The sequence below is a fragment of the Papilio xuthus genome, unplaced genomic scaffold, assembly GCF_000836235.2.
Source record: "Papilio xuthus unplaced genomic scaffold, Pxut_1.1 DF828780.1, whole genome shotgun sequence".
In the NCBI taxonomy this organism is placed as follows: domain Eukaryota; kingdom Metazoa; phylum Arthropoda; class Insecta; order Lepidoptera; family Papilionidae; genus Papilio; species Papilio xuthus.
In genome coordinates this window covers 1,619,085-1,680,032 of record NW_013529869.1, presented here as the reverse complement: position 1 = coordinate 1,680,032, position 60,948 = coordinate 1,619,085, and the positions used below count along the sequence as shown (strand labels likewise).

The 60,948-nt window shown below is 32.0% G+C and overlaps 1 protein-coding gene across 9 annotated transcripts; it reads left to right on the top strand.

The window, feature by feature from the left end:
- The first annotated feature begins 3,036 nt into the window (after positions 1 to 3,036).
- On the top strand, positions 3,037 to 38,660 carry LOC106128576 (potassium voltage-gated channel subfamily H member 8). Of its 9 annotated transcripts, none has more exons than XM_013327037.1 (17): positions 3,037 to 3,196; positions 5,508 to 5,801; positions 28,550 to 28,661; positions 30,413 to 30,643; positions 31,137 to 31,274; positions 32,745 to 32,878; positions 33,427 to 33,661; positions 34,413 to 34,576; positions 34,977 to 35,208; positions 35,321 to 35,500; positions 35,844 to 36,043; positions 36,184 to 36,433; positions 36,605 to 36,720; positions 36,947 to 37,230; positions 37,367 to 37,565; positions 37,657 to 37,806; positions 37,886 to 38,660. In XM_013327037.1, the coding sequence occupies exons 3-17, from the start codon at positions 28,586 to 28,588 to the stop codon at positions 38,360 to 38,362; spliced, it is 3,066 nt and encodes a 1,021-aa protein (XP_013182491.1). In that variant the 5' UTR covers positions 3,037 to 3,196; positions 5,508 to 5,801; positions 28,550 to 28,585; the 3' UTR covers positions 38,363 to 38,660. The 9 variants fall into 9 exon arrangements, with proteins under 9 accessions (XP_013182491.1, XP_013182490.1, XP_013182489.1 ...); XM_013327036.1 differs by having other exon boundaries at positions 32,745 to 32,887; XM_013327035.1 differs by having other exon boundaries at positions 32,694 to 32,878; positions 34,992 to 35,208.
- Positions 38,661 to 60,948: the final 22,288 nt, after the last annotated feature.

The window sequence follows — 60,948 nt, the reverse complement described above, 5'->3', positions numbered from 1 at the left end:
TATCCTGAATGTCGATTTATTGGGCACGTCTGTTGACATTGTAACTTGTCAAGAGGATCGTGGACTGAGTTGTATTAGCTTAGAGTGAGAGCATGTTGACATGACCTAACGTTTGACAAAACCCTTGCACCCTTTTGTTGAATTAAAGTTTCTTTAGTTCAATATTATATCCTATTCTATGTAAATAGGATAATATATCGATATTTTAATGTAGAACTTGGAAAACAATCTTTTAATTTCATGTGTTGACTTTGATGAGTACCCTTACTGGAAAATGACATGTTTGCAAGATTACTTTCAGATAACGGAAAACATAGACAACTGATAAACATATAGAATTGTAGTTTCTGATTTACAGAACATTTCCAGAAGAACATAAAAAGCAGGAAACATACGTATAAATGTAAATAAATAATTCTCAGTATCCATTATATTGTGTAGACTCGTACGATGGCTAAGAAAGGGCCTATCGTTCCGTTGCGGAGTTGTTACTCAGTTATCCTAATGGAAATCGATACGTTTACTATTATATAAAAGACTTTTCCTACGTGTTCCGGCTCTGAAGCATTAAATCTGTAGGCAATATATTTCTCATATTCTATTACAAAATAAATATTTTAAGCGTTATATTGATTTACATGGATCTATATAATTAAAAAAAACTAAATTTAGCCTATTCTAGTCATTCCAGTCTATGTTCTACATCTATGCCAAATTTCAGCAAGATCCGTGTTGAACAACCAAACACTCACCCATCGATGTAGTCGCAATTTTTCGTAGGTTTTAGATTAAATGACTGATGAAATATTTACTACAGTAAAATGTAAAAAGTACGATACTAAAAATATTTCCTAGAACATAAAAAAATCACTTGTATCTTAAATAAACCAACATCATTATCTCTTAATCTGAACAAAAACATTTTCCAGACATCGATGGCAGACATTTCAATCCGTAAGTCCGGAATCAAGGGAATGATCGGACGTGCAAAATTAGAACGCATGACCGGACACGCCTACATTGTTAGATTGAAATATAGATATATAAGTATAGTTTACGCCATTGTTGATAAATAAATTCATAACAATAAAAGCAGTAAATAATTTCGCAAATTTATTAAACAATACCGTAACTCGGCATCTTATTCACAGAATAATAAGGCTGGTATTTAAAAATTACGTGCAATTTAAAAAAAAAGACTGAAACAATTCCAAAAGATCCACATCATAAATTGCATTTATCGATAGTAATTCTACAATGTGTTAGTATGCCAATAATATAATAACCTTGATATAAGATATAAAACAAATTCTTTAAATATAAATATCGATAACACGTTGAAGTAACTACGCAAACAATTCGCCAATAATTCGATTGTAGGCGTCAACTTATCAAATCAAATTTTATCAGATTGGATTCCAACACGATTGAACTTTGTAACCGCAATATTTCATTCGGGATTATAAATCGCATTAACATTACTTTGATTCGCATAAAATAACTTCGTTTTATATCATCCAGAGTTTTCATGGGTAAAAAAATGTTTTCTTAAGTAAATGGTATACGAAGATATATGTATTCGTTAGTGATCTTTATCCTAAAATTACGGAAGACATAAACTTATATATAAGTTTAAAAACGGAAGTAAAACTTATCTTATCCAATCGATTTGGATTAAAATATTAAGAAGATTCTAAAATCTTATCTTGGCAAAATTAAAACCATGATTATTGATAAGCATTTCCTAATCAAGTAGGTACATATATGTTAATAAATTTAAGAATGAGTAAAAATACCTACTATGAATTATGTTACTAATATTATAAAAGCAAGAGATAAGATGAATGGATCGATGTTTTTTAGAAGGATATCCCTTCTCAGAACAGAACAGAACGGCTCAACGGATCTTTATGAAATTTATCATAGATGTAGAACATAGTCTGGATGAACACATAGGCTACTAAATAAGTTTTTTTTTAATTCCGCGGTGACGGAGTTACGGGTACAATTAGTACATTATATATGTAAAAATTGAAAACGATTTTCAAAACCTTAACTTTATAGATGACCATTTTTAAAAGCGAACATTAACATAATTTTAGATGTCACCCCAAGCCCCAAGTCAATGCCACTTATAAATTGAATGCGTAATGAGGGTTTCGCGAGACTCATTACCTTCAATTCTAAAATTAAGTATTGAGGATATTTTTATATTTCCGTTTTTACCTACTCGCTTATAAGTGTCGTAATTTTAAAGCGTATGTTTTCATATTTGTATTTCTTTTGAAGTGAATAATAATAGTCATAATATAGTTTTTGGAAAAAAAAGATCTCTTCCCTAAATCTTTAGAAAATAGTGACACTTAAAGAAAAGAAATTTCAAATAGAAAGGGTACGACTTTAAAGAAGTCAATCTTTAGTTTATAAAAGTTATGAAAGGAATAAAACATAAGAATGTTTTTCCAATTAGTGTCTAATGGTCATACAATACAACTAAACAAGACCTTGATTCGTTTTGCTTTCTCAGACAATGTTTTTCTTCTTCGTCTATTGCAAATAATTAATGTAGGTACTCTGAAGTTGTTTTTCTAGAATCCCTTGTCAACCAATTTGCAAATTATTTCTAAAACTTGCAGAATAAACAGAAGAAAGTAGTTTTTATTTATTTTAAAGTCTCATTATCTTAAGATCATCATATTTTAGATGATTGTTACCAGTGTCATGTATAAAAATGTAGCGTTTATCAGGGCAAATATATATGTAAGCTGTTTATCTCAATGCATATATCCAAGTCGTTTACCGTATAGAAAGAAATATTAAACTCGCTAATGATTAAATGTTTGGAGGTTTGCGGCGAGAGTTACGCAGAATCTAGATCCAGATTCTAGGACGATAATAAGGATGTAAATTGTCGTATGCGTGCTACCCTCCTTGGGATGGGGGTGGTGGAGTCCCGGGTAACCTGTGGCGTATCTGTTGCGCCGCGGCCCTGGCGGCGGGGCGGCCTCGGGCATTCAGCCAGTCTGTGTCGTCGCGTTGCTTCGTCACGTCGTCTGTCACACGACGGACATTTTCGCGCCAACGCGTGTGTACGAATTTGTGCAAGGAATTAGGCCAAACAATGGATATCGAAATTATACTTCGTGGAATGCAAGCGCATGGATTGTAAATTAGTTCTATAGATTATAATTTAAAGGTAATTTTTGAAGGGAACATTTGGAAAAAAAATTTGAAACTATTATAATTAAAAAGTTGATTATATTTTGTATAAATATGTCACACTGAGAATAGATTTCAAAAAAGTATTTATACATTTATTTATAATGATTAAGATAAAATTTAAATTGCATATAAAAATTTGTAAATCTAAATATCGTAAAAACTTATAAGCCTAGTTCTTACAATTTTTTACTTTACAGCAATTGGCACTTAAGTCGAATGCCTTACGCTTCCCAATAGTAATAAAGATTGTTAGTAAATCCCAAACCAAGTTTACGTCAACCCATGTCCTCAAAGTTTATAAATAAATTAGAACCCAGTAGTTGCGGGATATAAAGATTATAATGTGATATAGATTGAATATAATATTTAATAATTCATCAATTTTAACTATCAAAGGCATTTGTTGCTTTAAGAAAACAACTTGAAGAAGTTGGCTGATGAGAAATTTGTCAGCCGTTATTTATCTTCCGTCATACAATGAAACACCCCTTGCTCAGAACTTACGACTTTCCACTTCTATTGATTGAGGGACTTCGCCTGAGGCATCGACCCTACAGGATTATTAAAGATTATTTTACAAATTGAAAAATGATGTTATCTTGTCTACGATATTTTTATGAAAAGATTTTTTTTTACTTTTAATTTTTCGGAAATATTTTATCGAATTTGTACGATGAATTCTCGATCGAACATTTACTTTTGAACGTTAACAGACATTTCGGAATCATGCTACTGTGAAACTTGTGCTTTATTATATTGTAGTCTCATTTTTGTCCAACAATACGAAAAGGATGACAAAATCAATCTTATCTTTTATAATTGCGAAAGTTTAAATGGATGGGTGTATGTTTGTAAGAAAATATCTCCAGGGCGGCTGCATGAATCTCTGCACTTTTGCATAGTTGGACGGAGTCGCAGGAGTCAGATAGTTATATAATATTAGATACATTATAATAAATGTGAACAGAGTTCTACTGTTACTATCCAACATAGTTTTCTGCTTTTGCAGTTTCTAATCTCGTTATTCACAGTCACGTCTAGTCTTCATTTTGGCGTCTCACATTTTTAAATAAATATTATCTAAGTGGAGACTTTCCTTTTTCACTTTCCGTGTGATATAATAGAGCGTTATTTTCAAATGAGTCTGTTATGGGGAGTTTAACCAGTAAAATATTTTAATTTTGTGCATTAATCTTATTAATATTATAATTGCGAACGTTTAGATGGATGGGTCCTAGGTTTGATTCCCGCCATGCACCATGTGTTTTACGATTTCCGATTTCTTTGTTAAGGAAAACATCGTAATGCAACCTCCACATATCTGACAAAACATTCAAAAGATATGTGTGAAGTCAATCATCCCGCACTGGGCCAGCATGACTTAGGATAGGCTCTGAACCCCTTTGGTAGAGACGTATAGACATTTGATGATGTATATAAGGGATCAAACAAACTCTTCAAGTTTAAATAACTAAAAAATAGTAAGAACGATATAATTTATCAGTTGTGGTACGCGGACCTTTGTTTTGCTGTCTGTTATTTCTCATCGTGAAGCGTCGTAATTGAAGTCTGTTACTTGCTGCAAAGAAGTTTATTTTCCATCAGTTATCAGTACTTTAGACTTTGTTTAGAGAATCATAATTATTATAATACTAGCTGACGCCCGCAACTATGTCCGCGCGAAATTTAAAAAAAATAATTAGTAGCCTGTCTTCTACATGATTATGTACTACATCTATGCCTACTATCTAATTTTCAGTGAGATCCACGCAGCCTTTATGGAGATGTCTTCTAACAAACATCCATCCATACAAACATTCACATTAACAATATTAGTAAGAAGTAAGGTTAAGACATCATTGTATATCTATGACTTGAACAAGTAATAACTTACTCTGAAAATCTTTGCAATAATGAATATTACGATCCGGACTTTAATTATTTCATCTTTACAAATCTACATTAGACCGAAGTATATTGAAATTCTTTGAAGCGGCATCAGGGAATATCTAGTAGAGAGTATAAATCAGTTTTCCTTATAATGAGCAGCGTTACATTGAAGCGAGCAAAAGGAGGGGATCCTCTAAGTTTAGAAATCCGAACTTATCGAACTAACGAAGAGTAGATTTTATCATCATTATCTAGCATAGTCGATCGATACATATACAATAGAGTAACCTTGAGATTAGAACACGCAATTTTACGCGTATATTATGTGATAAATCGTAACTCATCTAAAAATGTAACTTGTTATACAATGGTAACCGGACTTGTAATTTTTTTAGGTTAAACAGATTCTAGACTAAATTACAAATACAGATATTTATTGTCTAAAGACTCTTAACAGACAAAAAAATTACTTACGCCATATAGTAATTATTCACACTTAAAAATACGCATGTGTGCTTAATAATTATTCAACCTTTACTGAAGTGTACTGAAAGTGTGAGTGACGTTTCAGAAGTGTTAAGTTTATAGCGGTGAGAGTGTTAAGTGAAGTGTGGTCTCGGTGTGTCCTGATGGCCGGAACTGCCCGGCCGCGCTAGATCGATCCCGCGTCACCGGCGGGGCTCTCGTCGGTAAGTGCATCCGACGTAATATAGATAGGTCAACGCATCTTGGCTCGTTATTGTTTATGGCTCATTTATAAACATCGTTACTTTAAATACAATGTCGCTAGCGATATACGACAATGCGCGTTTTATTTAATGTATTGAATGCATTTTGTTCTCGATTATTTAATTCATATTCGTACAATATCTTTCTGCGATTGTTTTCAATATTGTCTTCCTTTGCCTTAGTAAGGCACAATGCATTTAATAAAGTAAGGATAGAAATTAATCGTTATTTACGTTTAAATTTAACGTGTCTTTAATAATATTCTAAAATATGTTCATCAATACAAAAAAAAAAATTTTGATATCTCTTTTGAGATTATAAGCCATGCAAGCAAGATATTACGGAATGTGGCTGACATGTTGAACTACGGAGATATCCGACTGTTCTGCTACTAACATTTCAGCACTTCATATTAGCAAACACCCACATAGTGCCACGCGTCAAGAACTGTCTTTATCATAGGTACAGTTAGCTACATAATATACATTTACAAAACATTAGAAGCTTGTGTATTTATAGTAATATATATATTCATGGTCGGAAGCTTATATACGAACACGTGTGTGTATATTTTAAGACAATTATAAAAGTATAACTATTTTTGAAGCCGACTGTACCTACGTGTTTTATATGTATAGATTTATAAAATTGGTCTAGACACGGGGGAGTTTTTATTGTGACGTTAAGCAACGCTGGCCCTTTGTTGTGTCTGTGAAAACAACCCGTGGTTGTATATATTACTTAAAATGGATAATTTTTATCAAAGAATTTGTTGTAAGAAATTCAGCCAACATTTTTAAAAATAAACCAAATCGGTGACTGTATCTTTAATAATCTTTAACATCATAATCATGTCCTTAGCGTATCCATCATGCCACTCGCTTAGGGACGGTACATAAGGTTTTGTGTTTATAATTACACATTTATTTTTATACAAATGAGAAATGAACCTTATTATAAATTTAATAATTATAGCTAAATAATTATAACTATCTTTATACGTATTTTAATTATGATGATGGTAAGATCGTCAAAGGCGTAGATAGTATGTTTGTTGAGCATTGTTTAGTGTCTTTTTATCTTTATATCGTTATATTAGTGACAGGTGTAATTATCTTTTATCTATGACGAGTCTAAGCTTCACTGGTATTTTGTATGTAACATGTAAACATTGATGTCTAACACATTATATCTTATTTTCGATCTTTGAAATATGAATTTTAAAGGTGTGAAAGGGTTAAAATTTTAGAATTGAATACCCATAATAACCTTATCATTTGTGAAGTCGGTTAAAAATATTTTACCACACGAATCTTAATCAAGTGATAGACGAGAGCCATTTGGCTGTCGTTATTATATTGACATTAACTTTATATCGTTAAACAGAGAGATATGTTTATTTTCCTAAGTCTGGCCTTAAGTGTTGATGCTACAAATTCTCGTGTCAGTTCTTCAGATAGACTCAAACAATAATTAGTCTGTATAGTGAATAAATTAAGTTTCGGCAAACAAACAAACTTCGGCGTTCGAATGCGGGCCTAAAATAAATAGATTAAACGGTTTCCTTTATGTATATCTGTTCTGTTTTCGTCTAATCAACGTCTTTAATTTATTAAAAAATATATGTAGCGTTTGGTCGAGCGCAGATGCGGTTGCCGAATGCCGCCGACGTAAAAATACTTTCACCGAAATACCGCAATCATAAACCAGCGTGCTCCGCGGCTAATATTTATTTACACTGTACTACTACTATACGTTACATAGATATATTTACGAAGAATTGCTATATCATTTTTTTGTGATATAACTACTAAGGAAGATCGAATATTTGATATATAAAATATTCATCTCAATCTGAAGATTGGTTCAGAACAATAAATTATCACATAAGGTTAGTAAGTAACGATGGTAACATGACTACAATTTAGTATATAAGGCTTAAAAGACGTGATAAACAAAATCATCGTCGTGCCGAATTGAATTGCTCGTTAAATACGCTGACTTGATAGAAGACATCATACTGTAGAGATTTGTACGTCAATGGAAATCTACGGTTATCTACTAAAATAAACGAAACAATTATTGTGTTCTAAGCGCACGCTTTAGTTAAATAAATACATCAGAGTTTACAATTCACCCACTGTGAAATCAAGAAAGTTTTATTTAAGCATAAACATTGTTATGTTTCAAAATTAAATAATATTTACCTAAAAGAACACCGACTCGATCTGATTGTAGTGGGTGGTGAGCTGTAGTTACACAATTATACAACTAATAGTTCGTACAGTACAAAATGCGAAACAATATACGAACTATAGACATTTATTATCTTTTGCTATTTAAAACTTAAAATTATATGTCCTTACCATAAGGAAAAGTTAAGTCTTGGAATTTATTTCACTGAATCTGACTGAGATATCACTTAGGTAACAAGGAAACCGTAATATTAGTAAGAATCTTATAAGTGCGAATGTTTGGATGTATGGATGGAAGGATATTTGTTCGAAGGTATCTCCAGAACAGTTACATGGATCTCGACAAAATGTGGCAGGCATGTAGAACATAATCTGGAAGAACACATGGGCTACTATTTTTTTTAATTCCGCGCGTACAAAGTCGCGGGCAAAGTCCAAGAGTGCTATATCCGCGGTATACGCTACGTCTTATCAAAGCGTACCGTAAATTATTATCTCAGTGCGTAAATGTTTGGGAAACGTCAGCGCCCATATCTATATTTCAGTTGGAACTGGCATTTATTTAGGCAGCCTGATTTTTTTATCTAAATAAATGGTTACATTTTCTTATTATTTCCAGCCAATTCGAAATGAAAAATAAATTGATTCACTTCATACATTGAAACCCTTTTCTGAGGAAGGCCAATATATATCCAGGATGTTTCTTTGTTATTTATGTAGCTACCAGTAGAATAATATCGTCGTTTGCTTGTTTGCCACCTTATAAAATAAAAATAAAAATTTCAATTGTTATAAGTACGGTTTTTTTTTGCTAGAGGTCAAGACCGTCTGCTGATTGTTAAGTAATCAACTGTGACTTCTAAATACGAATTTTAAGTTACCTTACCGAACGCCAGTGTTTATTGTGTTCGAAAGCCTCCTAATTGATCATCACATAAATTCGAAATGTTACATATTTGTCTCCGGTTAGCAACTTTTTTTATTTTTGTAACATTCTATGAATAGAATGTATCACAATTCTTTTTTTTTTTAATTACATGAAGTAATTTAAACGCACCAACAAACCAGAATGTTTTTACGTGTAACCTTCAGTTTGAACAGACACAACATCGATTTATATCACTCGTTGATTTACAATCACATAAAATCTCAAAACGCCGCTTTTTTCTTAGCAATGTTGTTGAATAGAAGTAGTTAAATAGAATATAGAATAGTCATTTGACAATGTTGAAACTATGAATGAGGAAACAAAACTGTTTTAAACTGCTGTGATTAATTATAAAATAATAGCCCGCGTCTCCGTCTGCACAGATTGAAAAAGAAAATGAGTTCTTCCAGACTACGTTCTACGTTCATCGGTGGCAAGTTTCAGCGAGATCCATGCAACTAAGAGATACTTCCTAACATCCATCAATCTATCCATCTAAACACTCGCGTTTACAATATTATTATAGTAAGATTATGTATTCTATTAATAAAGATATTACAATAAAGCTGATAATTACTCGAAACCAAATCATTTTAATGTACCGTAATTAGTATATTAACAGTTATTTAACACCTTAACTGTGTAAAATACAACAATTAATAAATTAATTATAATTTCTTAGATTTCTTGTAATCGGAGTACCAGTAATGAATAAGAATAATTCGGTTTAAAGTGGTTAAAGGTGTTTTCTTTGTATAGGAAAATAACAGGAATATTTCAAACGATAGCAGATAATATGGGTAGCGGCAAAAGAACTATATGTTACCGGCTTTTTGGAGGAAAGAGATTAGGAAAAGGAGAAACAGATTGGAGTATGAAAGAATTGAGCTAGTGCCGGCGTGGAGGTTCTTCACTTATCAAATGATGTGCAGACAGAAGTATAAATATACTTAGGCTTTTATTCTTCGTATTATTTATTTATTGTGTACATTATCTTGTGTGTTTAAACAAAAATTAACACAGCAATATTTGTCTTCATATCAATCTAGATCAGGGTTTTTTAATGATAAAATTTTATAACACCTAATCACCAAAAATCACAAATATAAAACGAAAAAAGAACGCTTACTTACTACTATCGCTACATACAACAGTAATAAATGCTACACTAGCAAGAAGAGTAAATGCGAAACTTTGGCTGAAATGATCACACATGGACAAAGGTGATCGGAACTGCGATTCAATATTTGCGCAATCCCGAACAGAGACATAGAGATTAATTATATTATATTGTTTAATGTTATCGATTCGTTAACTATCAACCAAATCAAGAGTTTATACCAAGTGCCCTTGACGTCTAAAATAGCAATCGTTTGCACAAAACTCATGTCAATAATGATGCAAACAACATACAATGGTTAATTATAAGTCTAGTTGTGGAATAAGGTGTTCACGTGGTCGTTTGTGCGTCATCATGATCAAGTGGTTACTGACTAATGCAGGCAAAATTTGCCCACATTTCCACACAACATGAAGTCGAACTAAATTCGTTGCTTTAGAACTCTCGATGAATCTGTGAAATTTTATAGTGCAATCAAAAATAATGCCCTAAATTCTTTTACAAGTTTAACTTTAGACAACAGAAACTATTTGGAAAACAACGGATTTAAACATAAAATATTATAATAGTATATAGAAGTTACTTGAGATATTTATTGAAGCTAATAAAGTAAATATTTTATGCTAAAAGTACATGTAACTAGTAGAATTTTGTAGCTTTTTTCTGACTTGTAACTACGTAATAAAAGTTTCACAAAAGCAGAACGCTCTTTCTTTTTTCTAATTCTAATAATAATTTAAAGTAACATTACGTTTTAAGCTCACAATGCTCTTATACGTAGCATATTTTTTTTAATATTATGTTAAGTGCTTAAATTATACTTCCAATTATAGGACGCTTCATGGTTTAACACCAGCTATTATGAAAATCAAATTCAACTTTTCCGAAGCGGAAATACATAGTGGATCAAATAAATTCGTCCTGGACGAAGAGTAAATAAGTGCACGTACTTGTAACAAATCCCGCTATTCAATGTTAGTTCAAAAGAGTAAATAAATCAAGCTAAGTTAACAAAACCCTTATGCGGCGAGTTTAAGTGCGGTTGCCGCTCGACTCGTATTGGAGGCAACTATGTCAATTACTCTCTACGCCTGTAATCCAGTACTGGCAGGACTGCGGGCTTGTCAAATGTAAATGCATTTGTTTTTCAAATAGTTAAGGAAACAAATGTTTTTTTTTCATAACTTATTTGTAGAGCCGATGTAATGAAATTAAACAGATAATTATAGTTTCATTTAAAGAGTAAGAAATAAAAATAGTTGATGCGACTGGCTGATTTTGATTACTGTAATAAAAAAGTAGAAAAAAGAAATGGTTGATCAATTCCATCGTCATCTGTCTGTTTTATTATACTGTTACTAGATTATACTTACTATACTCTTTGTGTGGGTTCCCGGCCTTATCCCACTTACTTGGTGGTCAGGGCACAAGGTATTATAAACTACTAGCTATCGCCCGCGAGTCCGTTCGAGCGGAATAAAAACTTAATTAGACTATGTGTTCTTCCAGACTGTGTTCTACATCTATGCCAAAAATCATTACAATCCGTTCATCTATTCCGGAGATACCTTCAAACAAATATCCATGCATCTAAACTTTCACATTTGTAATATTAGTAAGATAATAAGCTACGTTTATACAAGTATTTATTTTTAGGAATTGGTGGTGTTTTTTTTTTGTTGTTGAAACGAAAAAAGATTATGTTAAATTCTCGTTCGTACGAACGTCAAATTAGCGTTATTATGTATCGTATATATATTTCTTCAAATATCATTTTGTTATTTACGGAAGCGAAGCTTTCAAAAATATACAATGTAATACAAGGTATCGGAAATCTATTTATAGAATAATTCCTTAAGTAAATGAAGAAAGTGTTTGTGGAATGCGAAGATAGCGAAATTGTTATTTCTAAATGTTCACAACTTTACTTAAATTATACGAAAACAATAAGTATTTAAAATTAATAAAGAAAATTTAATCAGGTTGTAAAGATAGAGTATTAAGGATATTTTATTATGTTTTTAATTATTATTACCTTATACATTGGTAAATATAAAAAGTGAGTAACATAATAAAAAAAATTACACATTTTAAAGCAGTAATGCTGAACTTTATTTTGCATCGTAACATTGGTTTTATCGTATTCGGTATAGTTAAAACATAATGACATCCAAAATTGCTATCTTTTTTACTACTTTGCCTTATGTCAAAAAATAAAGCTTTGTTACTATATTTAATAACGATAATATTCATCATCATCAGCTCACTATACGTCCCTACTGAGGGGCTCGGAGCCTACTCTAAGTTAGGGGTGACTAGGCCATAGTCAACCACGCTGGCCAAGTGCGAGTTGGTTGACTACACACATATCTATGTATTTCTTCGCAGATATGTGTAGGTTGCATCGCGATGTTGTCCTTCACCGTAAGAACGTCGGATAAATGTACATATGTAAATCGGAAATCGAAAAACAATTTGGTACATGGCAGGATTCGAACTCAGGACCTGCAGATTACAAATCAAGTGTTGAAGCCCCTGAGCCACCGACGCTCGAACGATAATATTAAATTATATTAAACGTAAATGATACGTATTTAATTAAATGTCAGTCTTTTCAAAATCAACTTCAATTTATCAAATAACCTGACTAGCTAATTATATTTACATTCAAACTTAGCTGTATATTTTTAAAATGTACTCTTTATTGGATGCTATTTTAGAAAAATATTTTACTCGTAATTTAGATCCGTTCAATGTCACACTTCACACATAAAAGTCCACAATGATGAACATTCTCTATGGAATATCTTGTGAAGTGAGCAGTTTATCGACGCGCTAAGGTCGTTAGATTTATTGAAACAAAGAGCAATCTTTGATCTAATCCTACTAATCTTACGTCTTCATTGTACTCAACGACTTTGGTTATACGTCACGTAGTAATTATTTATACAAATGACTGTATTATACGTTTCAAATATAATGAATGCTCGTGGTTAACTGAGACAGCAGGTCTTCGCAGTTCATCTCAGTGCAGGTGCCGGTAGGAGTACGCCTCGCATTGTGTGATACGTAAATTCTAACTCGTAATTTCGAGCCTCCTTATAGTTTGGATGACATTATACCTTGCGGTTTCAACTTCGCTAGTTCTGTAACTGCTTAACTCCTAGATAACGGCATTCAAACTTCGCTTGAATATTGGTTAGTATGAAATTATCTACAATATAACTGTGCGTATTGTAATGAGCTTTTTATTCAACTTTCAGCTTGAGCAGTTGCGATACAAATGCGTTATACTAAAATAGATATTTGTTTACTTAGTTATAATAGGTGTTCTTGAATTAAAAGAATAGGTAGCTATTATCTGCCGGCTTCAATAGGCTTTAAAGGCGTGGGAGTTTAATATTCACATACTATTTTTTTGTGCAAAAGTCTCGCCTAACATTTGTGTCTGGTACGCGGTGAAAGGCGTTATTACGCTTGGGACTTAGAAAGCTTTTCAAAATGGAATGGCTGCCTTCTGTTTTATGCGCCTTTGATATTTCCAACCTACATTTCAGCCACAAAGTATATGCATCTTCACAGTGAAAATAAATAAAAATTTAAAAGAATATCATATTTCTTATAATTTTCTATCGAATTAGTAGCTTTCGCTAGTGACATCGTCCGCGAAAAATAAAAAAACAATCTTAATAAATATTCATCCAGACTGCGGTTTACATCTGCGTCATATTCAATTGAGATCCTAGTTTTTCTTAATTCTTTTTATAAGAACCTTTTCTTTACTATAAATTGAGAGAATTTCAAAACAAATTATATCTTTAATGGATGTTACGTTGTTATGCGGCGAGTTTATAAGTGTATAACCTGACTACAAAAGCCTTGACTGGAAGCATGAACAAACTTGTCGATATCCCACGCTGAGTGGTCTACAACTTTTTACAATATTGTTAACGTGTGGAGAAATATCTACTGTTTTATTCATATCATTCGTATTAACTATTACAAAGAACTGGCCAAAAACATATTGTTATCTTCATACTCTTAAAAAGGTATGCAATATATTTATGTAAGAGATTTTACTCTTGTAAAGTACAATTAGCTAACATAAAAAACCTAATTTGCGTCCTACATTTTTGCATAACCTTAATATAGGTAATACCTTTGCTACAATACGTTGCCTCTGAATTACTCCGGCGTAGCTTTTGTGAGAGCTTCCCTATTGACAAGGGTAGCCGTGATTATCCTTTTACAAGGTTTTTCTTTCTTCCTTCGTTAGAAACTGGAAACCTCTTAGTAGGATAAAATGAATAATACTTTCTTTCATGTTTTTATTACGTTTATTATTTTACAACGTAGAACAATACGAAACATATGTTACTCTTGAATGTTAATTTTTGCCTAAGGTAATAGTTTATTTCAAACTAGCTGGCACCCGCGACTCCGTACGCCCGGGATTTAAAAAAATCCTTATTAGTTACCTATATGTTCTTCCAATGTTCCACATCTATACCAAATTACTGCGAGATCCATACAGCCGTTACGGAGATATTTTCTAATAAATACGCATCCATCCATACATCAAAACATTCGCATTTATAATATTATTAAGATTTTGTCTACGCAGCCAAGTATAGTTAAGTAAACAAAAATATTTTATTCTGCCATTGGAATTGAATGTTTTACCATTTAATTGATATGTACTAGAATTTAACACTTTAGCGTTTATTTATACTCGGAAGGTTACGGTAATGTTAGTAATGTAAACATTGGCGAATATTTATATTTTAAAGTGAATGAGTTCCGATCTCAATTTAATTTTGTTTTTACGTAGTTTAATTTTAATCCAACGATACTGTTCCATCGAATTGGATTGATCAACATATTTTCTTTGTTTTATTTTGCACTGCGTAAGTGAATTAAATATTGTTTTATCTTTTGCCTTAAAACTTAATTAAACATCATAATCAGAACCTAATTTTTGATATCTTATAATTGTCACGTAATTATATTATTGTCAAAACGTGTTATTTCTCTATAGAAATTATCAGAGAGTAATTTTAGGAAATGAAACATTGTTGTAATGTGCCGAAAATATAAATACGTCATCGACCCAGACAAGTGTGCTTTTAATCGATGAGAGATTATCCTAACCCAAAATATAAATGGCGTGTTAAATTGATTTATCGTATATTCTTTGGATAATAACCAACAAAATCCTACTGTTTTATGTCCAAAATTAAAGAATGGCAGATTGTTTATACAGATACGTCACACAAAGAGTTCAAATTACAAGGAAATAAAAATAAACATCAAAATTGTTGCAACGAATATAGCTTTAATTGGTTTTTTTCTTCATATTCTTCAGACTAAGAAACACGATAGCTAGCTCATGGAAACAAAAACGAAGTGAAACATACCAGGACCATATAAAATAGTGATTCAGACGAAATAAGCAGTAAGATCTTTATATTCATTATAAATTTCGATTTATTTCTAGTCAAATAGCGATAGAACATCGAACCCACACATCTAATATTGTGATATCTATTCCAATTGGTGATTTGCCAATTTTTATTATTATGTTTGTGAACTAAAATATTTATTAATTTTAATTTTTAATAAACATATTAAGTTTATTTATTTTATTGAAAACATGTTAAAAATGATACCAACAAGGATTTAAATAGGGTGTTTCCTGGAACACCGGGATAAATTGGACGAATGGGTATATTTTTTGATTCAATAGTCTATTCTATCGAAGGGACTTTTTATATATTCACTCAATGGTATAGTAAAAAAGTGCCTTTGGGTAAACTGATTACCACAATGGGAAATACCCAAAATAACCTTAAAACTATTTTTCTACAAAGAAACATACAGGTTAATAACCTTTGCATTGAGTTCTATTTCAGAACGTAAAAATGAAATATATTTGCATATTCTTGTGAAAGGAAAAGACATCTCAAACTACTCTTCGAACACTATTTATAAATATGCCGTAAATATTTTTAATGTCATAATATTTTTGTCGTCAATAACGTCACTGAAATTACTCAATTCATTTTTTTTTAAATGAGAAAACTATTTCAGTCTAAAATGACTAATCATATATTTATAGCACTTTATGTATCTTCAAACGAAAAAATACATTTTTCAATAGAAACTTCTATTCCCTATTCACCGTGACGTCTTATAAGAAACTCCTTTAGTACCTCAACTGTTTAAACTTTCGTCAGACATTATTATAACTAAATAAAAACAGCTACAATCACGTACGCTTCATCCGATGACGGCACCAACTTGACCAATAGACCCTTGACCTTAAACCTAGTTGGTACCGACTCCTTATTACCTATGCCTATGTAATACTGATCCTTATTATATTAATCTTTAATTTATTTATGTACATAAAAATTAATTGCTATTCGTTAGTCTCGCTAAAACTCGAAAACGGCTGAACGGATTTATCTTATCTTGGTCTTGAAATGTTCGTGGAGGTCTAGGGAAGGTTTAAAAGGTGAGAAAAATTCGTATAGTTACCGGGAAAATTCTTTAAAAGCCTTTTTTTTTAATCCCGCATCGTCGGAGTCGCGGGCGACAGCTTGTAGATAATAATAATAATTGTGTAGGAGTATTATCTTGCACGGCACAGATCTGTAAATTTCAATTAACATCGTATACATAGGATATCGATACTGTCAGTAACTAACACATCCCTATACCGTAGATATATTTGTATCGAGATATATTAACCACATTAAATTAATCTCCGTGCATTGATGAATAAATGGTATTTGACTACCGCGTTACAATGCGTGGGTGCTTCTATATGCAAGTAATCTAATGCATTAGTAGAGTAAACAACAATACATTATATTACATACAATTTGACACAGAATGTTATTGAAATATAATAATTTTAAATACTTCGTAGCACTCCGCTATGTCACCTGCTACGTATCCAAACAATTAAATTATTTATCGAATTTGTGGCTACGATTTGTCACGTAGCCACGTAGCTACTAACCACTTGTAGTTTATGAAATTAAAACTAGGTAGAGTATGATTTCTATAATATTTTAAGTTCCTTATTAATTCGGTACAATTTTTTTTCATATTTATTTGAATGTGCACTCAACATTTAATTGTAATTTATTTTAACTGGAAGCTATTACAGTTTATTATTTAGAGTTAAAAAATCAATGAAGCAATCTACCATAATAATGAAATCATAAAATTATGACAAATAAGTAGATTTGATATATCACCATTTTTTTCTTACAAATGATAACAAAAAAAAACCATTGATAACAATACTAAAAGTATTGAAATTTAATCGATCTCTTTGTTTGCGAGCTTCAACTGAAAATATTGACAATATACATATATTTACGAGAAAGGTTGCCAATGTAAACGCCGGCGGGTGTAAACAGTGCCGAATGTTTGAAAATTAAAGTGAATGATTTCCAATCGTTATAAATTTTGCCTCCAGATTATTTTGGTTCAGTTTAACCATTTTATCAAACTGGGCTAATTTTAAACAGATGTTCATTGGTAAACTTGCTCTACTTATAACCAGAATTAATTTAAACAATTTCTCACAAGTAATTTGTCAGCACTATGATGTTTTGACATACATTAACGCGTATTAATTTGTTCTCGGAAATCTATTGAACATTAATTAATATATATTTAAAATATGCTATAGTATATTACTTTTAAATTAGTCGTGTTAAATTATGCAAGCCAACTGAAATTCGATAAGAATATTCGATGTTTTTAAATACATTTATGAAGAATTTTAAATATGTTCACGCGAAAAAACTTTAGAAATTTTTAGCACATTGTCTACAAAATTAATTAATAATTGAAAAAGCTTTGGCCTAAAATCTTTGTTCTAAAATACTTTTGTAACATTGTAACGCTATTCAGAGCGTTGAGTTAAGCTCTCTTTTGATCGCTTACAGTAAATAAGGTATAATACAAATTCCTTTTTAAAATAATACCTTTGACAATGTCATGTAACACAATAATTTAATCCAAATGGAAGTTTTTATTTCCTGCCTAAAAAAAGTTTATAATTGTTTTTTTAATAAATTGGACTTTTATTAATTCATCTTTCATTTACCTCATCATCAGCACACAATACGTCCCCACCGATGGGGCTCGGAGCCTACCCTAAATTAAGGGTGATTAGGCCATAGTCAACCACGCTGGCCAAGTGCGGGTTGGTTGACTTCACACATATCATTGAATTTCTTCTCAGATATGTGCAGGTTGCATCGCGATGTTTTCCTTCACCGTAAGAACATCGGCTAAATGTATAATACATATGTAAATCGGAAATCGAAAAACACATTGGTACATGGCGGGATTCGAACCCAGGACTGCAAGTCAAGTGCTTGACCCCTGAGCCACCGACGCTCTATCTATATTATCAATAAATAAAAGAAAAATTAATACTCTATTATTAATAATTCAATACGTCAGAAATAAAGCTTTAAATAATATAATATTTTGCATCCATCATTCCTCTTAATTTAATTACAAAATTTTCAACTTTCGTCTGTCGCCATCGCAATCAATAACTTTCAATTAGCAAAATGATTTATATTGAAATGAAATATAAGGTTTATATGCTTATTTATTCACAATTTTTACACTGAAATCTGCACTTAAGCAGTTACTTAGTGCAGATTTCTTGTTAGTTAATACTCTTCTATTAGACTTTGGTCAAACTGTCTTATTGAGCAAAAATCCTTTGCTGTCACAGTAATCGTGGGTTTTTGAAATAAAATCTCATCAACATCATCACCCCTGTCATTATCTTTGACAAAACAGAGATTACGATGTATTTAAAAGGCGATTTAGGTTCAGAAACCCACGGTTACACGGTATAATTAGTAATGAAATGTTGTCTATCACTGTATCATATGTTTGTGTGATACAAACTTGCTTTGTTTTCTCTTTAGGCAGTTAAAGATATCATTTATTACCTACCATATAAGTGTAAATAAAATTTTGCAACATATTACACTCGCAAAATTACCCAAACAACATTGTGATAACTGTCAATAACTTTACTACGCGCAATGTTATATTTCTTTTTATTAGGTTACCTACTTATAAGGCAAAGATTACATTAAACGGAATTGATTGAAGAAGGTAGAGAAAACGAACAAAACCTTTACTTAGCTTAAAAGCTCTAAGATTTTAGGAACCACAAAGATGAGATGGAATTAATATATGATATCTGTTTTTAGAAATAGGAATATACTGGCAACTTTCCTCCGTGGTTAGTATGAAGCAGTATCAAATTGTTCTTAAGAAAGACGTTAAATCTGATATATAGTGGCGTTACAAAAATCTTCAAAGCAACACTTGTATTTGGACGAGAAGCATGTGGCATGTGTTCCGAAGTGCGCTCACTACGAGTATCATGAATATTTAGCGAGAACTCCGGCGGTAAAGATTACTTTTGATATCTTGTCTGTTTCAACTAGTTGTAACTTATTTATTCATATTTTATCTTATTACTTTAAACGTAAAGAAAGAAAAATTATAAATAAAGTTTAGGCATTACTAAATAAACTGTTTAAGCTATAATTTGACCTCTCGTTTCTAATTATTTCTGCTTTTCGAAGCTTGTTTTTCTTAATTAATCTTCTTTCGGAGGTCAGCAATCATTAGAGCTACGTGCAGTTTAGAAACATCGGCTCTGAGAAATCTTATTCTAAATTAAGCTTATTCATTCGGTGCTTTGATTGAAAAAACAAATGAGCAAGGATATTCTTCCACGTCGATAATTCAAATCTCTTTCAATGTATCATTATGTAGCTACATTCATAAAATAGGTACATAAGAACACATTGAAAATAGTGCTATTATGTTTAGAATGTATAGTTATAGTATAAAACAAAAATATTAAATAAAACCAGCACAAATCCGCGGAATTATTTAAATAGTTTAGTTCATCTGTGTACCCTATCCCGACAACCTTTGAAGATCCTGTTGATTTCCTAATCTAATATTTGTCTCGTAATGTTTGTGTCCACATCGAAAGGAAACTGTTATTTCTGTCAATAAAATCCATTTGCACTGACAATACGGAGGATTAACTGTTTATTTAAATACTAGCAGTTGCCCGTGGCTTTGTCCGAGAATTTAAAAAAAAACTAGAAATAAATGTAGCCTAAATCACCCAGAGCTAGTAATAGAATTTTTCAGATCGGTTTAATAGTTTCGGAAATTATATTGAATAAACATTTAAATCATTCCTTATATTCATATTAGTATAGATTATTCCTTTAGATGAGTTTACAAGTGTGGTTTTTTTTACTCGATGAGACATTCTTTTCAATGCCAAAGTTAATTTAGAAATATTAAATTTAAATTTATTAAATTTATAGTTTAAAAGGTGATAAAATACGATGCGATAGCTTGAGTACGCAACCTATGTATTGGATCTTTTAAATTATATTTTAGCAACGGGTTTTCCAATAAGATTACCATCCGTACTCTTTCTTTTTGAAATAACGCTGACTGTGCAAAGAGAAATCGATCAATCCCGGGTTCAGTTGAGCCGATGGCTGACGTCGCTTTATAAAACCCGGAGCGGATCACCTGACGGAAAAGCTTCCTGCGTATAATGACTCTTAAGTACATATAATTTTTTTTATTTATAACATAAAATACTGTAGAGAAGAGTATAACGTACTCCTAACATGTTTTATGATTCTAGGACAAAAATTAAATTTTCTCTAAGACGATTAAGGTCGAATGTTGATGTGACACCAAAAAGTTTTTATAACTCGAAGCAATGATTACCAAGTCACTGGCAGGATTGGGTTATTACAATATTAGTTTTTTGTAATACATGCACAAAATATTTTATTTAACGTACCATATCATATTGGTTGAAGAAATGATGAATATTTGTGATGTTAAAATGAAAAAAGCCGAGGTTCGCTTTGAGAGCGTGATATTAAAAAAGGGACCTATTTTTCTTTATTTGCGCAGGCTATGGAAGTAATCCTTCGAACAACTCTTTTTCCATTTCATTCCGAACCCTATGTTATTAAACTCAGGTATAATTAACTGATACTGAAAAGTTTTTTTTTAAATATTATTTAATGTATTTTTATAATATTGTATTATAAATATATTTATTACTGACAAAATACGTGACATTTTTAAGATTAAAATATTTCTGTTTATTCCTAATCAGCTTATTTGTAAAAAAACTATATATAATAAGCGTTATTCTCTTTGGAGCGAGAATAACGACGTTTAAATTACTCTCAGGCACGTAACCCCTTTATGTAAGCAAAGGTTTAACAACGTTAAGTGATTCAATTGTACTCATAAGCAATGTACGAGGAGCAATTTCTGAGCACAAGAGATCGCTAAATAACCGTGCTTTTTCACTGTCTGTACTACATATTGACATCCATTACAATACCTTTTGAAAAACCTGAAGTAATTTTAACAGGTGTACCGTCAGTGGAAATGCTTGTTAAAATTATAAACAAAAATAAATAGTAACAAAAGTAAGACATCTAATCTTTTAAAAGATGTATGATAGTGTCAGAATTATAATTTTATTACAATTCAAAGACATTCGACTTATATCAATAGACAGGACATTATATACGAAATCGTATTTTCAGAAAGATGTACCACTGGTACTGTTTCGGTCGTCTAGTTTGATACTTGTGACAGCTATACTGATGACTGACAGAAATTGTAATGTCTACTCTATAACTAGTTATTACTACAATACATAACAATCAATTGCTGTTCGTTAGTCTCGCTAAAACTCGAGAACGGCTGAACGGATATATTTTATGTTGGTCTTGAAATGTTCGTGGAGGTCTTAAAAGGTGAGAAAAATTCGTATGATTGCCGAGAACTAATTAAGTTTTTTTTTTCATACTCCGCGGACGGAATCGCGGGCGCCAGTTAGTCTAAAATAATTATATGGGAAGATACTATTACAGACTATTGAATGAAAAGTATCTATAGGTTCTTTTTACTTAAATAAAACAATTGAAAGTTCAACTCTTTTTGCAGCTGAAGATTAATTAACCTTTTGGCTTTAAGAATGCTTAAATAGAATGTGTTGACCGCTATTTCAGTATACCAGGTGCTACGATGTATTTCAGTGCCTTTTATTTTTTATTACAGGTTTGAATATGCTTAACTTTTCTTCATTTAGTATTCATAAAAAAATATGAAATTTCACTGCAAAAATTTACATTAAAATAATTCTTTTCAAACTAGCAACACTGACTTTAATTTTTATATTTTTCTAATGCATTATTACAGTACAGTCAGAAGCATAAATTTGTTTACATTTACATAACTTTGGAAACTTGTATAGGTCTTGGGTTTTAAAAATACGTATGCGTTATTTCGTCAATAACATGTTATAATGGTCGGAAGAATGCGGACAGAAACATGTATACATATTTTGGAAATCGAATGCGTATACTAGTTTTTGTATTATAGCTTTGTAATTGTATCCATATTTATGCAGCTGACTGTACCTACATATGTACGTTTGTATAAAAATCTCAAAGACACAGTGTTTCAAAAGTCAAGCCTATAAATACTCTTAGCTATAGTATATCTTGTAGCAATAAGTAGCTTGCTTTCAATGTTTAATTTTGGAAATTGGATTTCTTAGTGTAATCGACTTAAATGGTAAACCTGAATGCCCACTTGATTCCATTGAAGCCGTATACTTTTTGAACAATTCTATGGTCAGCCATTTTTATTGGGTTTTTAACTTTACAAGTTTCAAGTATTTGAACGAATTAAATTCGAAGTGCCTTGTTAAAATACAGTTTGAGCTTATTTATATTTTATTTATGCAAGAATCTGATTCAATATAAAGTGAAATCTTTACAATACTTGTTTTTATTTCAGTATTTTAAAAAAAACTTCTCATACTTAACGTTGGTTTCTGACACCAAAATCTCTGTAAAACATGTCATCCCTGTCATTATCTTTGACAAAACAGAGATAACAATGTGTTCTGTTAGGAAGGAAATCCAACACTGTGCCGGTGTATTGTACAACACAAGCCTTACTAAAATCGTCGACCTTTATGTCCGCTCACTAATCATTTTGACACTTGACTTTGTAATGAAAGCGCGCCATTCACGCCAAAGGATTCTAATTAATAATGTCTTAAAGTTATAAATCGGGATCTTCATCTCAGAAACCTAGGATAGGTGTACTAAATTAATTATCATACGAAGTTACTTACATAATACCCAACATTAACAATAACTTAATCAAGAAAACTATAAAGCCGTACACACCTTCAGTTTTAACTGAAAAGTTTAGTAAAGCGTATGTGAGAAGACAAGATTGAAATATCAGTTAAACTGTCCACTTCTCGTTCACTAATCAATTATGACTGTGCAGTTTTAACTGAAGTTGTGTTGCTGGCTTAACCCTTATGTTCATTTTGTATAGTATACCATACATACAACTATATAAAAATATACGATCACCATAAAATAATTTTTAACTTAGTTTTATTAAACTTATTTTTGCTTTTACGTATTTTTTGCTTTTCATCAAAAAATAAATCTTGCCACAATTATTTTTAACACCATTACGACATGTTAAAGATATTCAAGAATTCGCAAAATAAAAACCCACAGTAATTTTAGCCTTAATGAGCAGTATAAACAATACCGTGAAAACTAAACGACAGATCGTAATGTCTTGCTTGAAGCGAAAAGTAGGTTAGAAATGTTTATTTTAATATTAAAAAGTTTTTCACAAAATTTCCACGAAACCGCAAGTAAAAGCTTATTTTCATTTTGATTACTGCAAATTTTATTATATGAAGACTGAAACCTAATTAGCTTTTAAATTGCAATAAATAATTGATTCAATGTGTCATAGTCAAAACTAAATTACGAGTTAAATTAAATTTGCTTGAAATTGTAATTACAGTTCATTGACTGCACTAAGCAAACAAAAAATTAATCGTTTAATTTTATTATTATGTTTTTTTACATGATAAGGTGGCAAACGAGCGAGCGGCCACCTGAAATCGCTGAAATATCGAAGTGACTGTTGCCCATAGACATACGCAATTGCATATGCGTTGCCTACCTTTAATTGACGGAGGAGAGGATGCACAGAAAGAAAATATTTTCCCTTTCCATGCATCCTCTCATCCGGAAAGTCCAGTTTCACTTCCCATTCTTTCCTTATAAGGGTGGGAAGAGAAAGAGGACTAAATTAGGCCTCCGGAACTCATCAGACGAAACGTGGAACAAATACACGATCACAGTATAGTGACGTCATTTCTTGGTTCGTTTTAATATCCATGGCGTTAAGTCAATATAGATACAACGTTAAGACATATCATGATAACTTATTTGCTTTAAAAATAGAGCTATTAACCGTAGGTTTCTGAGACCGAAATCTCCATTAAAAATGACAGGGGTGGAGATATGTTTTATACAGAGTTTATGGTCTAAGAAACCCACGGTAAGTCTGTTACGGAAACCTCAATATAATAACAAAATACTATTTTTAGTTACACAATTTTGGGTTACAATAAATTAAAATATCTATTTTTAACTCCAGTATATAGAAATATTTGAGTTTGAATATTTAATTTGGCTTCTCACGTCGCTCGGGAGAGGGTCAATCATCCATCAGGCTTAAACAGGTTAAGCTAAAATTACCTTGCGGCCTACATATTAGCCATACATTATATATGTACTTACAAAAAGCAAACAAGTATTAAATGCGTAATGTGAACATTACAACAGGTAATAAACTTTAAGGCAAAATAAAACAAGCGTAAAGAAGCTACATAAAAAAATTAAAACTCACAATCTTACTCCGTATTAATTGTCGATAAGTAGGATCCCTTAATATAGAATTATTGTGAGAAATCTACACTAAGAGTCTTCTACGAGTATATTTTATCATGGCACTTTTTTGTAAGTGGATTTTAAATCTACTAAGCTTCTTACGTAACTTTAAATAGCTCGCGTACGTTGTGAGCGTAGTAATGTAAACTGTTTTGAATTATATATTAGAATTTAAGAACTTTAGTGATATAATATAAAGGACGGATAAACTAAATTCAATTCTAAACTAATAATTGTAAGCAATGGACTGTAAAACCCAAGGGTCCGGAATCAATAAACTTTGTAGACGTTCTCCTGTCCTAAAGGATTTCTGGTTTTAGCGATATATCAAATAAAGATAAATCAAATGATATGTCATGCATTAAATTTATTTTTTAGAACGTTACACAAATTTTATTTTAGTTTCATGTTTGAATGGTTAAACATCAATTTTAGCAATTTTAACTATTTACTAAGGGATTAACTAATCATCATTATCTCCCTGGCCTTATCCCACTCACGTGAGGCTTTAACTAACAGAAGGCAAAAATAAATTTCCTTATAAAACGAAAGGTTTTCTACGGCTACTTCAGAACAGAAACTGGCTTTGTTATTCCAGCCCGCTGTCAACTTGGATGATTCTTCTTCTACCTGGTAATTTGACCTTCCTCCTGATTCCTCTTGGTTCATTTTCTATTGTCGCCATTGCATTACGCAGATGATGAGTCACCTCAACCTTGATGAGGATGATAGCAGATCTATCAAACCCTCGACCGCAACAGCAAAGTGTTCTTTTCGATGAAAACAATCATAAAAATTTTAGTGTTCTAGTTTTAACCAAATGCTAATTAAACGCAAGACATTAAATAAACAATTTTAGCAATTTATCGTTCAGAATAACGACTGTAATGACACAAACTTTAATTAAATGTCTATAAAATAAGTAGAGTGAAGACCATTAGCTGATTACTAATGGAATCAATAACAGAATAGCTAATAGCGTTCCTCTGCCTGCTTGTTATGCAGACGGGGAAAATGGCCTCCTTAGTTGAATTGAAAATTCGAAGTATTTTCTTGAAATTATTTTTAACCAATCCGACGCCGCGGCGGAGGTTTTTTTCCTTTTACAATTTTCTTCTGGCTGGATTATTTTTTCCATGTCTTCGAGTATTTTCTAAATTACGAAATCACAAGGCCTATCATGAATATTTGCGACAAGCGTCTTCGTAATGTCATTGATAATGTATGCGATTTTTGGTGTACTTTACTGCCTGTAGGGATTGCTGTGTACTTACCAAAATGTTACTCTATAATGGTGAATTTCCACTAGCAAAACGTTTAAAATTGAACATTTAATGCTAAGCTTAAAATATTAATTAAGTCTTGAAGCCATACCTTACAATCAAACTGTATTCCCAACATTTAATTTGAATACCGAAATGATCTAACAAGGTCGCTTTTAATATAAATTTTTATATAGTCAAGCTTTTCGTACGTTGTATTTTTAATAATAAGTTTGTTCAATTTAATTTGCTGCGTAATATATACTAACAAATTTTTCTATTTGTGTATTTTCTATCTATAAAAAGGGTAGAGAGTATGCTTTTGTGACTTAAAAAATACATTATTTTATGAATTTAGTGTGATAAAATACTCTGTTGCGATTTTAGCGTAAAATGTAACAAATCTAACAAAAAGCTGTACAGTTGAAAATCCACGCATTACCGATGCTAACGTTCCAGAACATTCCTCGCAACTGAATTTTCCAAATACTACAAATGTATTTCGGATATTGTATTCCATTGAAATGAGTAAAGCCAGCCTACTGTCGGAACGTTCGCTATAAAATTTATAGTTCAAACATGCGTTTCTATGTTTCGTTCGCTATCAAAATTATTTATATTATATATATTACTATTACTTATAATGACAATCTTGAGTTAGGATTATGGATGCCAAATTTAAACAGAAAAGAAACGAGCAGTAATGAGTCAATCTTACTTCTTACTAATATTATAAATGCGAAAGTTTAAATGGACGGATGGATAGATGTTTGTGTGAAGGTTTCTCCGGGACGGATCTTGATGAAACATGTACAACATGTAGAACATAGTCTGTAAGAACACATTGGCTACTTACTAAGTTTGTTTTATGTAATACTTAGCAAGTTTAAACAGTTGTAAACGCCTGAGCACTAAAAACGATAAGAAACATATATATCAAGAAAAAAAAAAGAAGAAATATATTTCCGTAAATTATAAACAAGGTGTTATTGTTTCCAAAGATGCAAGATTCGCACTGTTTAGGATCATAGAGAAAAATATGGGCAGGAAAAGGGCGTATCTGCGAATAACCATTAATTCATATTTACTACGCGCACATTTATGAAACATAAAATGTTTATGAGGAGGCATGGAGCAGCTGCAGGCATATTGTGGAGGCGCTGATTTTATGGGTCAACTTGCGCGCATACAATTGTATATGTACAAAGATTTATAAAGACATTTAATTATAATCTTGGTATTATAATGAACATTATTTCTCATTAAGGATTTATATTAACGCTTACTTCTGCCTCTCATCAAACGTTCACGTTACTTAGGTTTGAATTGAAGCCTGTAATGTAAATGTTTTATACGAGAAAAAAAAGGTCATAACGTTATTTTGTTACCGCACACAAATACGTACAGACAAATAAATTCTAAATTAGAACGTGTTTTACATAAGCCAAGGTGTTTTAGATAATATTTTAGGCATGCATGATAAAACGTATTACTTCGCGTAATAAATATACACCGAATAAATGTAATGTGAATGTGTCTAGTAATATTGGAATATCTTATTGAGTGTATCATAAATAAGATGGGTTATGACCAATAAGCAGGTAAAGGTTAGTGAATGGGTAGGATACAATTTAATAAAACTTTCATATTGCTTGCTATATTAGCGGGTACTAACGGCGGCTTAGCAGCTTTATTGCTTATTATTAATATTTATAAAGAGAAAAAGATATTCTTCTACATTATTTCAACCAAGGTTACTTAGAGAAATATCATATATATATGATATTTCTCTATATATATATATAGTTACTTGCGGAATAAATCCTTATGTTTACATTAGATAGAGCGTCGGTGGCTCAGTGGTCAAGCACTTGACTTGCAATCTGCAGGTCCTGGGTTCAAATCCCGCCATGTACCAATGTGTTTTTCGATTTCCAATTTACATATGTACATTTATCCGAGGTTCTTACGGTGAAGGAAAACATCGTGATGCAACCTGCACATATCTGAGAAAAAAAAATTCGAATATATGTGTGAAGTCAACCAACCCGCACTTGGCCAGCGTGGTTGACTATGGCCTAATCACCCTTAACTTAGGGTAGGCTCCGAGCCCCTCGGTGGGGACATATAGTGAGCTGATGATGATGATGACATTAGATACTTCCAGAATTAAAATAATGATATGTAAGACTTCACTTCCACCTTTGTTTTAGAACAGGATCACAACAAAACTACTTGTAAGCACATAGATATTTAATATGTTATAGATTTGTGACATCATAACATTGTTGCAGGGTTGGTGGTGAGCGCTCGGCGCGCGGCGCGAGGGGATGCCGGTGCGCAAGGGGCTGCTCGCGCCCCAGAACACCTTCCTCGATACCATCGCGACGCGCTTTGATGGCACACGTAAGTTAACAGACACAGTAAACGCAAATTCATGTTATCAGCCGCTGATTGTAAGCATGTTAAATGTAAGCTTATGAAAAATGCATTTTTGGCTACAGGCTGCTAATTGGCTTAGTGTCGATTTGGTTCGAGAATTTGAATATGATTATACAAATAAAAATTGAGGAACGCTAGCGAAAAAATTGGAAAGTATGCGTAATTTTCTAACTAATAGTCCTTCATTTGAAACATGTCATAATAAATTAGTTATATATCTTATTCATATGGGTATTTCGTAGGTTATCTCGTATGGCTTTGTATTTTGCTTCATAACAATACTTATACGAATTAGTAGCGGCTTCAGTTAACGACCAGTTATTTCGATTCCACGATGTTCGATAGCAGCGCATTGACCGAGTGCCAGTAAAATTAGCCGTAAGATTATTCGCGAACGTGCAACGTCTGCCGTGACCGTTCAGGAAGTATTAATAGCATTCAAAATGCCATCCTACTATTTTTGCAATTGTGTAGTTTTTCATTAAGAAGAATTCTTACTGGCTATATACTCATATTAACATTCACCTCCACGCGTAGCTTTAGGCAGTTATTAACGTACCTGCAGTCAAGACTGTAAGGTACTGTCGAAAATGGTCTTGCGGCTGGCCTGTATCTTGTGCTATAGGCACCAGGGATGCGCCTCTTCTCCGCATTGTACCATAAAAACAGTCGACTTTCACTAACAACGCCCTTCGATCTCTCTATGATTGTAATCACTGAGATTAGTTGTTATCAAATGTCCTGAACATTTGAATTGATATACTCTATTCAATTTTTCATTATTAAGCATTATATTAGGAGTCGATTCGATATCAATGTTTTACGGTTATTAAGAAACTATATATTCGCTTTCTTGAAATATATCGCTATAAAAGAGGACGTAAATCTTGATTCTTTGAATAACGTGAAAATGAAGTATCGATTCTCTCGTCCCTTTTCAAAGAAATGTCGATAAAACAAAGAGAGGATGTGATTTGACTGTTTGTTGATTTAAAAAATAAAAATATTGTTACGTACAATTCATACTGTGACGAACGCTCCCAAATAGATTTACTCAAAATCAGCTGAGTACTACGTAAAAGAAATCGTTATTCAATCAAGGATACAACAATAGATGTACCGAAATAAAAATTCTGCTACATTTATAGCACCTTGACTTGATTTATTGAAAAAACATTTATAGAAACGGAAAAAATATACGCATTGTTTTCAGTAACATGTAAATGATTACGTAAGTCACATTTCATTAGTTCATTACAATCTTAAGACGAGACGAAATGAGGTTATACTTAATCAACATCCACGCATACGTTTAATATTATCAGCACTGATATTCGATGAGCTAAGCTAAGTGTATTTATGCAGCCCTTTCTAAAATGTATTCGTTTTTGGCTAGTACTCGTATATCAACAACATCTCAAAGGTCGGCAACGCATCTGCGGTTCCTTTGGTATTGCTGATGTCCATGGGCGTCGATTAACACCTCGGTGTTCCCGCTGCTCGTTTAACCCCTTCTTATAAAAAAAAAACATTTTAGTAAACCAACATTAGGTTTGGCTTATTGTGATTAGTGGCATTGAACATCATGCTATGATTTTTATCACGATACTTATAATTTGTCCTTTAAAAATATCGAAAATAAAAGGGTAACTCAAATTCTTTCAGAGGATACGTTGGTGAATTAGTATATCCATAACTTGTATCTTTGTGTGTAGATAGCAACTTCGTGCTGGGTAATGCGCAAGTGCCGTGTTACCCGATCGTGTACTGCTCTGACGGATTCTGCGAGCTGACGGGGTGGGCGCGCGCGCATATCATGCAGAAGGGCTGCGCGTGCAAATTCCTACATGGCCCCGACACTAGCGAGGAGCACCGGCACGAGATCGACGCCGCACTAGAATCCAAGCACGAATTGAAACTGGAACTGATATTCTATAAGAAAAATGGTAAGTTGAAAATGGTTCTTTCGGCAAATTTATAATTAAAATCCACATTTTCAGAAATTTGGCCTTGACCACCTCTTCTTTTTCATTTAGTAAAGGCGCTACTACTTAACAAGCCACTGCAACCTAACCTACCCCCTAAACCTTCCCACGAAAATGATAAAGTCGAGACTGGGTTTATGTGCTGGTCGCACCTTATCGTATTATAAATAATTGTGTCGCATCACGTTGTCTGTTCAAGCTAAATAATTGTTTTTGTTTCTGGAATTTAAGCTGTGAATCCAACATTTGTTAATTTTTTTTCATATTTATACACTAATACAACTTTATAATATATATCTATCGCCGTCTATCATGTTTAATTGTGACGAATTATTCTACAATCCTAGTTCAAACAGAATCAAGTTCTAAGAAATTGTGTGTGAACAAAACTTTCATTAAATAATTTTCTTTCTCCTAATAATATTTTCTTGTTCTTTGTCCCGTTTATTTACAGGTTCTCCGTTCTGGTGCTTACTCGATATCGTTCCAATTAAGAATGAAAAACGTGAAGTGGTATTGTTCCTTGCGTCGTTCAAGGACATTACGAATACAAAAATGGCCGCCATGAACACTAATGAGGAGTTTGACAGCGGTAAGTGCTTTATCATAACGAACCGCTCGATTTTAAAACAAAACAATGGAGAATTAAAATAATATCACTTATAGATAATACGGCTTTACCTAGTCCCCTGACACTATGAATAATTCATATCCATCCATGACTTTAATAATATGCATAAGCACGTCCTTCTAATGCAATAGATATATAATATTTGATTGTGTTAGAATTCAATAGATCCAGTGGTTGTATCAAATTCCGATTATGATCGCACGATACTCCTATATCTTGCCTATTGTAGTATAGGTTAATTATAACTAATCCTAACTATATATAATGGATTCGGAATGTAAAAATATTCATCTGTTCATTACATTTAGTGTTAGAAAGTAGCATTACAAGAAACAACTCATATTATTCATAATTTGTTTGCAAGAGATTATTTTATTTCATTCTTTCCTATTACAAATTACAATAAAAAAAACAGATTCACATTAAGCGTCACGTACAGTTTAAAAAAGCTGTACTACTAAGATTTATTGATTTTGTAAATTAAAAAAAATATAGAAAAGACCGTTTCTATCTAAATATATGTAGAAAATCTATCATGATATTTTTCAATCGAATTAACATATTTAAAAAGTTCTTTTTTCTTATGCAATATTCCATTTGAGATTGATTTATCTGTGGTGCGTATACTATGTTTAAAATTGTGTGGAACGTTATTTTATTTTCATACTTCTGAGTAATTAGTTCACGCATGCTTTAATTCGGTAATGCGTGTGTGCATTTACTATATAGGAATAAATGCATTCTATCATTCTGCAATTAGCCTTTAAAACTACGTAAAACTAATTTCCTTTAATTCTTTCGTTATAAAGATTAATGTTTATGGTAGTTTAGTTTCTGTGTCTTTGAGAGCTTCGAAACATTTAAATTTAAATACTATCTAAAAAAATATTGCCACTTTCACATCTTCACATCGTAAATTACGTACTTCTTTATAAAGATACCAACCAATCCTTTTGTAATATCAAACCATAATTTTGCCGAACAAATCATAATTCTATTTATACTATATTTCGGAGCTGTCAGGTTGTTTTCATACATGTAATAGCTAGTCTTCCCTTGTTTTTAAATCAAAAGGCTGATTTTCTTTTTAATAAAAAGTGTACAATATAAAAATTATATTGTGGTTCGTTACCGGCGTGAGACGTTGTTATTCAAGAATTAATACACTGTTTCATTAAAAAGAGACACAGCGTTTTGTACGTTAGCATTTGTTATAGAAGTAGGGGAAGTAGAGAGGTTTTGAGAGAAATAGAGAGAGAAAGGTAGTTAGTGTGAGCGAGAAGAACGTAGCAGTAACTAAGCGGTTTCCTGGTGCAGGAGCCGCGGTGCGACCTTCAGCTGGCGTCGTCACTCTAGCGTTATCCCCATTTGTACCCGCAGCGGCACTATTGGGCGCCCGGTTCCGAGCTGAATCTAGTTGCCTACTTCCAGACCCTAATGGCAATCTTGACCCTGAAGCGCCCTCGCCCGCCAACATGGGCAGGCGCCGCTCAAGGGCCGTCCTCTACCAGCTTTCAGGACATTACAAACCGGATAAGATGAAGTCAAAACTCAAACTAAACAATGTTAGTAAGGTAAAAAGATTAACTCATTGAAGTCTTTCAATGTTTATTGAGTAAAATAATATTTTTGTGAACATACATTTCAGAATTGCTTACATATATTTTTGCTGTTTTACACGGTTCGCTTGCTTGTTTCCTTTTCAGGTGAAATTCAAGGAAAGGATACATTATGTAACATGTTAATTACGAACACGTTTGATGTTACAAATTCTTCGTAATTAATTAATTTAAATTTGCAGGAATTAATCCCTTAAATTTGTAGACGTAACTTAACTTTAAGTAACACAGAATAAGACAGAATAAGAATTGTATTAATTGAAAGAAAAACAATTATTTATAATCTTTCATCTGGATTAAAGGAACATAGAAGCACGCCAATGACTTCTCAGTTGCCTCTAATGCCTGAATATAATACAATACTTTACGGCATTGGAAAATTAAGTTTAACATTAATGTCAGATTAACAGTGGTGATCGATGAATACCAATAATCTAAGGAATTATTATTTTGGTATAATTTAGTGTATAATAATAAATCTTTTATCCTTTTAGAATTTACTTCACTCGTCGGACCCTCCATTGCCGGAGTATAAAACGTCAGCAATAAAAAAATCAAGATTTATTATCTCGCATTACGGCGTTTTTAAAACTTTCTGGGACTGGCTAATTCTTATAGCGACGTTTTACGTTGCTGTGGTGGTGCCGTACAATGCCAGCTTTGTCGATGAAGGACATCCCAGAATCAGTGTGACCAGTGACGTTGTTGTAGAAGCACTCTTTATTATTGGTATGTTTTGGTATTAACTCAAAAAAAACTCTAACAAAAGAGGAACATTAAATTGTTGTTTATTGGTAGACACGACCCTTTCAATTCTATAACTCAGCTTCAAATAAAACACAAACAGACAATATTTGGAATTCCACTGACAAGAAGTGGACGTTTTATATAATTTCATGTTAAATATATCAAGATATTTCTACGTAATTGACATAACTACACAACAGAATCCTACATGTTATGTATGAGCCATTTTTGTGCATGCGTTATTAAGCCTTTTATATCTGAAACAAGATCGATTATAAAACAATCTGAGGCAACTATTTTTAAAAGACTACGAACAATACAAAATACAATACGGTAGCTCACAATAGACCAGAACAGTTGAAATAGAACGAATTGAGCGTATAAGGGGATTTGCAATGTGATAGACTAAAAGGATTGTGTGCTTTTAGTTTAATGAAAGACAGTTTTGTCTTTAACTTTAACATTACTATAACAGACGTTGGCATAATTTTAGATTTTCTTAGAATTATATCAAATTAAATTCTGATCCGATCTCGCTTAAAATTAATATTGAATACATTGACTTCGATTATACGTCGTTGAAATTAAAACGAACAACTAAGAGTTAGGGTTTTAGATTTAGAAGATTACATTTACTTTAATAAAAGATTTGGGAATATTATCGGAAAAGTTGATTTTTATGTACTTTTTTAATTTAAAAATATAATATTCAAACTTTTTTGTTTCATTTTAGACATAGTGTTAAACTTCCGGACGACATTTGTGAGTAAAAAAGGCGAAGTGGTATCCGATTCCAAAGCGATAGCCCTTAATTACATCCGATCCTGGTTCGTAGTGGATCTCCTGGCTGCGCTCCCATTTGACCTACTTTACGCTTCCGACGTTTATAGTGGAACGGTAAGTTTTTAATTATAATCGATACACTATTTCCTTTAGACATAAATAAAGTTTTCTTTTATAAAGGAATAAAATAATTAATGCTGAATCATATACGCTTTTGTTTTCTTTCTGGTTTTTAAACTAACTTCTAACTCCTTCCCAATTGTTAAGATAAATAAATTAGTAGGTAGCTTCTGCCGACCTTGAACTGTATTATGGATTCTACATACAAGACCCTAACTTTTTGAATACTGATACTTGAGTTTTATCTTGATCTATTTATATGGTCTCTCACTCTCTCTCTCTCTCGTCAATCATCATCTATCTTTTACTTAGCCTATATAACTTATTTGTATGCACAAACAATGTTTATGATAAATAAAATAAAACAAAATAATAACAGATATTGTTTTAACAGTTCTCCTTCAAACAGGAATCGACGCATGGAAACGTGCACTTAGTAAAGCTAACGAGGCTGCTCCGCCTAGCGCGTTTGCTGCAAAAGATGGATCGATATTCACAGTACTCCGCGCTGATACTGACGCTGTTAATGCTCTCCTTCACACTGGTTGCCCACTGGCTCGCCTGCATCTGGTTCATTATTGCCGAAAAGGAGATAGAACATCACAGAAATGAGAGCTGGGATTTAGGTACGGTCTCTAGATCAATATCCTAGAGTACATATACGTAATATACGTAAATAAATAAATTTATTTTGGTTTGAATAAACTTGAATGGTTTTCAATTTATGTAATCTTCTAGGATGGATAAACAATTTGGCGGAAAGGCTAAAAGTGCCAATAATGAACATATCGCACAGCGAGAGCTATGTCACGGCACTTTACTTCACCTGCTCGTCACTGACCAGCGTCGGCTTCGGCAACGTGTCAGCTAACACACTGCCAGAAAAAATATTTAGTATTCTCACCATGCTTATTGGAGGTGCGTTTAACTTTTTTATGTCTTTAAAGCAATCGATTATTGTACCCCAGAACAAAACGGCGCCAAGGCACAGCTAACTTTTGGACGCCCTATGCTACACAGCAGAAAATCAGCAGTAACTAAATTTAAAAGTAATTGTAATAGTATTCCATTTAGTTTATTTTAAGTACTTACGAGATCTAAATATTTGTAAATAAAAAGTAGGAAAATGTTACAAATTCTTATTTAAAAACTTTCTTTCGATATCTATGATGGATTTCTCCAACGTTAAGTAAAATTTTGATATATTTGGAGTTATTAAATTACAATTAACTTGATGTTTTAAAATTCTTTATACTTTAAGCTCTTATGCATGCTGTTGTATTTGGTAATGTGACGGCTATAATTCAAAGAATGTACTCAAGACGGTCCATGTATCAAAGCAAGTGGCGAGATCTAAAGGACTTCCTCTCTCTTAATCAAGTGCCGAAAGAACTGAAGCAGCGAATGCAGGATTACTTTCAGACAATGTGGTCTTTGAACCATGGTATTGACATCCACGAGGTAAATCAACTATTAACGTACTAAAAGTAAATGCAAGATTTTATTTTATTATAATAATCAACATTTAGTACTTTATTATTTGTCATTTTGAATTTGTCGTATTTTTTTACTTCTTTATTAATCGTAATTCTTGTTTGTAGACGTTGAAAGAATTCCCAGAAGAGCTAAGAGGTGACGTATCATTACATTTGCACCGAGAGATTCTTTCCCTGCCTATATTCGAGTCTGCGTCGCAAGGCTGCCTCAAGCTGCTGTCTCTGCACATTAGAAACAATTTCTGTGCGCCCGGCGAGTACCTCGTGCATAAAGGAGATGCGCTCACTTACATCTACTATATCTGCAATGGGTCTATGGAAGTGATGCAGAACGAAATGGTGGTCGCTATTTTAGGTACGTTATTTTAAATTTTGTAATATGAAGTACTAAAAACAAGTACGGACTTACGCCTAAAATTATGAAAATGGAAAAGTGCCTATAGATGTGGGCAAGGTATTGAATTTTTTGAGAGGCCTTTCATTTATTACACTTTTCGTGTTTATTCAAGATATTTTGATTTGACAGGTAAAGGCGATTTGGTTGGATGTGATATGAATACTCATCTGCATGCCTTTAATGGAACTGGAGGAACCCAATCTAACAATCCTGATGTGGTCGTTAAATCAAGCAGTGATGTTAAGGTAAGAAATTTTATAACAGGGTTGACTTTGTGCATCATTTAAAAAATTAAGTAACATACTTCGAGAGATACATAGAAAGTGTCCTAAAGCGCTTCTAGAAAAGAGTTTTCGGCCGCTGTTGCCTCAGCAAGTGTACTGTCGGGCATCTAGGTTGCAGTCCACAGTCAATTATCTGATAACCACAGGCTCCATCGCCTTATTTCTTATCACTTTCTACAACTTACAGGCTTTGACATATTGCGACCTAAAGTGTATACACATGGGCGGCTTAGCTGAAGTACTACGACTTTATCCTGAATACCAACAAGAATTTATTCACGATATACAACACGATCTAACATATAACTTGAGAGAGGGTTACGAAGCTGAGCAGGAGTCTGATGGAAACGGTCATCCCTCATTGACTCTCCCCTCTATATCAGAAGACGATGAGAACGTACCAGAGGACTACGCACTCTCTCCGAAGAAACCACCGATCACATCCACTAATAGTCCCCGTCATAAATTTAGGTTTGTTACACTTTGAATAACAATTTTGTAACACTTTATAAAGTATACACACTTTAAAAACACTTTATAAAGTATAACTAAACGCGGTAGTTTCTTATTAAGTTGCAAAACATTGTATAAATTTATATAATTTCAGACCCGACGGACAACGTTTAACTCACAGGGAACTACGCGAAAGAATAGAAAGGCAGCGTAGTGTAGCGACTCCTAAACTTGGTAGAGCCGATTCTTTGGAAGGACTTAATTTAGAAGTTCATCATACAAGATCATCTGTAGATAGGCTTGATACCCAAGTTTCCACTCTACATCATGATGTTGCAGCATTAAGCATGGAGGTAACCATTAAGCTAAATTTAAATTACCTACGATTATCTCATATATGTATATCATATAATCAAATAAATAAATATCGTACTTATTTTGTAGGTTCGAAATGCAATACAAGCATTACAAGAAATGACAGTTCCAAGTGGATGGCATGCTGCCCTTTCCAATCCTAATCTGCAATGGAATGCACCTCCTAATCAACTCGCTCGCAGTTGTAGCCATCCGCCTGATGTGTTTTGTTGGGATCAGGTACTTTTACTATTCTATACTATTATTGAATACGATTTTAATTTACTTAAATGATGTAACATAATATTTGTTATTATAGCAAGAAAGACCAGTTACTCCAGAGAGGCCTAAAATCCATAGAAGTACTCAAACGGAACCTTTTCTTCATTCTGTAACGCAGTATATAATGGAACATCCGGCGACAGTCATGCTCCTTCTAGGCATAGATCCAATGGCTAACTTAGCTCCTGTACTACCCGCGTCTGTAGAGTATTACGATCCACGTGGACGAAGGCCCAGTGCCCTTGAACAGATCGTAGAAACAGAGAACGGTAGTCAAACTCCTTCGAGCACAACCAGTGATAAATTTGATTTAAATAGAAGTCTAAGTGGAAGTGCCAGAGAGCTAAATGTACAACCAGAAGTTAAAGTAACTGTAGACAAAGAGTATAAAACTGCAGCTTTAAAAAGAAACAGATATTCTGCTAGTGATATTTGTGAAGCATCAGAAAGATTGCTGCCGTCGAAAGGTTCTCATCCTAGTACGTATAGTCTTAAGGCTAATATCAATGGTTAAATTTTCTATTCATGAGCCATAATTATTTTAAGGACTTGATTGCATTGATTTATTTTATTTTATAAGTGTTCCAATTGTAAAGATTACTTTTAGGATTAAATTTAATTCTTCGTGTTCCATAAAGATTGTACATATCAATTCAATTTATAAAAGATTCTATAATGTATCAAAATAGTTATTGATGTCAATGGTTCAGTGGTTAGTTTGTACTATGTCTAGTCATAAAAACCATCATATCGAGAGTTCTGACAAATTATATAAACTTGTAAGTCACATTTTTAATTTAAAAACGTACATTTAACTCAAAATTTTAAAAATTCCAAGAAAATTTCCTTCAAAAAAATTTTAAAACTACGATTTTTCTAAAAATAAATTAATACTGTCAATTTCAAAAAAAAGTAATTATATTTTGTGAGACATTTTGTGCCAAATTATATATCTGCTCTAAGTTCGTAAGTAGGATGATGATATTGGAATACCTATAGGAAATATTTGAAATATCAATCTTGAACCATTTTCCTTTAGTATTGTAAGAGTAATAATCAAGTATCAACTCAATCAATGTAGTTATTTAAGTAAGTTTTTATTACTTTTAAGTAGTTTTTTTTTAATACTATAATATGATCAGTATTAATATATTATAATAGAAAATGTTACATTAGTGAGGTGACTTTCGAATTATTTTTTCACAAAAATTAAATAGTCTGTCATATCTACGTATATTTTTACAACGATTCAGTCAAAAGAGAATAATATTTTAATTTAAAATACTTTTATTAAGTTCTTTTTTAGGTTAATTAATTTTATATAATTTGTAAATATAATTTAGAAACCTTATAAATATAATTAATTAAAGATAAAAATCTTAAATTATTCAAACTTTCGTGAGACATTATAATAAATTCATATAAAAACGTCTAAACACTCAGGTATATTCGTCTGATGACGGCACCGACTAGTTTCGAGCCCATCGGGGGCCCTTCATCAGGGTCATAACTAGTCGGTGCCGCCACCGGACGAATATACGTGAGTGTTTAGCCGTGTTTTTATAAATTTAGTACGTGTTGTAAATTACAAAAGACATACCTTTAATAATAATTGTATCTAAAAACAATATATTTGCAATAATTACTATTATTAAACGTAAAAATAAATGTGTAGTGTGGTCAAATATTGGCTGAAAAAGCGTCGAAATATTTTGAGTGTAGTAGGAAAATATTCATAAATATTGAGGGTGAAAAAAATAAAACTAATTTTTCTAGAACGGCACTATTCTACGCTTATTAAAATCTGGAGACGAAAGATGGGTAATTAATGTTTTTTTTTTTGTCAAAATTTTCTAATCGCCATGTAAGTCTGGATTTTCACTGTGCAAACACTTGTATATAAACATTTAAGTCCAAACTCCCAAAGTCATAGAAAATGTGATATTAAAAAGGTCCATCAAGAGGTGAACCTCTTTTCACGAACTATTTTCTCTTATAAAAAAAAACGAAACAAAAACATTATCAACTCACTTTACATCCCCACCGAGGAGCTCGGAGTTAAGTTAGGGGTGACTAAGCTATAGGTAACCACACTGGCTCAGTGCGGGTTGGTTGTCTTCACATATATCTTTGATTTTTTTCGCAGTATGTGCAGGTTGCATAACGAAGTTTTCCTTCATCGTAAGAACGTCAAATAAATGTACAGTAAATCGAAAATCACAAATATGTTTCAGTACAAATGTTTTCACAGTGGAATTCACAGTAAGTGTCGTATTACACTTATATTTATTTTGATATCTAGAAATGTATTTTAAAATTAATAATGTTAATTATTAAATTGTTCGGAAATCGAATAATATTAATATTACAAGAACGGAGACGCTTACTAGCATATAGTATGAATAAGAAACTATATATAAATCGTTTAGTCAAGAATGTGATACGAGAATGTCGATACGAAGTGCAATGAATACGTGTGCGGTGCCTACAATTTAATTTAATTTATTTTATTTAATCTTGATGTAACATAAAACAATAAAGATACATTTAATTTGCATTCGTGTGCATCTAATGCTCACATCAATCTTTTTTGTATATAAGCAATGTTATTGATCTTTCTCTTGTAGTACAAAAATATTAGTTATGTAAAGTTAAATAAAGACATATTGATGTTCAATTTGTTATTTTATTTCAATAAACTATCGGCGTCCATCGTTCAGAGTGATATATCAATCACTAGTTAACACATAAACATAAATTTGCCTAACGATTTTTAGTAAAACATTTTTGCAAGTGTATTCATTGAAAATGGTTATCAGATTTAGTAACTTTAGATTGTGAAAAAGTTCTATGAAAATAAAATAGATGAATATGTGATATAAAAGAGTTCCGCGAAAAGAAACTCCAAGCGTCCATATATGTATACGGAGTAAAAAAAATTAATCTTTAAATTAACAAAAATATTAATCATAGATTCGAAAACACCACATTTACTTAATGGTTTTATAGGCATCTTTCTTTTTTTATTTATTACAAAATAAATTTTTTATACTTAAAATTATATCACTACTTAACGCTTAATAATCCTCTGCGGTTTATCTTTTTAAGGGGTTTAGTTTTAGTGTATACTCTACATTGAATCGTTATACAGTTCATTATATAAATCCTATTATTTCAAACCACATATAGGAAGCATCTAATTTTTCTACATATTAGCAGCTTCGTTCATCTTCCAAAATTGATATTAGCTACACCATTTCTATTGCAAAACCCCATTTCTTTGTACAATATTTTTTATATGACTATCAATATAACAAAGTATTATGATAATGCAATTGGCACGATAAGTATTCACTTTTACGTCCATATGTGCTCAGACTAATTTTGCGTTCGTTGACCCGTTTCAGCCGCTTTCAGAGTGTCGTCGAGAAGCGGGTTATAGTCTTTCAAGTATACGTCATAACTTCCAGATAGATTGGAGTATAGCATATTTTTCTTAGATAATATTTATTCGTATTAAAATCGTTGAGTGTTAATTGTTTAATATCTTAATAAATGTATAAATTAATCGTCAGCTCTATTTTCTTCAGTTTATCTCTACCTTTCCTAACTAGGCTACACATCATACCTTTATTTGTTTATCTATGTATCCTTGTTATGGCGATTTGATACAGTTATAATCATATTAATATTATAAGTGCGAATGTTTGGATGGATGGATGGACGGATGTTTGTTTGAAAGTATCTCCGAAATGGCTTAACGGATTTTGATAATATTTGGCACACATGTAGAACATAGTCTGAAAGAACACATAGGCTACTTATTATATTTTTTTAACTGCGCACGGAGTCGCGGGCGACAGCTACAAAACAAATAAACACTAACGCCCGTACCCCAGTAAAGTGAGTAATATAAATATCTAACAAAATCATCAATCAATAATGTAATAAATAAATGAGCATCAATCTTACTGAGTGTAAGCTTTACAAAGGCGGTGGAGCACAAACTTGAACACGAGCGGACGTGAAAGGGCTGGAGGAGAGTTGTGAACTTGTTCAAAAAATGTTGACCCACTTGCCGCCTGCTGCGGCTCGGGTCTCCGGGGCCCGGCATACGCTGCGTTAACCTTTTCATACTTCTGATGTTCCCTTTTGTTTACAAATTAGCAAGATACTTAAGTAATTACATCGCAAATATTTTTCCATTTTTTATAAATATAAAAGATGAAAATAACTTTTTACCACACTCAAAGTCACACTTAGGTACTACTTTAGTAACAAATTACAATAACTTCTTTTAAATTATTTTTTAATAATCGCTATATTTTTTTAAAGCTCGCTTCTCTATCTTTGCATATAATTTTATACCACATTAAATATTTAGAAAACATTATTCAGCATGTCTTTAAATATGTTTCAAGAAAAAATATAAATAATATTATTCCTTTAGACTTATATTTACATTGACAATAGATCATATATTACTCGGTGCGGGCGTATGCGTTGAAATGTGACCTCCTTTGTCTAACAGAAAGGCCCGGAGGCAACGGTTGGCAATTCTATTGAAACAGTACGTTTCAATTAATGGAATTAGTAATTAACGTACAGGTATCGTAATAAACTAACAGATATAATCTATTGTTTCACACAATTAGCTGTTTTCTGACTAGGATAGATGTAACTTTTGAAAGACATTTTCAGAAGATGAGTAAATGATACGTAAAATTTCGCAAATACAATTCAATAGTTTAGATAGATGGATGTTTGTTGCAAGATATTTCCAGATTGACTACATGGATCTCGCCGAAATTTGGCATAGATGTAAAACATAGTCTGGAAGACCACATAAGGCTAGTAATTAACTTCTTTTTTAAATCCGGACGTACGGAGTCGCGGGCGACAGCTAGTGAGCACATAATTTAATGAAACTAACGTGTAGTAATGTGATGTTATTTAGGTGATTATTTCTTATTATAGAGACTCTGTCCGCGATTAATTAAAAACGAAAAACTTAATAAGTAGCCTATGTGTTTTTAGAGAATATTTTCATCTGTGCCAAATTTCATCGATAGCCGTTTAACCATTTTGGAGACATCTTCTAACTAACATCGCATCTTTCGCATTTTCAATATCAGTAAGATAAGATAAGTAAGAGGTTCAATAATTCATTTATATCAAATTAATATTAAGTATTATTTGAAATGTTGCTGTTTCAAAGGATACATTGTTTACAGTTGCTCATTTTACTTAAACGTAACGAGATAAGTTCCACAACGCTACAGAGAAGCAGCGGTAGCGCGGTTTACGATCGCTATCATCAAACTTTTAGCAACCGTAACTTATTTTGTAGCGCTTTATTTTCCTTACAATATTTTGGTTTAGAATATTTTGTTACACTGTCATTTTATATTTGAATAAAAGTCAAGTATTTTAAATAAAAAATATACAGCAAGGAACAAGTCTATCCTTATAAAAAAATAGTTCTTTTCATGTTTATAACATATATCAAGTAGTTCCATTTAATATTTTAAAGTCTCAAGAGATTCATATAAGCTGTGAAACAAGGAAGGACAGCATAACTCCTAAAGTAGTCAATGAATATTAAACTAATAGCCAACTTCGATTAAACTTAATTTTTAACATAACTCTTATACTCTAATTCACTTATATTTATATATTACATATTGTTTTCTCTATAATTTTCTTTAAAAAAAAATTATTGTATTACTAAACCATGTTTGTGTGTTGATAAACATGTCTCACTGCAATCAAAACGGTTACACAAATCATGTGGATCAAGGCAAATAAAAAGTGCTAAACAATGCATATAAGTAAAATTGATAATAATTTGTGTGTACTCTTTTAGCTGTGTGTGCTTTTCTGTTCAAAGGAGTCTTACTTAAATAATATTCATGGTATGACCGTTTTATCATAAATCTACTAATAATACCCCGGTAGTCATTATCCACTTTTCCCACACAAGAATCTTATTCTTCCTTTAAAATAATCAATTCCGTAATAACGGTTCGAATATCGATGAATATCTTCAATAAACATTTTCCCAAATTTTAATGAACTTCGATTTAAGTTCTGTACAAACTCCGATAAATTTTGTTTACTTTCCGTTACATCTTAAAACCTTTGAAAGGGCATTTCGTTCCTTAAGAATTCAGTAATGTTAACTTTCGTAATAAAACTCCGAAGCAGATTTAATGTAATGAACTAATTCTATATATATAAAAATCAATTGCTGTTCGTTAGTCTCGCTACAACTCGAGAACGGCTGAACGGATTTATCTTATCTTGGTATTGAAATGTTCGTGGAGGTCTAGATTTAAAAGGTAAGAGAAATTCTCTCGCTTCTTGCTGAAAATAAAAACTGAATGGATCTCGCCGTAACTTGGCTGAGATGTAGAACACATAGGCTAATAATAATGTTTATTTTAATTACGCGCGGACGAAGTCGCCGGCGATAACTAGTGAGCAAAATATAAAAAACAAGGTAAGTGTATAAACTCTGAAATTAATAAGATTTTATACCGTCAGCAAAATCTTATTAATTTCAGAGTTATGTACTTATTAAGAGTTATGGACTTATTAAGAGAAAGGTAAATTAAGAACCATAAAATGACCCTAAGTGCAGCAGATAGAATTTATGATTAACGTACCCAGTAGGAACCAAAAAACAGTATAAGCACAAAACAGTGTAGTTAAAAAAAAAAGAATGGAGAAGAAAAGTCTAAATATCAGTATCTTAAATTCTAATTTAAAACACATCGGTTAAGAAATTCATCATCATCAGGTCACTATACGACCACACCGAGGGGCTCGGAGCCTACCCTAAGTAAACGGTGATTAGGCCTTAGTCAACCAAGCTGGCCAAGTGCGGGTTGGTTGACTTTACACATATCTTTGAATTTCTTCTCAGATATGTGCAGATTGCATCATGATGTTTTCCTTCACCATGAGAACGTCGGATAAAAGTACATACGTAAATCGGAAATAGAAAAACACATTGGTACAATGCGTGATTCGAATCCAGGACCTGCAGATGGCAATTCAAGTGCTTGACCCCTGAGCCACCGACTAAAGAAATTATTTAAAAAGTGTTTACATTTAAAAGAATTTCCTTTGAAAGTCTATTAATTATTTAGTGCTGGTGCATTTATGATACATAAAACGTTTATATGAAGGTATAACGCAGCCATATTTTACAGCTGTTTGCTTTATGTTACACTCAAAATAGTTTTAATTGTTTAACTGTTATTACAGATAAAGCACTAAATATTACATGTAAAATTTCCAAGATGTCATTGGAAATTTATGTAGGACAACTCCATTCGATCATCACATGACTAATGGACGATCTCTAAATAATCCATAAAATATTGCCATCTCTATTTTTCAAAATAATGTGAAAGAAGACAAAATGATATTTTACAATTTGTTTGTTTGTTAAATCACTTTGTCATCGTCATTATAGTCGCTTATAATATGATTCTGTTGAAGTGAAAACGGTAAAGTGTAAAAAATAGAGCCAAGAACAAAACAGTTGGGCATAGAAAATCTAAAATTCCTTCCTATCCCTTTAACATGGATCTCCGGAACGGCTGAACGGATCTTGATGAAATTTGGCACAGAAAAAATACATAGGCTAGTTATTAAGCCTTTTTAATTCCGCAAGGACGGATTTATGGGCGACAGATACATATATCTCCTACCTTATTGTATTTCAGTTCACCTTCATTACACTTTCGGACTGATCGTAAATATAAGCTTATAATCTGCGGTCGAAAATTAATAGGTTCTATAATACACTAATCTATTTATGGATACCAAATTCAATTATCGGGAAGTTATTTCAGTCCGCCATTAAATCCTCTTGCATTTGCAACACAGCAATAACGTTCGATACACATTCGCGAACGTTGTTTTTTTAACGCGATTTAATAATTAGTATTTTTTTTGATACATTAAAATTTATACGTTCGTTCGTTTGTTAATGTTTATTACAAAAATTTAGATATGTTTTGTTTTGTATTTTAATTTAAATTAGTTTAGAGATTTATTTGAACACTAATATCGCTAAAGGATGACGAGAATTTCTTGGAAACTTATAACTAATATACGTAATTAAAAACCCAGCCAAGCACAGCATAGCGAGACTTTAAAGAACGTTGTACCCGTATTATTAAATTAACAAGATAGCTTGTTTTAAATTATTTATTTTTATTAATAATGATAATTTCATATTATAATTACCACGTAGAAAGTTTTTTTTTTACATGAACAATGAAAAAGTTTTTATAATTTTTGGTCGTATTAAAGAGACTTTTCTTTAGATTATATGCATAACACATGAGTATATTTCTATTGATATAAATATAAATAAATGTTTTACCATGAAAAAATTACGATAAATGAAATTGAAAAAATTAAAGCCTGCGTAAAAGAAGTGTTGTTCTCCAAAACATCATAGTTCGGTTTTAACCCTTAATTCGATGGTGTCCAGTGTGACGAACAACTAATTAAAAATAATCTACTGAACTAGTTTAGAGAAAATTACGTAAGTATGACTTTACTAAAAAAAAATAGTTTTTTTCTTACAAAAAATTTCGTCGAATTAAGCGTTAAAAGAGACAGATTTGAATGGAAAAGTTCACTGCGCTACTGAGACCGTGATTTTATTTCGATGATATCGCAGTTTTCACATCTTTCTTTGATAAACAAATATTTCACTGTTGAAATCTTATATATAAAATTCTCGTGTCACAATTTTCGTTCCTATACTCCTCCGAAACGGCTTGACCGATTCTCATGAAATTTTTTGAGCATATTGTAGGTCTGAGAATCGGCCAACATATATTTTTAGTCCCGCGCGGACGGAGTCGCGGGCGACAGCTAGTGATAATATAAACAGAACTTGTTACAAAATCTCTATGTTATTACAACAATTTAAAGAGCTATCATTTATCATTTAGGCAAAATTAAATAAAAGTAATTTATTTTAATTGTTAAAAAATCTAATCACGTTAAATAATATGGGTACTTTAGTAGCTAAATTGAAAAATATTTTTCAGTAGCGTTCACAGAAAATCCTTTTAAAATTTAATTAAAATAATTTCGTGTTCTAGCTACGCACAGAAATCAACAAACATTTTTGTCATATTATGTACATGAAAAATAACTAAATCTTACTTCTTACTAATATTATAAATGCGAAACTTTAGATGGATGGATGGATGTTTGTTTGTGACATTTGGCACACATGTAGAAAATAATCTGAAAGAATACATAGGCTGCTTATTTTGTTTTTTTTTTTTAATTCCGTGCGGACGTAGTCGCAGGCGGCAGTTAGTGTAAAAATAAATATCGTTGACCTGTTTGTGTTGCTCGAGTAAGCGGTACTTTTACAGTAGTCGCTTCAAGCTTTGATGTTAATTCGTTAATACGATGATTAAATAATCACGTTACAGACGTTCATTGAATTGTGTTAATTTTATTTAAAAATATACGAGATGAAATTTTTATTCCGGAATTTATTACGGATGTCTTTTATGTTCTTTATAATTCCTAGAAAAAAAAACTTTGCTCTTAAAACTAAATTCCTGCGAAAAAACTATAAGTCAAGAGCACTATTATGAAGTTGACAAAAAGAACTCAAAGTTTAAGTCAGAAAACATAACAAGCAAACAAAACTTTTTGTGAAAAATTGTTCGTTTAAATTTGTTTACTCGTGAACATAAATATTGAAGGTATTTTTTATTTTGTTCAATTTGTCGTATGTACGTGTTTCATCTGGTAATGGCGCGCCATTACGCAGATTACTGTTCCCGCTTCCCGACCGAAGCGGCACACATCTCAACTGTGTACACGATACCGGTGTAAAAAACACGTGTACATAAAAAAATATCAACCTAAAAAAAAATACAAACTTATAATTTTTTTTTAAACTTTTTAAAATCCATTAAATTATTCAAACTTTCGTGAGACATTATACTAAACTGATATATAAACACGGCTAAACACTCACGTATATACGTCCGGTGGCGGCACCGACTAGTTTCGAGCCCATCGGGGGCCCTTCATCAGGATGAGTGGCACTGGTATTATTTCGCGGACGCGGCCCGTCGCTCACTCATTTTTTTTTAAATCCATATTTGACCCTCGTAACTTTTGTACTTTTGAATTTTATTAATAAAATAATTGGGTAAAAGAATTGGTCTTTTAAGTCGTGTTATAACGTTATTTATAAAATAAACGGTGGGCTGTTACTCCGCACGTTTGTCTCTGGTTCCCAAGAGAAATATTTTTACGAAACGTATGTAATTTGAAACGTCACTAAATTCTGATATTTTTGACACAGAGCATATTTCAAGGATGAATAATTAAAAAATGAATGTTATGGGTATGTTATATAGTTTATGGACTGAATTTCGAGTCCCGACTTTTAGGCATAAGCAACAGAACAAATGCAATAAATAACAGACTAGGTATGTTAATCGTGGTAACCTCAAAGGAGCAGCGGGTTTATAGATAATTTTTAGGACACAATTTTTTAATTTCTAGAAGGACGGTTATTTTTTTATTTGCACTAGAACTCGTTATTATTCAACTATAAAAAAATATGCGCTGATTGAAACATTGATTCTGGAGTAATAATGTATCCTTTAGTTTCTGTTGAATCTTTACTTCAATTTTTTTTTAAATATTAGCAGATTTTTAGTAAATTCACTAAAATTTATTTTATCATTCCAATTAAGCTCTAGGCTTGTGCTAGGATATGGTTTACGACAATAGTCGAATAGAGGGATTCGAACCCCCGACCTCGTGATCGTAAATCCGTACCCTTAACCATTAGGATATTGACACTTAAATTTGATTAAGTTTCGAAGATCAACAGCAGAGTTGACAATATACCAACGCAACGGATTAATATTACGGCTCTATTCGATCTTTAAATGCATACCAGGCCAAGCTTCTTTATTTAACTTTATGTAAATACTCTTTCTGCAAGTAAAATTCAAGTCATAAATCTCGAGCAACACTTATTAAAAAGCAAATGGCACGTCGTTATGTGGAGCGTGCGCCGCGCACTCTCGCCAGATGTAAAATGCAATATAACACAAGCGACGAGCTTAGCTTTAACTTTTAAAATTATTGCTTTATTTAATCTCTGTCACAAAGAAAGAAGTCTCTTTAAAACTTGTATATGTAGGTTGTTAGTCATCATCACCTCACTATAAGTTCCCACCGAGGGGCTCGGAGTCTACCCTAAGTTAATGGTGATTAGGCCATAGTCAACCACCCTGGCAAAGTGCGGGTTGGTTGACATCACACCTATCTTTGAATTTCTTCTCAGATATGTGCAGGTTGCATCACGATGTTTTCCTTCACCGTAAAAACGTCGGATAAATGTACATATTATATGTAAATCGGAAATCGAAAAACACATTGGTACATGGCGGGATTCGAACCAAGGACCTGTAGATTGAAAGTCAAGTGCTTGACCCCTGAGCTACCGACGCTCTACGTAGGTTGTTACTGTGTCAAAAATTAAAAAACAACTCGGGAACTAAGCTAGTTTTAGGTTCTAAAAGTAGTCTAAGCATGTCATAAAAGTACGTTCTCGTGTCAGTTGACAAAAACTTTAAACATGACAGTATAAACCCATCGTTTCCACTAAGCGATACGTCAGTAATAATGCGATTATTAAGTTTCGTTGTTGAGGACCACTACATTCCTTAAAGGCAATTTGAAATACCTCAGTGTGGTCCACTGGGGAAGTATCGAGGCAATTTCAGTAGTCCCAGACCTAAAACGCCTTCAAGCGATGTTACTCCTGTCAATAATAAAATAGGCGTTTTTTTGTATTATAAAATATTTCCATCACCGTTTATTACGAAAAATTAACTCTTGCAAAGTTTTATCGTTAATTGATTTTAAAAAGTTGAAAATTACTTGAGCTGTTAAGGTAATTAGTGACTTCGACAGAATTTTCAGTTAAATTGTATTTATGAATAACTTAGTTATAGAAATACAATTTAGAAGTTACGAACTTAATTTCTATCAGCTACTACGACTAAGTAATTTACGATGCTTCAAGTTTCAAACTTATTAGGGCGATTTGTGGTTAAAACTTTCACAGTACCTATGTATAAATCAATTAGTACTAATTAAGTAAAAAAAACTAATCTTACTAACCTTTTATGTTGATGATTAACCTTTTTTTATTGCCACAATAATGTAACAATAAAAAAAGTCCGACTGTAGATATGTTTTCAAATATTATTTACGTGAAATAAAATACACAACAATACTTACAGAAGTAAATTGTAAACCTGATAAATATAGGTCAAATAAGTATTGTTTTTAAATATTAAATATGTACATATTTCAAATGTAAAAGCAATATTGTGGCATCGTAACAATTTTGAATAGGAAATGAACGAACTGGATACTCAGAATAGCTAGTAATGTCATTTCATATGAATTTCACAGTGTGTTTGAATGTAAAATTCACTTGAAATCTTCAGTTCAAATTTACATTTAGTTAATCTGCAGCTTACCGAGCTCCACTAGGCTGCATTTTTTCCAACCCAATTAATCTCTTTAATTCATTGCTGTAGTTCAAATTTTTGTTTTTTAACAATCCTATTTTTTTTTCAAATATATTTCTACTGATGTAACCAGGAAACCCACTCAATTCTTCTAATTAATTATTGGATCACTGACTTCCGAATGACACAAATATTCTAATCCCAATCCACCGAAACGTTGTAAGCAATAAACAAACATATTGTACGATCGCTGATTTTGAAATAGGCCATGGAAGCCATAAATTATATGCTTTGTGGTGTTTTGCAGCCAGTAAACATTTGACAATAGAGTAAGCTCAATTTTTGATGCAAGTGGCATAGATTAATGAAAAGCTATTGTAGCGGACAACAGCTAATAAAGCTCCAAAATAAGTTGCTTAAAACCTCATTTGTATACTTTGACTTCCGAACTTCTTTTTTTTTTCAAACGTGCAAGTTTTACGAGCAACGTGCCTTATTTTTTTTATAAATCTTAATTAAATTATAATAGTATTCGGCAATTCTATTTCTATTCCAGGCACTACGGTCTAATAAAAATATCGCTGTTGAATTTTCGATAAGCATATTAATTGTCTCCAGAATGTTTTTAGATTCAAAAACAATTTGTTTAATTAATACCAAACCGATATTGAGCTTAACAGAATAATTGCCAAAATGTAATTATTCTCATCTTTTAATTAAATTAATTTATTGATCGAAGTTTCTGCGGGTTTGATACGTTCCGGTTTGAGTTAGAACACTCGTTAATTAAAAGTTTCTACGCGGTCGTAGCTCCCACCATTAATAAGTTTACATATAAATGTGTATCTATTGAGTATGGATGGATTTATGGATTTTTGTTACCACATAAAACGACTCCATTTAGCCGTCTAAATATAATATAAAGAACAAAGATTACAGTTTGGAATAACGCATAGACTGCCTCGATTTTTTTTAATTCCAAGCAGTAGTAGTCGATATTTTTTATAGTAATAAAGAATATAAAATTGCATATTAACGTAATTTAGTTTAGCATATTATAAAACCAAATTACTTTTCCAATACGTGTTGTAATAAAGTGAGGCAAGTAGTGCAAGAGAGTTTTCGCGGTACAGCGACGGCAAATTGGATCTCACGCCTCACCGAGATCAACACGTATGTACACGAACAACTTTAACACTATAGATACATATGATTGTGTTTCATTAAAAACGTGGTTATTATTACGTACGGTAAAATAACCACTATGTAATGCACATGTAATATCTTGGAAAAAAATCACTGAAATTTTTTTTCCAACATATAACAACCTAACCAACCAAAAAGATATAACAAGAAAAAAGTATTTCCCTCAAAAATTTAAAAAATATCTCAGATTTTATGTAAGAAAATGAATCATTACTTCTTTCGATGTCTCAGTATAAAACAGTAGTTAAAACAAGCTATATTTATGTGTCACGACATGATTTCGTGTCATGTCACAGACATACGTTTCACGAGCATTCAAAAAATTTTTTGTTAAAAATTTTTTTTTTCACCGCCGACAAAAGTACGATATTCGATAGTATGATTGATTGGTATTCTGAATACAGGTCATGCATTTTAAAATTCCAACCGTACGCCAAATACGCCAAAAAAATGTATGCAGTTTTCAAATCGCATATTTTATTTATATTCTTTAAAAAAAATTAGACTCTTGTACTATATGAGTTCGGTCGTATAATTATAGTGAAAAATATTTGTTGACGTGATGAAAACCTTAAGAAACTTGTTTAAAAAATGCTTACTATAATTTCTACAAGTACCGATGCTGTTGATATTTTCACGTTTCTTATTTCATTGGTCAAAATATATTAAGATTTTCATTGCTCTATCATTTATATATACCCAAGAACAACTTTGAACACAGGCATATTTAGGGGCAGTACGAAAAAGACATTTGTCCGTTTATTAAAAAAGTTTACTGTGCGAAGTACAAAAATATTTATTGTTTTTGTTTCGATACAGACGGAAAAAACAAAAGTTATATCCGTATGGTTCATTGAATAACCGTGACTTTCTGACGCTAAAATCTTTGTTTAAAAATACAGATCGTCATCCCTGGCTTTATTTTTGACACAAACAGAGATGACAATACATTCTCAACGGGGATTTTTGTCTCAAAAACTCAGAAGTTTATTGAAAGAATATACTTTTTTATACAAGTAATTAACATTTAAAAAATATAATTTTATATCAGATATATTCCTCAACATGTAAGCACAAAGAAATAAACGTAAGACTTGATATAAAATACTCTTAAATAACAAAGCAAACCTTACTTCTATCTTTACCTTTTACCACAATAACAATGACACCTCTTTGTTTATTTTCCGTTTTCTATCCCCGAATACTTCAACACTATTCTTTAGTATAAGAAGTACCGCAAAAGCAATAAAACATCTCAAGATACTGCGAACATTGAGTACTTTTGCTCGTTGTGAGCTAAACAGGGCGGAGTTGTGAACGTAATATTGAACTTTATTACAAACTGATTCGTTTCGTCTCGACGCTATATAGATAATATAAAAAGATAACGGATAAACACATCTTCGTAACTTGCTATAATAACTGAGGGCAACAAACTTTAGAACATAATTCTCTAAGGTTCATAACAAGTAATCTGTGGATTTGAATTTGTACTAAATTTCAGCAAGTATTATACAATTCATACTTTATGACAGCTTGTGGTTAATATGTATTCATAGATTGGTTCGTAGGCAGGCCCACTACCGGTGAGGAATGTGCGCCCACTAATGTAACCTCCCCACATCCTTTGTGCGATTTGAAATACCAAACCGCCATAAAGTTTGGATGGCATAATAAAGCTTAAAGATTCGATATTTTCACAGTGCACTCTTAATAAAACACAGGAGACAAAAATAAATATTAATGTAAATGAAAAGAAAAGAAATTAAAAAAAATTATACAGCGTCGTGATCGTAAGACCGTCTGGAATATAACATTCAACATCTAATGGTTACAGGTGCAACTTAAAAACCACTTGTATAATAATTTTATCCCTTCCAACTGCAGACAGGAGTTTATTTTATATTTCAAAGTAATGTTACAAAAGGGCGTTAACCTTTTGTTAAATGAGACGTCAAATTTTTTGTTAAAGTTCAAATAAAAACTTGATAGTTTTTATTTGACCGTTGTTGGTTACTACAATGAATCAATTGCTTGGTTTTCGCTATCTTAAAATCATTAAGAATGACTTAATTTAATTAATAAATGATTAAAAATGCTAAGTAAATAAACAGTAAGCAATAGCAAAAAGTATAAACAAGTAATAAAAGATTACGATCTAGTTTGCCAGACGCGGTAGCGTTATTTCGCAGACGTGACAACCAACTTTGATACCCATTTCAAAGTTAAAATAACTTTTATATTACAACTAGGAAAAATGTCGCGGCTATACTTAAATATTTTTAATCTCAAAATCTAACTTTCCAAATCAAATTCAGTAGATAAGTTGATAAGTAAGGTTCGAATTTGATTTTCTAAAGGTTGAAATTTTAAACATAATTATAAAATACTGCAATTAGAAAGGATAATTGCGTTGGTAAATATCTTAATACAAACATCCAAATTCGTTGACTTCAATTTTTGGTACAGACAACCCCTAGGGATTCGAAATAATTACCTTAAGCCGGTAATTTGCGTCCGAGGCTCTGAGTCACGCGAAAATCACAACGATATCGTAGTCATTTTAATTTGTATCTTAAATTGCCCTGCTAATTATATTATCCCCAATGCGTCACTTTTTCGAATGCGAATATTAAAAGTGATATTTTTCCATCCCGTTACTAACTTATACCATTGTCCTATGACTATGTTCTTATTAAACAACATAACATATCAAATAATTAGATTATATTCAAAAGTTCTTTCAATCAATAAACACCATTTAAATGAAAAATGATTTCTTAATATAATAAAATAAAAACGTTCTTATGGTGAAGAATACATCGTGATGAAACCTGCACAAATCTGCTAAGATGCAAAGATATGTGTAAAGTCAACCAACCCGTATTAAGCCATCGAGGTTGACAATGGCCTTATCACCCCTAACTTGGGATAGGCTCCGAGCCCCTTGGTGAAGACGTATGACGCTGATGATGATGAATAAAATAAAATAACATTAATTAAACACATTTCTTTTAAAATTAACCTTATCTGTATTCGTTTGGAGAACAAATATTTCGGCTGTATACTTTTAGTGTCTCATTTGCTAGGACCGTCTGTGAGAAAATCCAATGAATGGGACATTAAAGAAACTTTTTGGGTCAACGCGTATTGAGGTTTGTACTATAAATTTAAGTAAAATATTTCAAAGTCGAATGAATATTTATAGAGACTATTCATCATGTTATAACTTCGCCGGAGTGTATTAAAAAGCAATAACGAGGAAACCCTTTTAGAGATGTTACGTCTAAAAGTCTTTATTCAGATAAGTTTATAAATCAGACAGTTTTTAACAGTGGTAGAGCCCGCTTTAACATCTTCGCACGAATCGGCCCGGCTCGCCCGGTGAAATAACACGACCACACAGAAGACAGGCGTCAAGTGGAAGCAATTCCGCGTTTCGTCTGATGAGTGTGCGTCCCGGAGGCCTAATTTAGTCCTCTTTCCCTTCCTACCCTATTTCTCATAAGGGATGGGAAGTGGAAGTGGACTTTCCGGATGGAAGGGGAAATATTTTCTTTCTGTGCATCCTCTCCTCCGTCGATTAAAGGAATTCAAGAGAATGTATGCTCTACCATTTTAGAACGATACGCGTGTTAATATGACGTGTTTTATATTAAATATCTTTAAGAATAATTTATTTTAACTTATATAATCCTTGTACTAAAACAATTTTAAAGCTAAAAGTAAAGCGTCGTTAAAATAAACAACGGAGGTTGCTTACAAAGACGTGGAAAACGGTGTCTACGGGGATTACGAGTAAGCGATTTTTCTACACAGCGTAAAGTATTTTCCTTGTCGTATATTTTTATTATACAACATAGAATATATTTGTCAAAGGTTCCTTAAAAGAAAAGTTCGATATAAATCTACTACATTATAAATGCGAATGTTTAGATGGATGGATGGATGTTTGTTAAAAGGTATCTCCGGTACCGCACAACGGATCTTGATGACATATGTGTTTTTAAAGTTTTTTTTTATTCCGCGCGGACGGAATCGCAGGTGACAGCTGGTCGCAAAATAAAATCAATGAGAAGTAAAAAAAAATTGTTAAGAAAATATATTAGAATTCATAAAACCTTTTTTCTTGAATAGAATTGGAAAAAATAGTTTATTAGTGATCAAGTCAAAGTGCACAAAAAAGCACACAATGACACCGATGAAGAAAATAAGATGAAGTTTGAAATTCCAAGTTCCTCCTAAACTCAGTATTCTTTGATACAGTATAAAATCTACTAAGCTTTAAAAATGCAAAATCTCTATCTATAGAAAATAGACCATTATCAACTACAACCTATTCAATTGAAATGAAATTGCTCGAGTCTCAACAAATAGGTTTCCGTCTGAGTAAATGCCAGGTTTTTTAAGAACTTTTTATTTATATTATAATAATATATTTTGTCTTATAACTTTGCAATTACAAAGATATTGTATGTGTTTAGCGTGTGATATATGAATACAATTTCATGAAATGAGTGAAGTTTGTTTGGTTAATTAATATTCATTTCGTATGCGAAACTAATTTTCCTACGAAATACGTTTCACGTTGGGGCGGCGACAACTTTATCTGTGAGATTTCACCCGCATCTGTACCGCGTTGTCATAACCATACGCGAGTCTTGATGAATGTTTATCGCGTACTCCTGATAATTTTTCATTGTAAATTAAACTAAAACTAAAATGGCAAGAGGAGTTAACGCTTTTATAGAAAATTAAACTCTCAACTAAGTTGCAAATCGTTCGAAGTAGTATACAATTTCTCATGTGTGCGTGTTCCCTACACGATGGGTTCGAGTCAGGCATAATATTGTAACATTTAGAGTAGCATTTACCGACCTGTTCACCGCCTGCAGATGCCTGGTCTCTTGGTGTTAGTCTTGTCAAATAATTTACTTTTATGCAGTCTAAAGGCGCCAGCAACGTTATAGATGCGTCGTTATCAGACAGTAACAGTAACATGACATCTATATATATAAAAGAAAGTCGTGTTAGTTACACTATTTATAGCTCAAGAACTGCTTTACTAATATGGGTGAAAATTGGTGAGCTTAGAGCCAGATGACGGACATAGGATAATATTTATTCTTTTTTTTTAATTTTTTTTTCGAATTTATGCCTTGAAGAGCTGCTTCTTATTTAACTTACTATTATTATATATGCGAATGTTTAGATGGATGTGATGTGGATGGAAGGATGGGTGTTTGAAGATATCTCTAGAACGGCTAAACGGATTTCGATTAAATTTGGCATACGTATAGAACATAGTCTGAAAGTACGCATAGGCTACACTAATATTTTTTTTATATATGCACGCGGACGGAGTCGCGGGCGACAGCTAGTATTTAATAAACGATGTAATGTAATGTAGTTGATTGATAATTTAATTTTAAAAATAAATATTTTTAAATGTCAACAACAGAGTGACCATAACGTTCTTTCGTTCTCGTTTTAATTGAGTGTTAATTATCTCGATGACGTCCAGTTAATTAATTATTTTAAATTGGCGTGCTTTCATTGTAAAATACACGAGCGCTAATTACAATGAGGTGAGGCAGGAAAATTTATGCAGCGAATCATTTTACTCAAATTAATTTATTGTTTTCACTTATTATTAATAATAATATAATAATAATATAATAATATTTATTTATTCTCACTACAAGATTTACAAACAAATACAAACATATAAGTTCAAACACAACTTTGTTGTTACATATTCGTGATTTATATGACCCTAAGTTATGTAAGTATTAAACAGAGCTAATATAAAATACAAAGCAATAAATTTCTACATGCTAATATTTATTTATAACTAAGTAGTCTGATATGCAAAATTACGCTTCTTTACATTATAAAGCTATAACATGTATATAGAAAAAAAAATTAAAATTACAAGTTATTTTACCACTATTACGTATACATCTAAATTGTTCTCTTTTTTAATTACTATATTTTTTATTTATTTATTTTTTTACAAAGTTGTAGACAAGTTTGTTTTTAGTATTGTACAGCTGCCCTCCGTACTAGTATAAAACTGTATTACGGCAGGGCAGTGCGGCCAGTTTAATGTGGGTAACTATTGAAAGATGTACAGTATATGCAAAAAGTACACATTAATACAAGATATATTTATTTTAAATTGATTAGACTTAAATTATATGTGTTAACTTGAAAGTATAAATAAATTATAAATTATGGAACAATCATTAGCTCTTCTGTAGATTCATAGTCCATCTTAGAGAGGTATTCATGAATTTTTATTTTTAATTTGAATTTTGTATATTTTGTCATCAGCATAACTTATAACTTCGGCGTTATTTAATTGTAGGTTACTTAACTCATTAATGTATATGAGAAAAAGCGTAGGGCCCAAAACAGATCCTTGCGGTACACCAAAATTGAGAGTTGCACTTTCACTAATAGTGTTACCAATTTTAACAGCTTGACTACGGTTAGTTAAGTAATCTGTAAAAAAATTTAGAGCGACACCTCATAAATCACCTCTTAATAATTGATTGATATTGTCAAGAAAATAATTTATTAAAATGTACATTTTAAACAGGCAAAAGATTTAAAAACAGACACAAACTACGTTAACAATCCAAAAACAAGTCTTCAATAAATCTTATTTTAAAAATGTTAATAGTTTAATAAAGACTAATTTAATCAAAGTAAAATCTACTGAACAGTTATATCTAGATGTTAGTTTAATCCCAATCAATACTGTTTCAAAACAGATTTAAGCTTTAGCATTTCATGCGGTTCTGTAACTTAATAAAAGCGTTACTCAGTTTCCCTTTACATTATTAAGGTTCCGACACTGTCAAGACGGTCTTTCATTAATCAAACAATATTCTGTGAGGCTTTGTCCTGTTTCGTCCAAGAATATAAAGACGCTCTTTCATTTTGATACTCGTATATTTGCCTTTCTATAGTGAAAGTAAAATTTCTTTATACTATAATACATTTTTCTTTTGGCAACACAAAAATAACAATTAATTGCATCCCACATTTGCCTTCTTTTTCCGTAAATAATAATAACTTTATATTTAATTTTGTGTTAATGTAAAAGGCGAAAAGAAAATTGGTATTAAAAAGTAATTATGGACAATAATATATTCAATTATTTTTCAAAGTTATTCTTCTGACCGATTTCAACAAGAGCTTTATTTAACCTTACTTCTTACTAATATTATGTATGCGAATGTTTAGATGGATGGTTGGATGGATGGATGTTTTAAGGTATGTTCGGAACGACTAGACATATCTTTTTGATATTTCGTACAGATGTAGAACATAGTCTGGATGAACACATACGCTTCTTATTTTTTTTTAATTCCGCGCGGACGGAGTCGTGGGCGACAGCTAATATAGTGATACAATGTTTAAAAATAATATATGTCAACAGCTGCGAAGCTGGGATGGACCACTTATTTTATATTCATAATGCACAGTCCATTAGGTGCACGGACAAACAGGTACAATATAAAATTCAACGCGCGTAAAAGTCACATGTCCAATTGAATATGTTAGGTCATAAAGCTTTATGAAGCGTGAAAGATGAGAAAAATAAAAAAGAAATAAAAGAAAACTTCGCATAAGTACAGCGGTTATTGATCCGTTCCTTAGAATTTATACGTTTTTCGGATAGTTACGAACGTTCTCGTAAAAATAAAAGCTAACGTAAATCTTTTAGCTATATTACTACATGCGTATTGCAAACATTTGAATATAAAAATTAAAAGAAATAAGCAATAACAATGCTAAATATTCATACATATCACAAGGATTACGATGGTGTATGTTTTGTAGGTCACATAAACTTTACCTTCCGTACATTTGTGTAATTCAGAGAACATCTAGTCGCATGAAAACACACATGAAACACAAAGCTTTGAAACTACACCAACTAACATTGAGGCAGCTTTGACCCAACTAATCGTATGCGCTGACCGAAAACGTTCAACTCAACTGAATATATTAAATTTATGTTACATGAGAACTAAAGATATTCTACTGCTGCATTGAACATAAAAATAATATAAATGAATTATTTTTTTTCTTACGCTAAACGAAAACATCGTGATGCAACCTGCACATATCTGCGAATCAATTCAAAGATATGTGTGAAGTCAACCAACCCGCACTGGGCCAGCGTGGTTGACTATGGCCTAGTCACCCTTAACTTAGGGTAAGCTCCAAGCCCCTCGGTGGGGACGTATAGTGAGCTGAGGATGATGATGATGATGATTTTTTGCATCGGCTTGTATTCAAACGAAGATTCAACGAACATATTCCTAAAGTCTTTACTATGAATGTTGAAAAATAATTTTCGCTGTCGAAATATCTTAGATAAAGAATCTTAATAATATTATAAATACGAATGTTTAGATGAATGGATGGATGAATGTTTGTTAAAGGTATCTATGGAACAGCTCAATGGATATTGATGTAATTGAGCACAGATGTAGAACGTAGTCTGGCTTCTAACTAAGATTTTTTAATTCCGCACGTACGAAGTCGCGCGCGCCAGCTAGTACATTATATTATGACTGTATGTTATGTTAATATATTGTTTGCTATGCATATACATATTGTTCACATCACTGCAAGTTATCGACTCGAACAATATCAGGTTGCAGGTAAATTTAAACATAGTAATTGCAAGTGACATCGTCTACTCCCACATCGCTGGCATATTAAATTTGCCTAATATATTAATTGATCAAAGGAAATTGTTTATGTAACATGTTGCATATACTTGTTGAAGCAAACAATAGCATTGAAATCCTTTTATATAAGTATTTAAACATTTAGGAGGACGAAAAACTAATACGTAGAGTCACTTTACTATTAAAATTAGTTAAAAAATTAAAAAAAACATTTGGATTCGATATTAAAACGTTCGACTGTTTAAGTTTCGACAGTTTGTAGTAGATGTTTATAATTTGTTCTTTTCTTTCTCAATTCATTAACAAAACAGTAATTAAAGTAGCGAATAAAGTGTTAAATATAACTTTATCGTATTTAAATTAAAATGTTTACCGAAGCTCGAAATTTTTGGTAAATCTCCGTTTCATTTGTAAAACTTTTAATAGAAATCCATATTGCTATTTACAACGCTCAAAGTTTGCTAGCTAGGAGCTGAAGTAATGGAACACTAGTTAGTAGTTCAAGTTACTAGTTTGAAATATAAACTACTAGCTGTCGCCCGCGACTTTATCTGCGCGGTAATAAAAAACTTAATTAGTAGCCTGTATGTTTTTCCAGATTATTTTCTATATCTATGCCA

Excerpts from the sequence above, each read along its gene's own strand:
- LOC106128576 (XM_013327030.1), top strand. The coding sequence starts at position 28,586 with ATGCCGGTGCGCAAGGGGCTGCTCGCGCCCCAGAACACCTTCCTCGAT. Across the intron at positions 36,721-36,946 it reads AATCAAGCAGTGATGTTAAG|GCTTTGACATATTGCGACCT; the intron begins GTAAGAAATTTT and ends TACAACTTACAG. Across the intron at positions 37,566-37,656 it reads TTGCAGCATTAAGCATGGAG|GTTCGAAATGCAATACAAGC; the intron begins GTAACCATTAAG and ends CTTATTTTGTAG.